This window comes from Dermochelys coriacea, chromosome 6 (assembly GCF_009764565.3).
Source record: "Dermochelys coriacea isolate rDerCor1 chromosome 6, rDerCor1.pri.v4, whole genome shotgun sequence".
NCBI lineage: Eukaryota > Metazoa > Chordata > Testudines > Dermochelyidae > Dermochelys > Dermochelys coriacea.
In genome coordinates, this window is record NC_050073.1 from 8,641,879 (window position 1) to 8,713,967 (window position 72,089).

At 42.2% G+C, this 72,089-nt stretch overlaps 2 protein-coding genes and 2 pseudogenes across 2 annotated transcripts; 1 reads left to right on the top strand and 3 right to left on the bottom strand.

Moving 5' to 3' along the window:
- Positions 1-18,337: 18,337 nt before the first annotated feature.
- Positions 18,338-19,236, bottom strand: LOC119856907 (annotated as a pseudogene).
- A 6,924-nt stretch (positions 19,237-26,160) lies between these two features.
- On the top strand, positions 26,161-38,502 carry LOC119856908 (annotated as a pseudogene).
- Positions 38,503-44,058: 5,556 nt separating this feature from the next.
- LOC119857623 (olfactory receptor 4S2-like) lies at positions 44,059-46,626 on the bottom strand. Its single transcript, XM_043516267.1, is given in 3 exon segments — positions 44,059-44,475; positions 44,477-44,952; positions 46,617-46,626. Coding segments are annotated over 3 exon segments (903 nt in total).
- A 2,948-nt stretch (positions 46,627-49,574) lies between these two features.
- Positions 49,575-50,500, bottom strand: LOC119857622 (olfactory receptor 4S2-like). Its single transcript, XM_038406809.2, is given in 3 exon segments — positions 49,575-49,749; positions 49,751-50,338; positions 50,340-50,500. Coding segments are annotated over 3 exon segments (924 nt in total).
- Positions 50,501-72,089: the final 21,589 nt, after the last annotated feature.

The following is a 72,089-nucleotide window of genomic DNA, read 5'->3' on the forward strand; positions in this document are numbered from 1 at the left end:
GGCAGACCACGTTCAGCTCATATTTGAATAACAGCTATAACACGCTGCAAGACATTTTGCCAGTATTCACGCTCCCCTTTAATGTGTTCTTCCCATTTTTGTTTCAATCCAAAGCCCTGTCTTTGATTTAAATATGTCAACATTGAATCTCTGTGTGTAGTCCTATTTTCATGTTGTTCAATTAAAACAGTATTCCGACAGTCACTAAATCCATCTGCAGCAAACCAGGATGTTGAAGGCTTATATGCAAAAAGTTTGCAGACAAAACAGTACACAGACCCTGTTGATGGTGAATACAGTAGCCATTCTCGAGCCATTCTCACCATTTGCTTTCATGCCAAAAAATATTTTTGATTTCTCAAATGGCCCAGTGTGGTGTTGACAGTCATTTGATCCACGATCTATCCAGTAAGCTACATCATCGGTACTGAAATCAACCCACATACCAGGATCTTTTCTCCTATTATTTACAGCATGAGGAGGTTCAGTCTCTGACACATCCACCTGTTCTGGAATGGTGTTTGTTTCACCAATACAAGAAGGGTCAATCTCTGAAACACCTACAGGTTTTGGAATGATGTCTGTGGTACTGAGAGAAGATGTTGCTTCTGATGGATTTGCTTTGAAAAATGTCAGCTTTGGAAGATTTTGGAAAATTTCACTGGATTTTTGTTTCTTCCGCCAGTTTACGTTTCTGTGCTCCACTCAGTTGGTTACATTTCATCCTGCCCCTTATCTCAGTTATCTGAACTTAAAAAAAAAAATTACACAACATACACTATATTTTTATGGAGATGTATATGAAAGAAAAAAAATGAATCAAGTACGTATAACTCAGAAGAATATATCAATAATAAAACATAAATTATTGCAATACATGACAGGATCTGATTTCCTCGCATTATTTCAATCTACGTTAGTCGGACACCCCCTGGTTTGGGTGGGGATAAGTAATAAGAGAACAGAAAAATGGGGGAGCAATGTGAAGTGGAGTGTAAGGAAGTCTAACAAAGTTCTGATTTTTCCCATGATGACTACTTCAATGCTTTTATTTAATATATTTTTTTCAAAAAAAAAATCTTTTTTTTTTTTGGTGCCCCCTGCTTTGCTGGTGCCCAAGCACATGCTTAGTCTGCCTATTGGGTAATCCAGCCCTGAATGTACACACATCACTACCTTTGAAAAACCATTCAAAATGAGATCATACAATTATTGTCGTCAAAAGTCAAACCGAAGATTGTGGCAGATCTGAAGTCAGCAAGATATTACTCCTGTTATTCTGGACTGCACACCTGACATCAGCCATACGGAACAAATTAATCGTGCGTTTTGTAACAACAACAGATCCTAGTAGAAAATGTCCCTGCAATGGTGACTGTCAGAACATTCTCTAGAACTTATTTAGATTGATACTACAAGAGCTGGTATGACAAATGTGCTTCTTAAAAAGTTGGAACATACGGCAATTGCAATAGCTGACATGAGAGGTCCAAGCTACGATAATAGTGCCAACATGAGAGGAAAGAACAGAGGAGTCCAGACACAGATCCGAGAGTTAAACCCTCGAGCTTTTTTTGTCCCATGCAGTTCTCATTCATTGAACTTGGTGGCTAGTGATGCAGCATCAGCTTCTAGTGAGGCCACTGAATTTTTTAACGTAATTCAAAGCATCTATGTATTTTTCTCTGCATCAACTCATCGATGGCAAATTTTGAAGCAACATCTGGGAACATCCTCTCTGATACTGAAACCACTGAGTGCCACACGATGGGAAAGTTGAGTGGAGGTGATAGCCTATCAAACACTGAATTGGGATGATAGATGACGCCATAGTTGCCATTATGGATGCTAATGCTATGACAAAAAGAAAAAGGAGTACCGGTGGCACCTTAGACTAACAAATTTATTAGAGCATAAGCTTTCGTGAGCTACAGCTCACTTCATCGGATGCATTTCCGATGAAGTGAGCTGTAGCTCACGAAAGCTTATGCTCTAATAAATTTGTTAGTCTCTAAGGTGCCACCGGTACTCCTTTTTTTCTTTTTGCGAATACAGACTAACACGGCTGCTACTCTGAATGCTATGACAGGAACTGTTTGTGTGAGAATGGTGGCAGAGGGAAATGGAATCAACAAACATACATAACTTCAAATTTCTGTGTGGCTTAGTGTTGTGGCATGACATACTGTTTGAAATAAATGTTGTAAGTAAGACACTCCAAGGTGTTGACCTTGATATATCTGGAGTAATGGAGCAACTGGACAAAGCAAAGTCATACCTATGTAGGAACAGAATTTTATATTTGTACTATAAGAATTCATGTATGATTTGATTATCCTTCCAGCTACCCTTTTTGAATAGCAAAAAAGAATGACCCTCTGGGACATTGGCAGAAACGCATCTGACAGACCAGAACAATCCTTTTGACTGATTATAAGTTATAATGTCTACTATGGTTTCCTATATATATTATAAATTAAGCAGTCTTGTTAAATATACATTTTTTTGTTTTAAGGTTTAGTAAATAAGACAATTTTGTCTTGTCTACGTTAATGAAATTAAAGGAATGTTAAAGGCCCGGGCCCCACTATGAACTTAGTAAATTTAGTAAGGTTTAATTTACAGTGCCTTTCTTGCTCAACATAAAATCTGCTGTATACCTTTTGAAGGTCTCTGTGAAAGATTGTTTGTGCAAATAAGAAATGTATGCATCCAAAAAAAACACAAACCAAGGTGTAAAGGCCATTGTTAAAATCAAATGCTCAAAAAAGAAGGGGTGTAAAAATTTAACAACTTATCGACACCAAAGAACCGTCAACGCGCATCTATAAGTAAGGAAGAGCAGATTGACGGCCCTGAGGTAAAGGCTGGCACCCCTAAAAACAAAACAATTAATTAAATCAAAACCAGAACAGAATGACCCTCTCAAAGGTACTTTGGAATGTTAACATCAAAAAATAACACCAACTAAAAAGTAACCAGTCATAAACTAACACAGCAAAATCCATAAACTTTAATAAAAAAAACTATAAAAACAAAGTGCTTTGCCATGGGGCTATGGCTTCATCTTGCCACAACTCCAGGATCATCATCATCATCATGACCAACAGAGCCCGGCTCGCCTCTGTGACCAATCTGGCTGGCCACTAGATTGATCCAGACTCTGGACTGGTAACTATAAACATCAACCAGCAAAACTGTGTGTGTTTGTGACTAACAAGCATATGCTAACTGCTGTATTCTAAATAATTTCAGCGTATTGGGGAGGGATAGTTCAGTGGTTTGAACATTGGCCTGCTTAACCCAGGGTTGTGAGTTCAATCCTTGAGGGGGCCATTTAGGGCTCTGTGGCAAAAATTGGGGATTGGTCCTGCTTTGAGCAGGGGGTTGGACTAGATGACCTCTTGCGGTCCCTTCCAACCCTGATATTCTATGATTCCCTAACAAATCTTGTGTGCTTCTTATAAGCATAAAACCCAGTCTTACCAGTCAGATTAAGGATTTCAAAACATTCTGAAGAGTGCACAGAAGTTGGCAGAGAAAGTTCACCCCGAAGCTATTTTCCCACCCACTGAAGAAGATGACATTTTGATTACGAGGTATGGGATAATAAGAGACCCCAAACAACAATTCAAAATTGAATTCTTTAACCAGGTGCTAGATTGTGCAAAAGTTGAACGTTTCATGCAGTTCAAGGAACACAGCAGTATATTTGGGATGTTGTATTATATTCCAGAACTCCTCACTATACCTGAAGACCTACACCAGCAATGCAGGGCATTAGAGACAGTGTTGACACATGATGACGTGTGCTATTGATGTGAGTGATTTAGGTGATGAATTGAAAGCCCTTTTAAGATACATTTCAGCAGGATCAACTCCAAAGGCTATTATGGAACATATGTGCATCGTTAAGATGACCACCCTCTTTCCAAATGCTTTTGTTGCTCTGCGTATACTTAAGAACATAATGGCCATACTGGGTCAGACCAAAGGTCCATCCAGCCCAGTATCCTGTCTACCAACAGTGACCAATGCCAGGTGCCCCAGAGCAAGTGAACCGAACAGGTAATGATCTCATGATCTCTCTCTTGCTATCCATCTCCACTCTTTGACAAACAGAGGCTAGGGACACCATTCCTTACCCATCCTGGCTAATAGCCACTAATGGAGTTAACCTCCATGAATTTATCCAGTTCTCTTTTAAACCCTGTTATAGTCCTAGCCTTCACAACCTCTTCAAGCAAGGAGTTCCACAGGTTGACTGTGCGCTGAGTGAAGAAGAACTTCCTTTTGTTTTAAACCTGCTACCCATTAATTTCATTTGGTGGCCCCCTAGTTCTTATATTATGGCAACAAGTAAATAACTTTTCCTTATTCATTTTCTCCACACCACTCATGATTTTATATACCTCTATCATATCCCCCCTTAGTCTCCTCTTTTCCAACCTGAAAAGTCCTAGCCTCTTTAATCTCCCCTCATATGGGACCCGTTCCAAACCCCTAATCATTTTAGTTGCCCTTTTCAGAACCTTTTCTAATGCCAGTATATCTTTTTTGAGATGAGGTGACCACATCTGTACTCAATATTCAAGATGTGGGCGTACCATGGATTTATATAAGGGCAATAAGATATTCTCCTTCTTATTCTCTATCCCTTCTAACACTTCCTGTAACAGTTTCCAGTGGAGAACGCACCTTCTCCAACCTGAAGTTAATAAAAACACATCTACGCTCCACAATGACACAGGAGAGGCTGGTCGGCCTTGCAACCATCTCAGTAGAGCATGAGCTGGCCCAGACTGTGGACCTTCAGGAAGCAGTTCAATCTTTGCAACCAAGAAGGCATGGAAAGCACCACTTTGATTATTCAAACAGATAAAAATGCCAGTGTTTACTATGAAGACAAGAAAAGTTAACTTTCAAATGCCTGAACTGCAAATGTAAGTGTTTAAAATATTTGAACAAGGCATTTTAAGTTGTTAGTTCTCCTTTATTGGGGTAGGTAGCAGAGCAGTACCATGAGAGGAGTAGAACAGGAAGAAGGCAGAACTGAGACCTTTCAAAGTTTCCGCCCAAGCGAGAGGCCATTTGAGCTCCCAGCCTCATGTGCCAAAATGTTGTGGGCCGGCCTTGCTCCTACCTATATATCTTCTCCACCATACTAAGGATCTGCTCTGCCAAGGGCAGGCACAAAGCCTTCTCCACCTGTACCTCCCACTTGACGATCGTCACCATCTTCTATGGGACTTTGTATTTGCAGACCAGTTCCATCCACTATACAGACAAAGTGGCCTCTGTATTCAACACAGTGGTGATCCCCATGCTGAACCCCTGAACTACAGCCTCAGGAACAAGGAGGTGAAAGACATCTTGAGGAAGGTCATGTATAAAAAGTGTTGGAGTTTTAAATTAATGCAATTAATCAACTAATTTTTAGTAACCAACAGAGGCTGAAGGACAAAAGGTAATGCTTTCTCTTTATTTTAATCCTTTGATTAACTGATTATACACTGAAGATGGTCTTTTCTCACTACTTGTCATTGTGTAAACTTTAAACGGGAGCTCTGTGTTGTAAGACATGGTAAGAGCACCAATGTCAGCTGCATTAGCGTACAGTGCAACATGTTAATTCAGCAGACCCTCAATGTTCTTTATCAGGAAGGCCAAGGCGCTCGGCCAGGTTTACTGTCGACAAAGCATGGTACTAGCAGTCCATAGGATCTACAGATCCACTATCACATGTATGCCCGGGAGAAGGGTACCAGCTCAGGCAGTGCACCAGGATGCTGTCCCCCCTCAGCTGGACAAAGATGTCCCTCCTATGACTGTTCCTTTTTATACATTGATACAAACAAGTTACGTATTACACTCCAGACATCGTTAGTACCTGCTTGTTCCTTGTATTCTTGTACCTGCTAGTTCAAACAAAACATCCTTATCCATTAGCCTGTCATCCCAACGTGATCTTATCAGGGGTTGGTGTGTTCCTGTACAATCTTTTTGTAGTTTGTTCGCATAGTTAGTTGAGCGATGTGTGGTTTTGTACCACCCTCTCCAGTCAGGAATGTGCTTACCTGGCATTAGCTGGTACCTTGGGTGTTGTTACTTTGCTAAGGCTGGGTTTATTCTGGTTCCCAGCCTTTGGTTCACACTGTTAGTTATGCCTAGGAATCCAGCAAGGTCTACAGAGTGTGTAATGATTTGGGGAACCTAAGTGCAACTTATGAAATTTGGTTGATATTATGAAGTTATTACTATGAAAATTGCTGCATCATGAATATATCCACCACTCCTGACAAAGCATTAAACATGTCCCTCACAGATCAGGGACACTCATTGGTCATTGGAACTCAAAACCCATCTCTTTAAATCAGTTACTTTGTTGGGGTCAAAGCAGATAGTAAGTATGGATTACTAACAGCTCAAGAAAGAGCAGCTGTTGAGCATATGTGGCGTGAGCTCTGTGTGCTGCTGATCAGAAAAATCTGAATGGGTGGCCATATTTGGCTCATATGGTTTCAACATCCAGATGACCAAGAAGATTGTGTTAGAAGGGTTTCACAGGTGGCCCAGCAGATACAAGGGTGGGTGAACCAAAGCAGTGGAGGCTGCAGTGAAAGAAGCTGCAGCTGAAGGGGAAGGGATCACTCATGAAGGAGAGACAGATGGAATTGGAGGCCAGGTGTCACAGCCAGCAGACAGAATTGGAGCAACAGATACTTACTGACCAGGACAAACACTTCTGTCTTCAATAGAAGAAGAAAGTTCACCCATGCCCATGAAACCTAGGAGGAAGGTCATGAGGGTGTACTGAAGCAGATTCTGGCAGGCAGACAAATGTGGGTATAAAGTCCCTCTGAGGAAGCCCATCTCTGTCTGCAGCCTGAATCAATGCATCCGATGAAGTGAGCTGTAGCTCACGAAAGCTTATGCTCAAATAAATGTGTTAGTCTCTAAGGTGCCACAAGTACTCCTTTTCTTTTTGCGAATACAGACTAACACGGCTGCTACTCTGAAACCTGAATCAATAAAGACGTTGAATAAGGCTCTGGGGTCCAGGAGAGTACCCCCTTTTCATTAGATAATGGGGAATGATGTAACAGGATTAAACCCAGAGGGTTCTCTTGCAACCCCCTCACCAGAATGAGTAGCCCAGGAGGTGAGCTCTCTGCCACCCCATTTGGGGAGACTAAGTCAGTACTGGCTGTGACTGTGATCAAAAATCCTGCTGATAGTCCGGAGGCATGGCTGACTAGTACTCTGTGTGAGACGCATCTGGGAGCAAGGAAATGGTGTAGACACTACTTCTTGCCTCAAAGGAGGGGGGAAGGGTAGAGTGAAATTTCCCCAGGCAGGACAAAGAGACAGCTGACCAAGCAGGAAGTTGAAAAGGACTCACAGGAATTTGGGCAGATGGGAAGGAGACAGATTAGCCAAGATCAGAGTAGCCAAGCTGGCGGAGATGGCTCCATATTTGGGAATCATAGACTCATAGATTAGGGTTGGAAGAAACCTCAGGAGGTCATATAGTCCAATCCCCTGCTCAAAGCAGGACCAACTCCAACTAATCATCCCAGCCAGGGCTTTGTCAAGCCAAGCCTTGAAAACCTCTAAGGATGGAGATTCCACCACTTCCCGAGATGAAGCACTGGAATGGGTTACCACTCTCCTAGTGAAGTAGTGTTTCCTAATATCCAACCTCGACCTCCCCACTGCAACTTGAGACCATTACTCCTTGTTCTGACATCCGCCACCACTGAGAACAGCCTATCTCTAGTCTCTTTGAAACCCCCCTTCAGGTAGCTGAAGGCTGCTAAAAATACCTCCTTCTCTTCTGCAGACTAAATAAGCCCAGTTCCCTCAGCTTCTCCTCATAAATCATGTGCCCCAGCCCCCTAATCATTTTGTTGCCCTCCACTGGACTCTCTCCAATTTGTCCACATCCTTTCTGTAGTGGGGGGCCCAAAAATGGATGCAAAACTCCAGCTGTGGTCTCACCAGTGCTGAATAGAGGGGAACAATCACTTCCCTCGATCTGCTGGCAATGCTCCTACTAATGCAGCCCAATATGCCTTTAGCCTTTTTGGCAATGAGGGAACACTGCTGACTCGTATCCAGCTTTTCATCCACTGTAATCCCCAGGTGCTTTTCTGCAGAAATGTTGCTTAGCCAGTTAGTCCAAGCCATGCAGTACAACAGGAGGATTCTGGATGACTGTAGACGAGCCAGATGCCAGCCCAAAGAAAGTCTGGGATGGTGAGGAAAATGAGAGAGGGGAATGTGTATAGGGTTTATTATTTGTTATAGATCTGTGTATTTCTCACGCTAGTAAAGAAATAGCAATTGTGTTAGAACCTGTGCAAAGCACCTGATGTGTGTTATATGCTACACCTATCATATGCTGCAACAGGAAATAAAGCAGACAGCTCAGCCTGTCAGCTGGAGTTTCTGGGAAAGGTTAAATGTTAACTACAGGAGGAGACTAAATCAATTGGACCTAAACCAGCTGAGAGGTCTAATAAAATCAGCACTACCATTTGGTCACTTCTCCCTGTTGGGGCTGGTTCAGACAATTTGTTTATTGGACCTAAATAATAACAGAAAAGGCACCTACACAAGGCTCTAGGCTCCCTAAAACAAAACAAATAATTAAAAGTATAATAAAAAAGGAACTCTGCTGGCCTGTCGCCTACAATAAAAACTCCTTTCCATCTCCATTTTTCTGGGAAGCACACCCTCAACCCTTTCCAAAAATCCTGTCATACACGGCTGGCCATATTAGCAAAATATTTTCTGATCATTTTCCAGTGCCATGAGATATGCAGTACAACCTCCTTCATGCCACTTGTAAACATAGGGCATTTGGGAGGATCAGAATGTCAACTACTTTATTATTGTCTTGACCAGATCACACTATAGGTTCCCACTGCTCCTTGTAACAAGAGACTTCTAACTGCTAGTCCCATAACTAATTGTACAAATACCTTCATGCATTACCTAATGCCAATCTACACATTCCACCATCCATCCACCATAGCACACAGAAATTCTTCAGCACTACATAGAAAAAAGGATGGGGACCTCCTGGGTCATCGAGTCCAGTCCGTCACTCTGTCATAATATCTGATTTACAAATTTATCAGTCTCCATATTAAAACTAGTTGTTTGCCCCATTACTCCTATGGAGAGGCTGTTTCAGAACCCCACTTCTCTAATGGTTAGAAACCATCTAACTTCCAGCCTAAATTTAATCAGGGCCAAATTATCTCCCTTTGTTTTTGTGCCAATGTTATCCACTAGCTCTTTTCCTTCCTTCCTTCCTTCCTATTTACTGCCCTGATGTATTTATAGGGCATGGCTACACTTGCAGATGTAGAGCTATGGGAGTTACACCAGCCTTCAGAGACCGCAGCAGGGAGAACGCTGGCCTGTATTTATACTGTCAGCTGCAAATGCACTGGTGTTGCCACATTTGCAGCTCTTGCAACGCCACAAAGAGCAGTGCATTTTGGTAGCTATCCCAGCATACAAGTGGCTGCAATGTGGTTTTCAAATGCTGGGGGGGTGGAATGTGACATGGAGTGTGCTGTGCATAGGTGTTTTGGGGTGCTTAAAGTGTGTCAGCATGCTGTCTTAAGTTCAGACAGCAGCAGACCCCTCCCCCCGCACGCCTCTCTCTCTCACGCTCACAGCAAGCAGCATTCCACAGTAAAATAAGCAGATAAGCATGCTGGCTGTCAGAAATGGAGCTTTGAAAGGGGATATCCTCATTCCTGCAGCCGGTTCCAGAATAATGAGAAGAGTGGCCACTTGACTTCAAAAACAAAAGGAGTACTTGTGGCACTTTAGAGACTAACGAATTTATTTGAGCATAAGCTTTCGTGAGCTACAGCTCACTTCATCGGATGGATTCGGTGGAAAATACAGTGGGGAGATTTTAAATACACAGAACATAAAACAATGGGTGTTACCATACACACTGTAAGGAGAGTGATCAGGTAAGGTGAGCTATTACCAGCAGGAGAGCAAGGCGAGAGGGGGAACCTTTTGTAGTGATAATCAAGGTGGGCCATTTCCAGCAGTTGACAAGAACATCTGAGGAACAATAAGGGGAGTAATAAACATGGGGAAATAGTTTTACTTTGTGTAATGACACATCCACTCCCAGTCTTTATTCAAGCCTAATGTAATGGTGTCCAATTTGTAAATTAATTCCAATTCAGCAGTCTCTCATTGGAATCTGTTTTTGAAGATTTTTTTTATTGAATTGCGACTTCTAGGTCTGTAATCAAGTGACCAGAGAGACTGAAGTGTTGTCCGACTGGTTTTTGAATGTTGTAATTCTTGACGTCTGACTTGTGTCCATTTATTGTTTTACGCAGAGACTGTCCAGTTTGGCCAATGTACATGGCAGAGGGGCATTGCTGGCACATGATGGCATATATCACTTTGGTAGATGCGCAGGTGAACGAGCCTCTGATAGCGTTGCTGATGTGATTAGGTCCTATGATGGTGTCCCCTGAATAGATATGTGGACAGAGTTGGCAACGGGCTTTGTTGCAAGGATAAGTTCCTTGGTTAGTGGTTTTGGTGTGTGGTTGCTGGTGAGTATTTGCTTCAGGTTGGGGGGGGGGCTGTCTGTAAGCAAGGACTGGCCTGTCTCCCAAGATCTGTGAGAGTGATGGGTCATCCTTCAGGATAGGTTGTAGATTCCTGATGATGCGTTGGAGAGGCTTTAGTTGGGGGGTGATGGCTAGTGGCGTTCTGTTATTTTCTTTATTGGGCCTGTCCTGTAGTAGGTGACTTCTGGGTACTCTTCTGGCTCTGTCAATCTGTTTCATACCTCATCCCACAGAGTTTTAAAACAAGATGGGGTGTGTTTAGTAGTTAAATTCCAGTTGAACTGCAAGTTATTGATCTTGAAACCAGAACCACTAGGTTACATTCTATGTCCTGACTCCTGCAGAAGAGCAGATTAGATGACCATACTTGCCCTTAAAATTTCAAACTAATGGACGTAATTGCCCGGGTTAACAGGACACCTTGACTACAACTGAATGAGAAGAACCAGTTGTAGTCGAGAGATCCTGTTACTCTGTGGGATTATTTCTACTAGTTTGAGGTTTTTAGTTGGTCCCATGCACTGTTTAAAAGTAAAATAGATAATGGCATGAAGGTCTGCAGTGGAACAGTGTCAGGGTTCCCTTCCACTCTGAACTCTGGGGTACAGATGTGGGGACCCACATGAAAGACCCCCCTAAACTTAAGTTTTTAACCAGCTTAGGTTAAAAATTTCCCCAAGGCACAAATTAGTCCTTGGATAGTATTGCTGCCACCACAAAGTGATTTACACAAAAAAAAGTCAGGGAATGGTCACTTGGAATCCCTAACCCCCCAAAATAATCCCCCAATATTCACCCCCTTTCCTGGGGAAGCTTGAGAATAATATACCAACTAATTGCCTTAGCACTGTGAGTACAGACTAGAACCTTTATCTTTACGACACTAAAATCAAACAGGCTCTTAAAAGAAGAACTTTATTGTAAAGAAAAATATAAAAGAATCACACCTGCAAAATCAGGATGGAAGGTAACTTTACAGGGTAATGAAAAGATTTAAAACACAGAGGACTCCCTCTGGACTCAGCTTCACAGTTACAAAAGCAGGAGTAAAACTACCATTGTAGCATGGAACATTCACAAGTCAAAACAAACGATAACACATTTCCTTGCCTTACTTACAATTTCTGTAATTTTAGATGCATCATTCCGGGTATGTTTTCAAGAGATGTTGTATTTGCTTGGTATCTCCCTCTGTCCAGAGAGGGAACAAACAAAACCTTCCCCTACCCCAGATTTGAAAGTATCTTCTTTCCTCATTGGTCCTTCTGGTCAGGTGCCATCTAGGTTATTGAACTATTTAACTTTTTACAGGTAAAGCAATTCAGTACAGCTACCAAGGAGGGATTTTATGCTACTATTTTCTCTATTTATGACAAGGAAAGGTTTCGTCTCCCACCCTAACAATACCATATTGGTCATATATGGATTAAGCCTCAGCCTTAAACTCATGCGCCACCCAATTTCATAAGGACACTGGGTAATTAATTTTACAGCATTATCTGGATTTGATGAAATAGAGAGCAAGACCCAGGTATTCTCAGTGTGTCGAATGCACAGCAGCCCTTTCTCTCTCATTAAGGACCCAATAAATTGGAGCATTAACTATGCATGTTTTGTTATTATTACTGTTTATTTGCAATACGGTACTGCTAAGAGGCCCCTTTGTGCTGGCTGATGTACAAAAACAGGACAAAAGAATGGCTCAGGTGGAAGAGCGATCTAAACAGACAAGATGGACAAAAGAAAAGAGAACACTATCTTTATTTACTGTTGGGGAATTAAAGCACAAATTAATGGTAAACTTTTCAAAAGTGGCTTGGGAAGCTAAGTCCTATTTCCAAAAGTGATTTAGGAACTTTGGTACCTAAGTCTATTAATGTTCACTTTCAAAAATGTATCTTAGGGTCCTAAGCTAATGAGGTGCTTTTAAAAATGTTACCTTCAGTGACTTGTCCAAGATCACACAGGTACCTTGAGCAGAGCCAGGTATTGGACCCAAATTTTCTGAGTCCAGTTTGCAGAGTCTTATTTTTATACTACATATATAGTCTGTCCATATAAAGGATAATTATTACATGATGTCACTCCTGTTCATTTACTTAGGGTTGATGCTAATGTAAACTCCAGCCACTTAAGTAGAGTTTCTTAGAATTCTTGGGCTTTTAGGAGCCGCTGCAAGAGGAAATCATGAAAGCTGGGGAGGACGGGTATGAAGGAGATCACTCACGGCATGTTCCACCTAATGGGCAAATAGGGCATTGCACACTTGCTTCTTCCTGTTGACTGTTGCTCCAACCATGTGGTGGTCTCCACCTTCTGGGACTCTGCCCTCCATCCAAGTTTTAACAGAACTTTAAAATCTAAGATGTAGAGATATTTTGTCCCTACTTGCCTGTGTTGGTTTTTTTATATTCATCCTATGTAATTTGACTTAGTTTCCACTCTTTGTATGAGTCTTTTTTGAGTTTCAGCTCACTGAAAATCTCCTGCTTAACCGACGAGGTGTCTTACCATACTTCCTATCTTTCCAATGAATTGTGATAATTTGCTATTGTGCCCTTGATATTGTGTCTTTTTAAAACTGTCAATGCTCCCAAACTCCTTTTTCCCTTAGACTAGTTTCCTATGGAATTTTGCCTACCAATTGTCTGGGTTTGCTAAAGTTTGCCGTCTTGATATCCACTGTCTTTATCCAGCTGTTTTACTTCCTATCATACCTATGCCTTCATCCAGGCTTGGATAAACTCAAAAAGTGTGTGTGTGGTGGGGAGGTGGGTTCCCACCCATTTTCCCCCCGTGGCAAAAGTGGAGAACATACTTGAATGACAAACGTTTTAGGGTAATCCCATAGCCTAATTTCTTTGTTATGAAGTTATGAGGAAGTAATAAATGGATTAAATCATTGTCTACCAGACACTCAGCAGTGTGGGGAATTTTTGCCCTTTCAGCAGTTGATGCATGGCCATTTTTTTTTTTTGGTAAATAAATATTTTGCTGTCATGCTAACTTGACTTGGAACCCCCACTTTCTGGGCGTGGGGAGGCAAGCTAGCAGACTACAGAGTCATTCTCACTCTGTCTCTGTGATGCAATGACTGGGTCAGATGGGGTTTGTTTTGTTTTTGCCTTCCTCTGCGGTAGGTGAATGGATCGCTTGCTGGTTTGAAGTAGAATAAATGGTAGATTCTTTGTAATTTCAAGTCTTTAGATCAGTGGTCACCAACTGGTAGATTGCAATCGACTGGTTGATCATGGAGCCTCTGCCAGTCGATCGGAATCTCCAGCCAATAAAAGTCCAGTGGCACAGTAGGGCTAAGGCAGGCTCCCTGCCTGCCCTGGCCCTGCGCTACTTCCAGAAGCGACCGGCACATCCCTGCGTGGTGGGGCAGAGGGTCTCCGTGCACCACTCCTGCCTGAAAGCACTATCCCCACAGCTCCCATTGGCCGGGAGTGGGAAACTGCGGCCAATGGGAGCTGCGGGGGCAGTGCCTGCAGGGAGGAGCAGGGCACAGAGCCACATGCTCCACCCAGGGGCCACACGGTGCAGGGAACCTGCCTTAGCCCCGCTGTGCTGCCACCCGGGGAGCTGGCTGAGGTAAATGCCGCCTGGCGGGAGCCTGCACTCCTCCCACACCCCAACCCCAAGCCCTGAGCTCCCTCCTGGGGCCAGCACCCCATACCGCCTCCTTCACCTTGAACCCTCTCCCACACTCCAACTCCCTATCCCAGCCTAGAGCCCCCAGTCTGCACCCAAACTCCCTCCCAGAGCTCACCCTCACCCCAAACCCCAGGCCCAGGCTCAGTCCGAAGCCCCCTTCCACAATCTGAACCTCTCGGCCCCAGCCCAGAGCCCACACACCCTCCCACACCCCAACCACTGCCCCAGCCTGGTGAAAGTGAGTGAGGGCAGGGGAAAGTGAGCGAGAGAGGGAGGGGGTATGAAGTGAGTGGGGTGGATCCTCGGGGAAAGGGTAGGGTAGATCCTGTGTTGCACTTAAATTCAAAAAGTGATCTTGTGCTTAAAAAGTTTGGAGACCACTGCTTTAGATCATGATTTGAGGAGGTCAGTAACTCAGCCAGAGGTTATGGGTCTATTACAGGAGTGGGTGGGGAGTGTTTTTCTGGCCTGCGATGTGCAGGAGGTCATGCTGGTCCATTCTAGCCGAAAAGTCTGAGCTTGTTCCACTGTGCTTTAAATACTTAACTATTCATTGGGGGGGGGGGTGTGAGAGAGAGAGAGAGAGAGAGAGAGAGAGACTCTGTAGCCTGCTGGTTAGAGTATCCACATGGGAAACCCAGGATCCAGTTCTCCTGGTCCAATCATTTATTTAGCCAAAGTGGAACAACTTCAACAGTGGAAACTGAGGTAGCCCTACATCAGAGCATCTCATTGCACAGTGGTTAGATCACTCCTGAGAAGTAGGAGACTCCTGTTCAAGTCCTTTCTTCCTATCAAGCAGATAAGGGAATTGAACCTCGGTTTCCCACATCCCAGATGAGTACTCTAATTCCTGGGTTAAAAAACTATAAGGGAATACCACCTGCCTAACTCATTCTCAAAAGAAGCATCTTAGGTGGCTAAGCTTCCTGTCTCCAGGAGAGCAGTTCTTGACCACGGATCACAAGCAGAGCTAGTCTGAGGCACCTGTCTCCCTGAGGATCATCTCCAATTGTGCTGGCTTTTGTGAATCCCAGTCTTCGGCACCTGCGTCTCCCCATTCATTGTCTAGGAGCCTAAGCACCAAATTCAGACTTTGTGAACTAACATCTCTTCCTCTGGTTTTCTCAGTGACTAAAACGTAAGCATAGTAACACTCAGCCTTACCTAAGTATCTTCGTGAATCTAGGCCATGGAGCATGGGACATCACAGTATAAGTAAAATAAATAGGATCCATTTTTAGAGCAAAACCATGCTTTAAAGCTAGACAGTTTATAGCTAGTTGGCATTCCCTAAAGCTGAGCGCAAAGAGTTACCCTCTCTTGATTAACCAGAACTCTGCTTTCCATCGAAGGTTTCAAATTTCCTCCAAGACCTTTATATAATCAGGAATGCCCTGCAATTGCACCTCACTTGCTTCAACCAAAGGTCACTGAATCTAACAGGAGTCTTTCCATTGACTTCAGTAAGCATCAGATCAGCCCCTATGTGTCTTAATGTCTGCTTCATATCACCATTCAAATGATTTTTTCATAGCAACCTAGCTCTGCAGATACAGACTCCTAGACTTTAAGGCCAGAAGGGACCATCATGATCATGTAGTGTGACCTGATGCAGGCCACAGAACCTGATCCACATTAAAGTCTCCAGAGCATGAGTTCTAAGTATTAGAATAGACTTTTTTTTTTTTAAATGCCATCATCTATCTGATTTTGGAAATGGCAGCTGAAGGTTCCCAAGGTGCATTGCATTTTGGGAGCTGTCATTAAGGAATGATTAGCAGCAGTGAATGTTCATCTGTCCTCTGGGTCTCCTTGTTTATTGATTAAACGACAGTTTGTGGTACAGTGAATACTACAATAGCATTCAGACTAGGGTTCTTAATGCCACTGCAGCAACATGAAAAGGGAATGGGATTGATACTGCTGTAGTGGAAAAGGAGACAGCATTTAACCAAGATAGAACTCGGCACATACACATTCAGAAACCAATACTGTAAAAAATGCACCTTAGCTCCTGCATATACCCAAATGCACTCAGTGACACACCCATATTCACAAGAACACATGCTGTCACAACACTCCTCACACAAAACATACATGCACAGGCACAAATGCACCCCAAACACACACGCATATCCAGAGACACTCCTCCAGAGACACTCAAACAAGCAATCATGTACACAAACGCACATTTGCTAACATCCCATTCACTGTTTAAGATAGACCCATAGCAACAAAGACACACTTATTCACCTATGCACACAATTATATTCCTAGTTAGGCTCACTACATGCATCATACAGCAATAGGCACAACGCACCATAAACACACACGGTAATCTTAATATGTACTTGTGAATAAATTGAACAACTGTCTTAAGGTTGAATGAAATAAAAGTATTGCAAATGTTAGTCCTCAAACCTCCGTATACTTCAAAATGCAAGCCTTACAAAAATAAAGCTTAAGCTTGTGGTCAGGACGCACTGCAAACAGATAACATTTTATGCTGACTCCTATGTATTTATCAAAACCACATTACCCACATTGAAGACCCATTTGGCTACAGAAAATAAATAGGCCTATATTATACGAACAGCTAACAATTGGATATAAAAATTAAATATGCATCAATTATACAACTAGGGCAACCTCATAATGCATCCGATGAAGTGAGCTGTAGCTCACGAAAGCTTATGCTCAAATTTGTTAGTCTCCAAGGTGCCACAAGTACTCCTTTTCTTTTTGCGAATACAGACTAACACGGCTGCTACTCTGAAACCTCACATAAACAATGTGGCCCACTCTGATTGGTTGGTCTGTTCTGAAATACGCCCGTCAGATCAAATAAAAAGGGCAAAGCCACAAGACTGTGTGTGCGTTTCGGTCTTAAAGAAAACCTGACCCACACCCCCTGAACCGAGTGGACGTGCACTTCTCAACTGTCTGTACCTGGCCAGTGCGGAAAGCGGCCAACTGAAGGGTAACGTATTTTCAGACAAATGCAGGGTAAGTCTACGGAGTAAAGAAGTTTGGTTGCTCGAGCCAAATTGATAATAGTTGTATCGATACTGTAGCATAAAACCAATAGTAGGTTGCTGATGCCTAATAGCTTTGCATGTATTTATGCTTATCTTTCAAGTAGTCCAAGCAAATACATGTAATGCTGTCGTTCATTAATTCCTTATACATATAATTGTGTTTTTCTTTAAAATATTTTGTCACCAGAAATATAAAACTGGTCAATAAGAGCTTTACTTATTCTTGTTTTCCGGGCTTTTATTATAACCTGCCAGAACCAGCATATGTAGAGGCATTGTTCAGGAACTCGCAAATGGTCCATAATATTACATGTACTTGCGCTTGTCTTCAATATAATCTGCCTTTTGTATTAATTCTTATTCAGTGCTGGTCTTTGCTTTTCCTTTTTTTTTGTTTTGTTTATGCTGTTATTATAGTAGAGAATAATTAAAAACCTTCCTTGAGGAATAATTAGTAGTTCTTACTTATTTTATACGGAAACTACTTTACCTCATTACATCTGTGTTGGGTGGTGGGAAGTAGCAAACACCCTGGAGTAAATTAGGGTCCCAAGGAATGCCTCCTTCTTTCTTTATCTTACATGTACACCCACAGACACAAACATGCAAACACCACCAAAGCACTCCACGCACAGAGCAGACTGCCATAGACACAAACATGCCAGAGACACACACTGATTAGCTCACGGTTTATGTATGCACACACCCATAATAATGTAGATAACCAGATAAACACAGCATCCACAAACACAACAACATATTTATAATCCAGATACATGTGCACGCACAAACACTACACATTGAGAAATGAATAATCTGCCAGCAGCACCGTATATTTTACAGCACACATCACCTCATCTGCAGTGCATATCCATTTAATGTATACAGACACTAAATAGATAAACTATCCTCAGCCATAGAACCCACCAATCCAGTCTACCAGTACAGCATATCACTAACTTGCGTCAGTCCCAATGCCTTAGTCCTTGGTGAAGCACACTTCAAAGTCTTTCCCTAACTAAAGATTTTCCTCCCAAACCCTCTCTTCAGGGCGTCCTTCACTGCTTGTTCCTTAGGCTGTAGATCAGGGGGTTCAGCATGGGGATCACCACCATGTAGAACACAGAGACCACTTTGTCTCTGTCCACGGAAGAACTGGAGCTGGGTCGCAGATACATGAAGAGAGTTGTCCCAAAGAAGACAGTGACAGCCGTCAGGTGCAAGGCACAGATGGAGAAGACTTCATGCCTGCCCTTGATGGAGCAGATTCTCAGAGAGGATGTACAGGTAGGAGATAAGGACAGTGAGGAGGCAGCTGATTTCAATTAAGCCAGTAAAGCCAAAGATCACCATCTCATTAATGACGGTATTGGCACAGGAGTGCTTCAGCAGAGGACGTCACAGAAAAAGTGGTTGATGTTGGAGGCATAGAAGGGTAACTGAAACATACAGATTGAGTTGACAAGCCCAGCTAGAAAGGAACTGGCCACCAGCAGGACACAAACTCTGTGGGACATGATGACTGTATAGACAAGTGGGTTACAGATAGCCACGTACTTCTTGTATGCCATCACAGCCAGGAGGAGGCACTCAATACCCACAAATGAGCTAAAGACAAAGAATTGGGTTGCACAGCCATTGAAAGAAATGGCTTTGTTCCCAGCTAAAACAACTACCAGCAACTTGGGGGTGATGACAGAGGTGTACCAGAAATCAATCAGGGACAAATTAATGAGGAAGAAGTACATGGGAGTGTGAAGTTGGGGATCACTCATGATTAACACTATCATCCCAAGATTCCCAATCAGGGTGATACGATAGATCACTAGGAAAACCGTGAAGAGTGGGACCTGCAGCTCTGGATGATCTGGTAGCCCCAGGAAAATAAACTCTGTAAGTGGTGAGATTTCCATCAGCTATTTCTTCAGTGTTTGTATTGTTGACTGAGATGCAATAGTATCACAGATGTCACAAGTGCCTAAGACGTGTTAGGGCTTACAATCCATCTCTCTGAGGCTAATGCAGAATTGATTCCCAGTGTAATTTTAAAATATCCCATGCAACATGGTGTCAACCACTTCCCTTGAGAGTCAATTCCACAGCCTGATAGTCCTTTCTGACATGAAGAGCTAGGCTGAATCTTCCCTTTTTCATTTTCATCCCCTTACACCTAGCTATACCTTGCCTATGCATTGCACTAAAAAAAATTCCTTTCTACTGAGAAAAATATTTGCCTAAATCCTTAAAATATTTGCTCTCTGCCATCGTGTCTCTTCACACCTTCATTATTTCGAACCTCAACCAGATGTATTAGTTCTTTTAACTTTTCCCATTGATTTTCTTTGTTGCTTTTCTTGGAAATCTCTCCAATTTTTCTAGCAGATCAAAAGAAGGAAATCAGAATGAGATTGAGAAGGGGTATTTTCATGGCTCAGGATACATCTAAATCCTTCCAGGTTTCTCTCACTGCATTTCTGTCTTGCCCATGAAGATTCTATTAGAGAAAAAAAACCTGCATTTAGAACATAGTGAATTCTCCCTGGGTTAAACACACCCAATAGATTATCATAATTTTATTCCCTGTGCCCCATCTACATTCCACAAAGTTTTGATGTAAAGAGGAAGAATTATTCTAGTTCAAAACTGAAAATCTTTAGTTTTCAGCCAAAATCACTGGGTTTTTAAGTTTTCTATTTTCTTATTTTATTAAAGGAAAGCAGACACTCTCTCTGCAAAATATTTTGCCAAAATATTTAATCAAAAATTAAATTTCCCACTGAAAAAAGTCTAAATAGAAAATTGTCAACCAGCCCTAATCTACCCCAGACCTATGCAACACTTAAACACAACAAAATGGGACGTAAAGGGTACATGGTGGAGATTTCCTCCTCTATTAGGAAAAGAAGTAGATTTTAACTAAATGGAGTATATATTCTGAGGCAAGAATTGGTGAACCTACTTCTGGTAGAAAGACATCGTTTCATCATTGGCTACATGGCAATGAAGTGTCAAAGGCAGATGTGTGTATTTAGATCAGGTTTATGACTTTGGGGCTCTCTTTGTGAGGTGTCCCCCAGCGCAAATTAAAATAAAATGCTGTGGGTTTATTTTTCTCCCCTCCATGGATGAATGTTTTGGAGTACACTATACAATTTATTTTCCTCATAGGTATGGATGGTTAGAAGTTACTTTAGCTCTTTGCATAATGTCAAGCGATTTAAGGTCTGTAGATACTCACACAAAATTAATTTAATCATGCTATTGTATGAGTGGTTTCCATCATATACTGTCTCCAGCAGCCTGCTTATTACACCCCAGCCAGACTGTTATCCACCTGCCTTGGTTCCTAGTGGCCACATGACTCCAAACTCAGTCCCAGTCCCGCAGTTCCCCAAACCAACATGCTCTGCAATGTCCAGCCCTTTCCTGGACCATTCAGAGGGATAATATCATTAGTGTGCTCCTTTCAAGAATCAATACCCAGCAACATTAACTGGCATTAACAATCACTTTGAGTCCAACACAGCACTGGGTTGGTTTAGATTAAAAGTAAAATAGGTTTATTAATGAAAGGAGATGGTATCACTTCACAGCCTACGTAGAAGGACTCAAATAAGAAAGGTTTAGAAACAAAAGAAAAAAATGTATACTTCCTAATTCTAAAATGTTGACAAGCTGTTTACAATGTTCTAAATGTTTAGATATCAGGCAAGGTTCCTATCATAAAACTGCTTCAATTAAGATGTCTTAACAGCCCTCTGCTCAGGCACTCTCCCCAAAGACAAAGGGCTCGATTTCTTTGTCTGGTTAGGTGAAAGATAACAAGGCATTCTTTGCCCCTCTCTCTTTCAGTCCAGGGGACCATTGACATAGATTCTTCTGAAGCTCACCCCCACCCCCAAACTTCAGAGCCATGCTCATGTACCCGCACTTTCCTGTAGATTGTGTCTACAAGTGTCTTTCCTATCTTTGTTCCTCAGGCTGGGGATCAGCATGGGGATCACCACCGTGTGGGACACTGAGGCCCATTTTTCCTGGTCCAGGGAGGAGACTGGTATCGGTCTCAGGTACATGAAGATGATTGTCCCAAAAAACAAAGACTCCTGTGAAGTGAGAAGCGCAAGTGAGGAATCTGTCAGCAGTTTCCAAGGTCTATGTCAAGTTTCCGAAGGTATTCCTGTGTCTCTGCTGGATATCAAACAAGTAAGATGTTTTGCCAACTGGGCCTCTCTGCAGTTGGATAGAACAGGTGGATGAAATGTGGGACTTTCAAGACCCAGCTGTCAAGAAGTGTCCCAGCTTAGCTAAAGGCACATCTAGTATCTGGTAGATAGCTATAGAGGCTTTTCAGGCTGTTATCCTGTGTCAGCCAAGGAACTGGACATCTTTACCCTAGGAGGAGCTGAGCCTATAAACATAGCTCTCTCAGGCTCTCCTTAAGACACCTTCTGCTCAAATTCATGGCTCGTGGTGTTAGCCTTGTTGGCACCTTCCATCGCTGCTCAATTGCCTATCTGGGTCCAGGGAACTCCAATTGTATGCTGCCATATGTGGCCATATTCAGTCTATAACGCAGAAGCGATCTTGCTATTTACATAAGATTTCATTCTTCGTGCAGTTGACTCTTTAAAGGTAGTTCCAGTCTGCAGTCACAGATGCAGTCTTTTTTAATAGTACCTTCACTCCCGATCACCGTATTATGTGCTGGTTACTAAATAGCGCGCCTGCATAGTTATTCCTCCCCAAAGATGCTACCAGTAGCTCTGCATAGACAGACATTGCACTGTGGACTCATCTGAGAGCCTATCAGCTTTGTCCAGGAGGGTTAAGGGGAAAACAGCTTCCTCTTCCATGCTCACTTGTTTGAGTTGTCTGTAACTATGTCAGACATAGTTATTGTCACACCTAACAGAATCATTAGAGGCATTGCAGCTAATGAGTTGGTCACCAAGACGTGAGTTAAACCATCCCAGTAGCTGTTTACATTTTTTTCTTGCCTTTGCTTTCTGCATTGTCAATAGAGCTGATGTGATTGCACAATTTACATGGAAAATTGCAAGACTCGGAATCAAAGGTTGAAACACCACAAAGAATATCCTGCCTCCAAAAAATAATATTCTGAAAACTCAAAACTAGGTTAGATAATGTAAAAAAAAAAATTTCATTCTGAGAATGCTGACATAATGCAATATAAATTCAAGACAAACTATTAAATATGTATAAATATCATATGAAAGTTGAAACAAAATGAATTAAAATGATCTAGTCAGAATGTTTTTAACTTTACCTTACCTAGAGGAAATGTTTGACATCAAAATAAAATGAAAAGGACTAAATTCTTCATTATCATTTTTCCAGGGCAAATTGATGTGTTCCACTGAAATGTTTCAGTTAAGAAAGCTACATGTTTCTATGGAAAACTTTGATCTAAAAAAGTGACCAGTCTAGTTATTAGCGAATGTAATCATTTCTAAGTCCCACATATAGTCTCAGAAATCCAAAAACAGCTGTCATGCCCCTACCTCTGCACTCTGCCTCTGAACGAAGCTGTGGTCCAGAGACAACCGCTAGTGCTGAGCCATCCTGGACTTTGGATTGGACCCGGGCTCGAATGAAGCCCAAACAAAAGGTCAGATTCTCAGTTTCGCCCTCCCAGCCTAATAGTAGAGATTCTGGTTATCTTCTAAGCTCTGCCTCGTTGGGCCATCTCTTCTTGACGCTATTCCCCACCTGGATGTCATGTATGAATGATTGCTCTTTGCTCTGGATCTGCCACGTCTAGCTAGCAGCAGAGTTGCCTGTCTCATGTATGGTTGTTCCTACAAACACTGTGCTGTCTGAGCTTACTGGGTGCAGCTAGATGGACTTGTGTTGGAGCTATGGTGATTTACACCTGCTGAAGCTTTCGTTCAAGATGTGCAAATGCAGACACCTCGGAGACTTACAGTCACCTCCCTGCTCTACGATACAAGGCCTTTGCACTTCCAGCAGAAAACTCCATTGACAATTTTGCGGCCATCTCTCATTTTAAATGCATATTCTTCAGCTGCTTTTCATCCTTGTCTCCATCCAGTCCCTTGGCACTGCTTCTATCTTTAGCCAATGTTTGAACTGAAATCTAAAGTGACATTTCATGGGGCACTTGTACAAAGATTTTACTAAATCAAAATTCATTATGGCTGCCACTTTTCCTTCTTCCAGGAAGGACCCAATCTCGCAGTCAGGTCCTTTCAGCTGATCGTTCTTCCCTCAAAGTACGGCAAGTATCTACCTGTGTGGATACTATTGCAGGATTGCAACCTAGTTTTGTAAGATGAAAATTAAAAAATCAGTTTTGCTGGCTAGATCTTCACTCACTAGACCTTGGAGTCTGTGGCAAGACATAAGGTGGAAATTTTGCTTATCATGGGAATAGTGGAATAAAAGGCAAAAAAGGGGATGTTTTTAATAGATTTGCACAAAGCTCATTTCTGGAGAGGAGACAAGACAAGGGCCACCTTCAAAAGGAATTGGAGGGTTGAGGAGACTTTGCATGCCATGCCTGCTCTAGAGTCCACTCTAGGAATAGAACAGTGTAGCACTGTGGTCGTGAAACACCACCCATGTGCCTCAGCGGGTGTTGGAGGGGGGGGGGGAACTTGATGGAACTGGCAGGGTTATAGGACAGTTTCAGCAATGAGGGAGGGAGACACTCAGTGAGGGACACCATATAGCTCCTCCCATCCAGAAGTCTCTGACACCTGTTGGACAGTTGGTGGGGGGGGGGGGGGTGTGGAAGGTCCTGAATGGCCAGCATTCCCAGTCTCCCAGGATTTAACCTGTAGCAGGGACCATGTGGCGTCACTTTTGGTTCCATTCCAACAGCCCAATCCTCCCCACCCTGAACTAGGAATGGAAACACAGCCTGACAGATGCTGTGGGTCTAGCCCATCACTTATATAGGGGCCAGGAAGGAATTTTTTCTCTCATGGGCCAATTGGCAGAGGACTTAGAAGATATGGCCTTCCTTGCATCACTCTCAAGCTGCACTGTATGCATCCGATGAAGTGAGCTGTAGTTCACGAAAGCTTATGCGCTAATACCTTTTTTACTCTTAAAGGTGCCACAAGTCTTCCTGTTCTTTTTTTAAGCTGCAGTGGGTTAAGTGGGAATGATCTTAATACCTAACACAGCTATTTGGATTGAGCTGTTAATTTTTTGGAATTTGCAGCTGGTCTGCAATGTGATTAAAGCTATAAAATCAACAATTCCCAAGGGGAAAGACCTGGGATTTTGGTGATGAGTTTTAGGCTCATGGGATAGGGTGTGACCTTGTGAGCCAAGGCCAGACCTTGTGGCCGTTGTAGGAAGAGGTCCCCACCCTTGAGTCCTTGGGGGTAGGGGGAGGTGATCAGAGGAGAGTGTACTCCAGATTATAGAGTAAGAAGCCCTGTAACCCCCACACGGGAACCGATAAAATGCCTGGTGTAGAAGATGGGTGATGGGCAGCTAGAATTTAAGTTTAATAAAACTTAATTCCATGCGTGTCTGTTCTCATTAGCCCTCAGTGTCTGCATCAATTTCCAGTGCAGGTGTTATTCTGTGCAGTTGTGATGGGTTCCCCGGGTGCAACCTGAGACTGTGGGACTGCTGTGCTCACTTAACTCTCTCCAGCCTGGGCTGTCTCTCTCACAATGCCTTTGCTAATGACAAGGGGCAACCCGCCCCTTCCCCCACAAGCAATGTAATCACTCAGCACAACAGCATGTGCAGTCCTACACCCAGCTAGATTGCATGAATGCTCCCATAGCCACACATGAATCACACAGGGAAAGGCACTAGCCAAATCTCCCCACCTCCAAACACTGTACCTCAGGAATACACCATGGTGCACTGCTCAAGATTAGCAGTGCACATTTATTAATTGGTTCACTGCTTCATCAATGGAAAGTGGATATACACTAGCCTTTGCAAACCTGAGCAGATTACTGAACACTTCCGGCAAACTCACTGGTAAATACAAATAGCAAAACAAATGTATTGACTACAAAAGATAGATTTTAAGTGATTATAAGTGATAGACAAAAAGTCAGAGTTAGTTAGCAAAAACAAAATAAACTATAAGTACGCAGTCTAACTCTCAACCCTATTAGACTGGGCAACATCTAGATTAAGAAGTTTTTCTCACGCTGTTGGATATTGCAGTTCATAGTACACAGATTTCACCCTTGAAACCTTGATCGGTCTCTTCTGTTGGAGTCTTAAGTCTTCTTAGTGTCCTTGTTGCTTGTAGCATGTGTGGGGGCAGGAGAAAGACCAAGCATGGGGTTCTGTGCTCTGTTTTCTACCCTCAATACCATGTGCTTGGAGAACATAAGTCCAGGCATGTCTGATGGGCATTGCTGAGTCCCCAAGGTTGAGCAATTTCCTTGGTGTGGCTTCATGCAAGTGAGTGATTGAATTGTAGCTCCCTTGCTGGACAATGGCTATTGATGGGCTGTTTGACACCCTGCCTGGGCATTGGTTACTTTCCTTTCTATTGTCTCTGAGGAGCGAATATCTGCCTGATTCCCCAATTTACACATGTTTTAGTGACAACTCTACAACACAATTTTCATAACTTCATATACACTAATGATATACATATATGGATAAAAAGGGCTTTTAGCAGGTCATAACCTTTTCCCTGGTACCTAACACAGCCTGCTTTATATGCAATGTCACAATTGTATATAAATGATGAATATGGGGGTTACAGGGTGCTCCCTTAAGGTACAGAATGTCACAACAGTATTTTATTTCCTTTTGCAAAGCCATTTTCTGATGATTCTCTGTCTAAACTTCTGTTTTAGGACTAGGCTATCCTGCATCTCTCTATCTGGACAGAAGCAGTGACTTCTGCATCCCCAGAGAGAAGATAGTCATCTGAGTTATCTCTTTGAAGAACCTGAAGGTCTACAAACCCACTGCACTATTGAGTTTACCAGGGAGAAGATTGTACTAAATACTCTACAGCTATTTAATGATTTCTATCTATACTGCATATGCCAAGAGTGTACACCATAGAAAAGGTCACAGAAAACTCCATCCAGGTGAGCGAATTCATTTTTACAGGACTCACAGATCATCCGGTGATTCTGGTCACCCCCTTTGTGGTGTTTCTAGGGATCCAGCTCACCACCTTGATGGGGAATCTTGGGATGACCATGGTTATCAGGATTGACCCTGGACTTAACATCGCCATGTATTTCCTTAGTAATTTGGCTTTTGTAGATCTATGCTATTCCACATTCGTCACTCCAGAGACTGATACTTCAGCAGAGCGAAAAGCCATTCTTTACACTGGATGTTTGGCTCAGATTTTGGGGTAGGGTAACTTTGTGGTTACAGAGTATTACTGCCTAGGTAAGGTGGTGTACGATCATTACGTGGCCCTCTGTAACCTGCTGAGGATATTCAGTCATCATGCGCCGACAACTCTGTGTCCAACTCGTGCTCTGGTCATTCCTAAGTGGGAGTGTAATAAGAATGGCACAAACAATGGGCATTTGACAATTATCCTTCTGTGATATCTACCTAATGTTGTCACTCTCCAACTCCGACACCATCATCCATAACATTATTTTACTTGTTTTTGGCTTTTTTGATAGGGGTGTTCAGCAGCCTGACTATCCTCATCTTTCACCTTCTCATCCTCTCCACCATACTGAGCATCTGTTCCACCTAGAGTAAATACAAAGCCATCGCCACCTGCGCTTCCTCACTGAGGAAAGCGCTTCCTCACTGTTGTGAGCATCTTCTGTGGGACTGGGCTTCTTTGTTAATTTAAAGCTCAGGTTAAACTACTGCCAGGCTGAAGATAGGGTAGTCTGTGTTCTACACTGTGGTAACCCCCATGTTAAACCCCCTTATCTATAGCTTGACGAACAAGGAGGTGAAATGCGCCCTGAGGCAGGTTATAGACAAGCAGGGCCTTTCACGGGAATGGGAAAGCAAGCAGGGACACAACCCCTTCAATAACCATCGGTCACTACCCCCAGCTTGGGATGGTAAATGCTGAGCTAAAAAATAAAGGGTTTATATCTCATAACTGCCCCCTTGTGCCACTGTGACAGAATGCACCCGTGTATTCACAGCCTACACACTACTGTAATAATCTTTGTACAAAGTATGCCATGTAATGTATCATTTGAAAACATAATTTGCTGATCAGTATTGTCCTGATAAAATACACGTGGCCACATTGTGTGTGACGTTATAAGATTCCACTTGTGATACAGCATGGCCAGAGGGCAGCAGGAGAGTGTTAGAAGGGAGCTGTGTTAGTCTGTATTCGCAAAAAAGAAAAGGAGTACTTGCATTCGGTGGAAAATACAGTGGGGAGATTTATATACACACCTCCCTGCTGTATTTTCCACTGAATGCATCCGATGAAGTGAGCTGTAGCTCACGAAAGCTTATGCTCTAATAAATGTGTTAGTCTCTAAGGTGCCACAAGTACTCCTTTTCTTTTTGCGAATACAGACTAACATGGCTGCTACTCTGAAACCTGTTGTTATGCAAGGCACTGAATTTAGCCATATGGAGTAGAAATCTATCAACTTCATGAAAAAACTTGTATAGATACAGACAGACATCATCTTCCTCTCGAAATGCAAACAGATGGACATCATACCAAAAGGACTGAAGGTAAAAAATCCATTACAATCTACAGCCCACACAGAGGTGTGTATATAAATTTCCCCACTGTATTTTCCACCGAATGCATCCGCTGAAGTGAGCTGTAGCTCACGAAAGCTTATGCTCAAATAAATTTGTTAGCCTCTAAGGTGCCACAAGTACTCCTTTTTCTTTTTGCGAATACAGACTAACACCGCTGCTACTCTGAAACCTGATTTCTGCTATGACACCCTAGGTTTTTTGACAGTTTGTAGCAAAAGAAGACCCACCCCCAAAACCAGAGGGGATTGAGAGAAGATCAACTTTTACCAACTCCTCAAGTTGAGAGCTAGTGTCCGGCAGCCAAATGTGGTTGGTTAATGTTAAATTACAAAAAGTGTTAACATTTTCTTTTGTAAGGGAACATCAGCTCTAGTAAGATTAGTGTAAGGCAATCAGCAAAGTCCTGGGAAACTCAGAGCTCTTTTTAAAAAAAGGAGTAAGACTCTAGCTCTTTCCTTTTCAGCTATGCAGCTTTTTGAACTTATTAGTCAGGAGACTTGTCAGTGGTTAATTGGCATATTCCATACCAAATAAGGCTGAGATGAAGGATACTAATTCAGCTCTTATTCAGCTGCTAGTATTAATTCTTTCTTCTTTAGGTGTCTGCATTTGCAGACAAATGTGACTACGGAATGTGTCTGGGGCTCACTTCCAGTTTATGTCTTATGTCCCTCAAAGCTCTTTTCAGGGTTTCAGCTGGCCGCTGGCAAGGGTCAGTAAGGGTTCCACCCATCCCTGAATGTATTCTGTTCCCCCTCCCCCCGCCCACAGACTTTTTCAGGATCATCTGTATTAGTATTCCCCCCCCACACACACACACGGTCCTTCTTCATGACAGGTTTCAGAGTAGCAGCCGTGTTAGTCTGTATTCGCAAAAAGAAAAGGAGTACTTGTGGCACCCTAGAGACTAACAAGTTTATTAGAGCATAAGCTTTCGTGAGCTACAGCTCACTTCATCGGATGCATTTGGTGGGAAAAAAAAAAAGTCCTTCTTAAGCATCTGAATCAGTAGGAGCATTGCCAGCAGATCAAGGGAATTGATTATTCCCCTCTATTTGGCACTGGTGAAGCCACATTTGGAGTACTATCCCCCCCCACTACAGAAGGCATGTGGACAAATTGGAGAGAGTTCAGCAGAAGGCAATAAAAATGTTTAGGGGACTGGGGCACATGACTTACGAGGAGAGGCTGAGGGAACTGGGATTGTTTAGTCTGCAGAAGAGAAGAGTAAGGGGGATTTGATAGCAGCCTGAAGGGGGGTTCCAAAGAGGATGGAGCTCAGCCATTCTCAATGGTGGCAGATGACAGAACAAGGAGCAATGGCCTCAAGTTGCAGTGGGAGAGGTCTAGGTTGGATAGTAGGAAACACTATTTCACTAGGAAGGTGGTGAAGCACTGGAAGGGGTTGCCTAGGGAGGTGGTGGAATCTCCATCCTTAGAGATTTGTAAGGCCCAGCTTGACAAAGCCCTGACTGGGATGATTTAATTGGTGTTGGTCCTGCTTTGAGCAGGGGGTTGGATTAGATGACCTCCTGAGGTCCCTTCCAACCCTAATCTTCTATGATAATGGGTCATTCACTGGATTTCATTTGTCACTGAGTCACCGGGCCAATGCTCTGGAACTACTCAATATGAAGCCAGTCAGGACTCTGAACATGCTACATGCCTCCTCTCTCTGAGCATGCTGTCATCAGAGCAAGAAGCTTACACAGTTTCGACCTTCCAGGGTCTGACCTCAGAGCATTCAGCAGTGAGTCTGGCTGGGCTCCTGGGGAAGCCAGAGGGCCCTGAACCCCAACTCCAAGTCAGACATGACTCTCAGCCAGCCAGTAAAACAGAAGGTTTATTAGTTGACAGGAACACAGCATAGGACACAATTTGTTAGCATAGAAATAAGTGACTTTCAGCCAAGTCCATCTTGGGGGAATCCTGGGCCAGACATCCTGGACTCCCCCTCTTCCAGTCCCACACAGCAGACTGCCCAACTTCCAGCAACCCAAACTCAGACACCGCCTTTGCTTCTCTTCCTGGTCTTTGTCTCGCTTCCTGGGCAAAGAGTCACCTGGTTGTCATCTGGTTGCATCCCCCTCCTGGGTCTCAAGTTACGAAGGCCACCGGCCATAGCATACATGCAGGCAACTGGAGCAGCCTCACCTGCCCCAGAGGGTCTCAGCCAAAGTCACACATCCCTAATCCCACCACTGAGGCATTGGTGCAGCACACAGGGAAACAGAGGCGCACACACAGTAGTCATGCAAAACAGTACAATTCCATAGGCTCAACAGTAAGACTCGCATACAACATAACAAGGGAAAATCCCCACTTCATCACACGATTCACAACCATTGTCTTTCCTAATGCATTGAAAGAATCACCTGCTATCATTCTATCCCCAGAAGCTCTGCTTTATGAGAGACCCATACTACAGAACCATCTGTGGGCAGTTTAACTAAAATGTGCTTCACTGATATTACATAAATCACATTGTATATAAATGGAAAGCTAGATAGTTTGGAGCTCTGCAAGCTACGTGTTAGTGGCAATAAGCTTTGCCTCTCCATCACTTGTAATAATAATTGTTTCCAAAGGGGCAGAGCAAAATGTTACATATGAAGAACTCTCAAAGATTCAAAGTTTCATATTCATATATATACACATTTAACAGATCCTCACAATGTGCACATGCCTAAATGTTCATAAGAAAATAATGCGAAATTATTACCATTAGTAGTATTGCAACTTTGCCTAGTGGTCCCAACTGTGATCAGTACCCCATGTGCTTGGTGCTGTACAAATACATAGTAAGAGACAGTTCCCTGACCTAAAGAGGTTACAGCCTAAACTGGCAAAAGTTGGGAGGGGAAATAGAGGTTTAAAGTGTCTTAAACTTGTCCCCTCACTAGTCTTCTCTTTTCAAGGAGTTGAAAGAGCCACCTGCTATAATTCTCTCCATAGAATCTCTGCTTCGAGAGAGGCCCGTATTACACACACATTAGACTAAAATGTTCTGCACTAACATGACATAAATTGCATGGTACATAAATGGAAAGCTGGATGGTTCGGAATTCTGTTTTCTACATATAAGATGCCATAAGCTGAGTTTCATACTCATATATATGCATTTAACAGACCTTCAGAGCTTCCACATTCCTAAATATGCAGGGAAAGCTAAGGCAGAATTATTAGCATAGTTTTGCAGCTTTGCCTACTTGTATCAACTGAAATCGGGACCCCATGTGCTAGAGGAGATGGTATACAAGCATATAGAAACAAACAGTCTCTGTCCTAAAGATATAATCGGCTAAATTGGAAAAAGATAGGAAGTGAAAGAGAGGTTCAGAGAAAGGAGGTGACTGACCCAAAGTCATATTGTGACAGAATCAAGATTAGCATCCATGTTATCTGAGCAAGTCTAAAGCCTTAGCCCTGGGGCCATACTGCTGCAGTGCAACAAGGACTACAGGAATAGTAATAAATAAATAAATTAAATAAAGATAATAAATAGTCAAATTGAAATTAGATGTAAAATTTGGAAAGGGTTTCATCTCTTTCCCTCAGCCTTAAAAATAGCAAGCCTTCATATTAAAATAGAACAGCAATAGCAAGATTCATTGGAAATCACTGGGAATTTTCAAGGAAGAACTGAACCCCCATGATATTAATTTTTTTTTTTTAAATTCCAAGTGCCTTTGCAAGATCTGTTCATGGGGGAGCAGGGAGGGAAGTACCCTCTCTTCTGCTTACACAGCCAAAAAAATGATCCATCATGAGAGCTAAGTAGTGTTAGTCATTTCTATGGCAACAAGATGTTATGTCACAAAACCATGATTGTGACATTACTGCCAGATCAAGGAGACAGAGAAGCAAATATATAACTTCAAACTATGACACTAACATAACATTCATTATGAAGTAATCCTCTTTTTTGATGAGTGAACTGTTCACGAAAACAATCCTGAGTTTCTTTGGACATATTTGTAATTCTGAAGTATTTGTGAAAATGTTCAGAGGGCCCATTTTCATTTTTTGCTTGTCACAAACAGGTCACGTTGACTCTTCCATCTTTGTGATTGGATTCAGCATACTGTTGGTCTGATAATCCCTTCCCAACTCTATATGGGATGTCTGGCGGGCTTCAGTAAACTCACCATGTGCCAATTGTGACTGCCATCAAGGAAGGTGCTGTGGAAGCCTCTTCCAGATGGAGGCCAGGGAAACTAAGGGAGGAACCTATACTGACTCAGAGAACTTGATCAGCAACCATTTTCCTTCATAGGCTGAGGATGATCTTACCCCATACACAATGTGTCAAGTCAACTGGGATCTGATTGAATCGTCCTGCTAAACTGCAATATTTGGTTCCCAAAGTGTATTCCCTAGGATTGCTAATTCCAGACCATTCTTTGCAGCAAGTTCCACTAATCGGCCTTCTGCAGTCAGTAGCAACATTCAGCCTGCACTCACCCTAATCTGGTGGCACTGCTGCTGTGTTTCTCTTACTGACCATCCTGGTAAGCCGTGCTTTGCTTTCCTCCTCTGTGAAAAGCAGTAGAGTAGCAATTTTTCTCTTCAACTCCTCCATAGCTAACTCCAGCTGCCCCCTTGTTGTCCCTGCTCCAGCCATCTAGTTTGCCCTACCTCATAACATAGAATTATGTTGAGGTTGAGAGGTGTTGCCAACTCACAGCCTGCTTCTAGGAAGACAACAGAGGCTAAAGAAACAGAAGTGACTGAGGCAGCGTCTGTGGCAAGAGCAGTTATCTAAGAAGCTTCAACACTTTCACTTGGCCGCCCTGCGTTAACTCTTATACTGTATCTCCATAGGACTTGCCCAGTACTGTGAGGCCATGAGGCGGGGGGGCCATCCAGAGGAGTTGGACTGAAGTACTATACCCCATGCTGCTTCTGGGGCTGACATCACAAGCATTGGTGGAAGAGAAAAGCACAGAACCCACATGTCAAGATGGTGGAGAGGGTGAAAGAATCTGCTGCCCCTTGCACTGAATGGATGTAAGGCCCAGAATGGCTCTTTGTGGCATCCCTAAGCAAATAACCCAGCCAAACCACTATTCATGTTTGGCTGGTTGGTTTCCCTGACTCAGTTGTCAAGGAAACATGTTTGCATTGTGAGTGGGGACGGAATGATGAGTCTCAGGTATTATGGAAATCCTTTTGGCACTAGGGTATTATGAGATAGAAGCGAGCCTTAGTTGCCCTGGAAACACCCTGGTTGTTAGGAGATATGGAGAGGGCACAGCCCTGACCTTCCATCTTCTCCTTGGAGAATGGGGATGGAGCTGCTGTAACTCAGTCCCTCCATACTGGCTGATTTTTCTGGATTCAAATGATGTAGAAATGACATGAGTGATCTCTACTTGATCATGGCTGCCAGTGCCCTTTTTTCTCAATACCACCTAACCTCAAACACATGATCATTGCCCAAATATGTTTTAAGAACTGCCCAATGGTGTGTTGAGACATAGAAAAATATATAAAGTAACTGGACTGTTGAGAAAAAACTTACTACCACCTGACAACAATCAACAGCACTGCGGCCAACAAGATTGAGAGAGTGTGCAGCACATGGTATGAATATGGCATATTTGTTCTGTTCTAAAAGCTTCTTCTGCATTCCTTGATAACACCCTGACATGTTGGCAGCGTTCTCATAAGATTGACCTCTGCACTTTGAGAAATCTATTTTGCAAACTTGGCACAGATAATGCAGTACTTGATTTGCCATTTCTTCACCAGTGTGGCTTTTCAAATTGAGGAATGTTATAAATCGTTCAACTGGTTTTCCATCTGTGGGAGACACATATCTAAGAACAATACTGAATTGATCAATATGTGAAAGATCAGGCGTAGAGTCGACAGATAAACTGAAGTACCCAGCAGTAGTTATTTCATCCACAATAGCTGAACAAACTTTGTCACTCATTTGACCAATGAGTTCATCACATATTGTCTTGGATAAGTATGAGGGGTTACCTTTGCCAGCCATATTTTGAAATATGGCCTGCTAAAAATGGGTTAAACGGAGCCACAAGCTCCAACAATCCCAAGACATTTCCATTCTGCAATGATCCAAATGTGGTGTTTGATCCCAAAAAGGCAGACCACGTTCAGCTCATATTTGAATAACAGCTATAACACGCTGCAAGACATTTTGCCAGTATTCACGCTCCCCTTTAATGTGTTCTTCCCATTTTTGTTTCAATCCAAAGCCCTGTCTTTGATTTAAATATGTCAACATTGAATCTCTGTGTGTAGTCCTATTTTCATGTTGTTCAATTAAAACAGTATTCCGACAGTCACTAAATCCATCTGCAGCAAACCAGGATGTTGAAGGCTTATATGCAAAAAGTTTGCAGACAAAACAGTACACAGACCCTGTTGATGGTGAATACAGTAGCCATTCTCGAGCCATTCTCACCATTTGCTTTCATGCCAAAAAATATTTTTGATTTCTCAAATGGCCCAGTGTGGTGTTGACAGTCATTTGATCCACGATCTATCCAGTAAGCTACATCATCGGTACTGAAATCAACCCACATACCAGGATCTTTTCTCCTATTATTTACAGGGTGATCAGGTTCAGTCTCTGACACATCCACAGCTTCTAGAACAATGTCTGTTTTACCACCAGGAGTAGGATAATCAGTTACAGTCTCTGACACATCCACATGATCTGGAACAGTGTTTGTTTCACCAAAAGAAGGGTCAATCTCTGAAACACCTACAGGTTTTGGAATGATGTCTGTGCTACTGAGAGAAGATGTTGGTTCTGATGAATTCGCTTTGAAAAATGTCAGCTTTGGAAGATTTTGGAAAATTTCACTGGATTTTTGTTTCTTTTCTTCCGCCAGTTTACGTTTCTATGCTCCACTCAGTTGGTTACATTTGATCTTGCCTCTTATCTCAATTATCTGAACTTAAAAAAAAAAATTACACAATATATATTATATATAAGAAAGAAAAAATGAATCAAGTACGTATAACTCAGAAGAATACATCAATAATAAAACATAAATTTATTGCAATACATGACAGGATCTAATTTCCTCACATTATTTTGTTCTACATTAGTAGGACACCCCCTGATTTAGGTGGGATAAATAATAAAAAGAGAACAGAAAAACAGGGAAGAGTGTGTAGTGGATTATAAGGAAGTTTAACAAAGTTCTGATTTTTCCCATGATGACTACTTCGATGCTTTCTTTGAAATATCAATTATCAATTTTTTTTTAAAAAAGCTCTTTTTGGTGCCCCCTGCTTTGCTGGTGCCCTAAACACATGCTTAGTCTGCCTATTGGGTAATCCAGCCCTGGGAATATACTACGGAGTTAATGCAGGGCTGACCAAAGGAAGTTTTGTAGCTAGGCAGATTATTTCTTCTTCCATGAGCCTGATGTTCCCTGAATCCGTGTTATTTCTTCTGCCACCCTAGAAACAAGCTATGAGAGTGCAGCACCCCTCAATCCTGGGGGACGCTCTAAGTAGCAGTGGATATGTCAACAGACATTTTCTCAGAACTCTCATCAACCAGTGCAAGCAGGATGTCTCTGAGCACTGGTGCTTCAGACAATCCCAATTGCCCCAGTCCTGTCACAGGCCCTAACTCTGTGTAACAATTAAGCTACATTGTCATCTAGAGCAGAAATCCAAGTGCTGTTAAATCCCATCTACCAATGATTAAGGGGTTGATGCAAAAGTCACTGAAGTCAACAAGGTGATTTTCTATTGATGTTGGACATTGAATCAGGCCTTAACTGAATAGAACTAATTGCTGTTCACTCACAGTAATTCCTACAGGGCCTATTGGCCATTAACTGTCTTGTTGAGGTCCCCTTTCTAAGCACAGGTGCGAATTGAGGAACTTGACAGGACATCCTGTATTCTCTAGTTATGTAGGAAGGTGCCAGTGGAAGAAACCAGATAATAACACAATATTTTTAAGTTGTGAGTAAATATTAACCCTTTTAGTTTTTTCTTTCTGTATATTGGATTCATTTAGATATTAACTATTCTTTAGAATCTTTATCTTCAACAAAAAGTATGTTCAAATTCTAAGGCCCAGAATGCTTGTCCTTGATTGATAAGTGACCTTATTCAGGATTTTTATACATTAGGCTCTATTTAATAATTTGTGGCACCTTCATGTCTATAAATCTCCAGATAGTCTTGGAAACCATCTCAAACACACACACACACAGATTTTGGAAACTAATTTGGGAATATAGCAGATGTTTTCTGTTGGGGAATCAAGAGGGAAGAATGATTATGGGGTAAGAAGGACCCACTGAGAGATAACATCTTTAAGAATTGTTGGTCTTCTCAGGTGTAAATAATTATGCTTCCATACATAAATCAGGTAAATTGAGAATGTATAGAAATGATATCAGAATATATGTTTCTTTGGCAGAGAGGTTTTCTTTGACTAACACCCTATAAAATGACACTCAGATGGGAATTTAGTTGGGGAATGAAACTGTACATCCTACCAGATAGAGTGAAGGACAGACACAGGGCCAGTTTTGATATGACAACAGTGGTAATATATCTGTATCTTTCTGTATTCTATATAGTGCTGTAGTAATCTCTGATTAAATAATTCCAATTGAGCCTGTTATTTGACAATCTTGAGTCATCATTAACTCAGATATGTGACAAAGGTTCAAAGAAATCTACTGGCCATCACCTGGTAAAATGAGAAAGGTGAAGGGATTAAAATCTAATTGAAAGATAGATGTTGAAAATATTGAAAGGGAGTAACTCTCAAATCAAGTTTGAAAGTTTGCCTCAACGATGTTGTGATTTGGGTGTGTTATAAAAATAAAGGGAAGGGTAACCACCTTTCTGTATACAGTGCTATAAAATCCATCCTGGCCAGAGGCAAAATCCTTTCACCTCTAAAGGGTTAAGGAGCTAAGGTAACATCGTTGGCACCTGTCCCAAAATGACCAATGAAGGGACAAGATTCTTTCAAATCTGGAGGAGTGGGGGAAAGGCTTTTGTTTGTCTGATACCTTTGCCGGGAACAGATCAAGGATGCAAGCTCTCCAACTCCTGTAAAGTTAGTAAGTAATCTAGCTAGAAATTCGTTAGATTGCCTTCTGTTTTTTGGCTTGTAAAATTCGCTGTGCTGGAGGGAATCTGTATTCCTGTTTTTGTGTCTTTTTGTAACTTAAGGTTTTGCCCAGAGGGATTCTCTGTGTTTTGAATCTGATTACTCTGTAAGGTTGTCAAGGTTCCTTCCCCACTCTGAACTCTAGGGTACAGATGTGGGGACCTGCATGAAAACCTCCTAAGCTTACTTTTACCAGCTTAGGTTAAAACTTCCCCAAGGTATAAACTATTTTACCTTTTGCCCTTGGACTTTCGCTGCCACCACCAAATGTCTAACCAATTTTATTTTATTAGGAAAGAGCCCGTTTGGAAACGTCTTTCCCCCCAAAATCCTCACCAAAACCTTGCATCCGGCTTCCTGGGGAATGTCTGATAAAAATCCTCACCAATTTGCATAGGTGACCACAGACCCAAACCCTTGGATCTTAAGAACAATGAAAAAGCGTTCAGTTTCTTACAAGAAGAATTTTAATAGAAGAAAAAGTAAAAAGAATCACCTCTGTAAAATCAGGATGGTAAATACCTTACAGAGTAATTGGATTCAAAACATAGAGAATCCCTCTAGGGAAAACCTTAAGTTACAAGAAAGACACAAAGACAAGAATACTCATTCTATTCAGCACAGTCTAATTTCTCAGCCATTTAAACAAACAGAATCTAATGCATATCTAGCTAGATTACTTACTAAGTTCTAAGACTCCGTTCCCGTTCTGTCCCCGGCAAAAGCATCACACAGACCGAGAGAGGGGCTTTGTTTCTCCCTCCCTCCAGCTTTTGAAAGTATCTTGTCTCCTCATTGGTCATTGTGGTCAGGTGTCAGTGAGGTTATCCTAGCTTCTTAACCCTTTACAGGTGAAAGGGTTTTTCCTCTGACCAGGAGGGATTTTAAAGGTGTTTACCCTTCCCTTTATATTTATGACAGGCCCAATGAGATAGATCACTATTTCTGTGATGTGCACCTTTTGTTGAAACTGGCCTGCACTGACACTTTTATTGTTGGCATCATGGTGGTTGCCAATAGCGGGATGATTTCCCTGACATCTTCTGTTGTGCTGGTTGTACCCTATGTAGTCATCTTAGCCTCCCGGAGAAGCCACTCTTCCAAAGGGCGACTGAAAGCTCTCTCCACTTGTGCCTTCTACATCACTGTAGTATTTTTAAATTATGGGCCATGTATCTTCATCTACTTACGACTTTCCACCAGCTTCTCAGAGGATAAGATGGTCGCTGTGTTCTACACCATTATCACCCCCATGCTGAATCCCTTGAGCTACACCCTGAGAAATGAGGATGTGAAAAATGCCATGAGAAAATTATGGAGCAGAAAAGTGTCTTTGGGAGTAAAATGATGTTAGTTCTTCAGACTGGTGATAGAGGGGGAAATGCTAATATTTAGGAGAAATTTTAGGGAAATTTGTATCTCTACCTCTCAGTTCTTCAGTAAAAATTTCAGGTGTTTCCCTCTGACTGCAGAGCTGCAGATTGCCATCTTTCAGCTCCTTCTACAGTGGTTCTATTTTAATATGACTGTTTGTAAGATTATTGAAAAAAGTATCAAAGTTTTAAGAAGGTTTCTTTTTATTTTTTTACAAGAGTTATAAATTGTTGTGACTTAGGACACAAGAGCCACTAACCAACCAAGTCTAAGATGAATCTTTTCCTATGGGCAGCTTATTTTATACTTCTCCTCTAAGGCAGCTGATAGTGGCTACTGTCAGATATAAGATACAGGAGTAGATTGTCCACTGGACTGATCTGGTTCTGCAATCTGGGCAGAGGATGACAGAGAGATAGAGAGACCAAACCACATGTGACTGATCTTAGTAAGATTGCTTAGTGTACTAATGAGTGTTCAGATACCATTGGGATAGGGTTGTATGAGAACCTATATAGAATGGAAGAGATTCATAGATTATAAATCCAGAAACAACCATTGTGATTTTTAGATTATTAAGGGACAATTAGATAATCTTGCCTGATCTCCTGTATAAAACAGGCATCTGGTTGTACCTCTATAATACCGGCCACAGGACTTTCCTGGATAAATCTCTGTTTGAACTGGAGCAGAGTTTTTAGAAAAATATCAGATCTTAGTAAAAAAAAAAAAAATCCAGTGATACAGATTTCACCACAACCCTTGAAAGTTGTTCCAATAGTTTTGTAGAATAGAACATAATTCCCATGTTTTACAAATAATACACATTCCTTGAGTATAATTAAAAGTTGCTTTCAGTGAAATCCTGCAATGATGTAACATGTAAATAAACTACACCACCCAATCACTTATTATTCTCAACAATGTTTTAGGAGGTTCACGAGAAGCCCTAGGAAGATATGTTTCTAGCCCAAGCCCATAGGCTAAGTCTGTGGGAACTGTGGGTTCTGAGCACTTTGATAATTGGCCAATTATTCTGGTGAATAAATATGGATTTGGGGATCTACATCAATTTTTCAAAATCTTGCCTTTCTCTCTGAATGAAATAATTGCCTGAAAGCCACAGCTCTCACAGCTATTTGAAGTCAAATCTCAATGTTCAGAGCCCAGAGTGAGAACCACTGTAGCATGATTAAAGGAGGTCTGCTCTTGACTTACAAAACAATATAGATATTAAGCAAACATTCTATGAACTGCCCCACTCTGCTCCAGATTTGAGAAGACAGAATATTGTTACCAAAAGAGATTTGCTTGACTATTAGTTCTGTCAGCTCCTTGGACAAAACTGCAGATATTTTTGTCAAAACCATCTGAGGAACTTCTGTTTTTCAGGGAAATGACAGGAAGAGGTGTAGGAATGGCTACCTATGCTTTTGATGATATAGGCTTCAATCTCATTCACCAACCATCAGTTTATTAGTTTAGGACTTCTGCTCTACTGCAATGATGTCATCATAATTGGTGGCTTTTTCCAGGCCAGCTGTTGTGGTTTCACTGTAGAACAAGTATACAGATGAATGAGGGGAGAAAGGATTAGAAAAGCTGGTTTAAAATTACTATTTATTAGATTTAAGCACACAGACATGAGCAATAGGTTTAGGACATTCCAGATATAGTTAACCATCATGGACAGATGTAACCAACTCTTGCGAGTAGTTATACCATCCAAACTTCGACAATGGCTTTCCATTCAGGCCACTTGGCCCAAATCCGATCTTAGAAATGGACGTCCCCTGATTGAGGCTAGGGGATGTCTCTTGGCCGCCATTTTGGAGGTTTGTCCTAGGAAAACGGATTGGACAAAGATTAACAACTGTAAACAGAACAAAGGCAAATCTCCCGTTGATTATCTAGATAGACAAACTAAGATGTTTGAACAACGTTTGGGAATTGCCCAGCCAGCTGACAATGCCAAAGAGGCAGTAGGGGCTGCCTTTGTTCAGGGACTCCTACCAAAGCTTCAGCAGCAGTTAAGGATTATCTGCATTGGTTGGCAAACTAAACCCCTTTCTGAATTGGTGACAGTTGCCAGCCATTGCACAGCTTGCATAGAGCAAAAGACAGAAAATACTGAAATGAAACTCTTGGTCTTGCCGTTGCAAACTTATCAATAAGAGGTCATGGGGCGGGCGAGGACAAGGTTGAGGTTGGGGAAGAGGGAGAGGTCCCTCATATCCTGCCCTGACAGGGAACACTGCATGCCACTTCTGTGGCCAGGAGGGACACTGGAGAAATGAATTTCTGAACTGACTGCCTCAAAATCGTCCACTCCCTTTCCCAAACCCTGAAGTACCTGCTTTTTCCCCACAAAACAACTATTAGGATAGCCTGAGGGAATGTAACTGCATCATGAATCCTTTAATTCCTATTAATCAAGAAGGCCTATATGTAACTTGTGAAATTGCAGGACAATCTGTTGCTTGTCTTGTGGACGCTGGAGCTAGCAGATCGGCCTTAACATCTTTAGGGTTTCCCTCTGTTGCTTTGTCATTCTCGTCTATTAATGCCATTGGTACTTCAAACTAACCTGTTACGCATCCTGTCACAAAAATCCTTTCTGTTTCCCTGGGACCCAAATCATTACAGGGTGATGTGCTAGTAACCTCTCCTGTGTATAATGCTAAACCATGACTGTTCCAAGAGAGAAAAAGGAACACTCACTCTGCTGAAACCACCGAGATTCAGGAATTCCTTATGATAAAGGACATTAAAAATTGGCCCTGGTGAAGGAAACGGCGTATTGTACATTGGCAGGGAGGGAACTGCGGAGACCGTTCTTGGGAATGTGGAGATGAGTGGTGGTTTGGATTTCTTCCAGGGTCAGGGCTTTGTGCTTACGGACAAGTACCATCATAACGTACTGCCCTCCCGATGACGAATACCAAAGACGCCTTGCTGCCATGAACATTACCCCCACCATCTCCTCCATCTTTGCCACCACCCCTGTAATTTACCCAAATACAGACAATACTGTATATTCTAATGAAACCCAATGGCCAAGGCCTTCACATCTTAGTGATTTACTGAAATTTTGTTCAGAAAAATTATTTTTTAAGGTTCAGAATGGGTCATATGAGTGAACAATTGAGTGGAAAACAAATGGGTCAGTGGAAATAGAAATATATAATATCACTACAAATGAGCCCCAAGAATGGGATATTGAGATTGTGTTCTATAGAGAGATAGATATGATGGCCATTCCTGGACGCTGCAGTATGTTAGATGAAAGAGACCCTTATTGTTATTTGGTCACCCAATTAGTGAATAAATCAAATGTATACCCAAAGAGTCTGTTCTGCCACCGAAAATTTTACCTGTACTGAAATAATCCCAGTAACTGGGCTGCCATTAGGTTAGCACAGCAAAGGGCCTGGGTTTCCTCTAGAAAGAAGAGGGACTTGGCTGATCGCCTATGGGATGGTGCCAATAGCACAATTGCAATTTGGATTATTTATAAAGGCCAAAAACATGAAGAGAAATTAGGACAGCTGGAAAAAGCCACAGGTTTTTTTATTACTGGAGCACAGTTAACCCAGGTACAAGCTGGAGTTGGTGAATTACATGTTGTCTCCGCTATTAGTTCAATGAACCAGAAACTACTGACGACGATGGTGATAAATATCACTGAGGCTGGGAAGGCATTGCAGTGGGATCGGGCTTGTTCAGAAATTCAGGATTTCCTGAATGACGAGCTCATGGCCATTCAGAGTGATCTTGAGCATCAGGCTTAGCCCACTGCCTTTACAGGTACTTTAGGAGTATCAGCTGATCTGTGGCCATGGAGACGTACTTGGAGATTTTCTGGGTGGAAGTGCAGACGTTCGCAGTGCTCCTTCCAAGCATATGGACCGATTGGAGGGATGTTGGCTCCCACATACCGAATCCTGCTGGGTCCATGTGGAGGATGCATGTGGGATTGGATAATTCACAGAGACATTTGTCAAATTAAACTACCTGGTATGCCTAACCGATTTATAGTCAGTGCTCCTGGAATAACACCCGACATTTGGATAGGGATAGGGAGTCAATGGACACTCTGGCTGTTAGAACCCCCACAGCTTCAGTGTGTACATAAACTGAAGCCAGGGGAAGTTGTCACTGTTCATGACAATGTTTGTTGGGAGGGTATGGGACAAGGAACTACCCTGACAGGACACCAGCTTTTCCAAGCTAATAACAGCTGTGTGTGTTAACGCCACCACTTTGCAAGACATACATTTTAATCTCACCACTGTTGCAAGCAATTATATTATTTATTGGCCTGCGGATAGAATTCTACAATCAGCCCTTAGGTTTCAGATACCCTTTCATTGGACTGCCTTAGTACCTGAGCGGTTCCAAAATTTGCTTTCACTCCTACCAGAGGTCCAGAAAAATCTCTGAATTACAAGAGCAAATTACTTTGCTCCAAAATATATATCAAATTGAAAAGTATGCCTTTCATACAGCCTATAGAGAGTCTACTTTATGAACTAATTATGATGTATTGTGTTTTGTGACTAAGGCTATACAACAACTTCATCATATTATTACAATGGGAATGTTAATGCTTTTATTGCTGTTGTTCATTTTTGGATTTTGTTATTCTTGTTATAAAGGACATAATAATAATAATAATAACAACAACAACACCTTCTATGTTCATACTAACCATGCATGGTCGTTGCATCCAACCAAAACCCATGAGGCTGAACCATTTAATCTAGAATCAGAAATACAAGGTTTGATGAAAACGGAAGTTTAAGACTGATAATTGTGCTGGAAGCACAAAATGGGGGAGCATGGAAGTGGAAAAAGGGATAAAGGGAATTTGAATGGAGACATCTTAGTTTTTTAGGAATAGAGCAAAAATTAGGCTCACTCTATCTCTAATAATGCAAGACTTTAAGGCAGGGCCTAGGCAAGTGGGAAGTGAGTGGGAAAACTGTAATAGATGCTGTTTTGACCTTGTGTTACATACAAATGGAATGCACACTGGAGCAGGAACTGCTGAGAAAAGTAAGCTATCAGGAAGGAATATGTATAAACAAGACATGGCTGTTGATCATTATTGTATGCAATAAAGGTACAAATACTTGCCCTAATTGTTTATCTGGCTGAGACCTGCCTAAGGAGGAGGAATCCCTGTCCATGTGCACTCTCCCCCTTGCAACTGCTTGGGAATCAACTGTCTCTGACTAATTGGAAACAACCTAAGAGTGAAGACTGCATTTTTCTTCCACATTCTACACATCACATTTTTCATTCCATTCCTAATGTCACTTTTCTGCTCCCTAATTTTCTCATGGCATTTCTCAGGGTGAAGGAGAACTTGTGGCACATTAGACACTAACAAATTTATTTGAGCATAAGCTTTCGTGAGCTACAGCTCAGCTGTAGCTCACGAAAGCTTATGCTCAAATAAATTTGTTAGTCGCTAAGGTGCCACAAGTACTCCTTTTCTTTTTGCGAATACAGACTAACATGGCTGCTACTCTGAAACATTTCTCAGGGTGTAGATCAAGGGATTCAGCAGAGCGGTGATAATGGTCACCATCTTATCTTCGGTGGTGGAAGGTCTTAAACACATGACGATACATGGCCCAAAAAATATAATTACTACAGCAATATGGGAGACACAGGTGGAAAGACCTTTGTGACGACCTTCAGAGGAGAACGTTCTCAAGGACACTAAGATGATGACATAGGACACAATCAGCAGAACAAAACAGCTCAGGGAAATCATCCCAGTATTGGTAATGACCATGATGCCAAGAAGATAAGTGTCAGTGCAGGCTAGTTTCAGCAAAGGGTGCACATCATAGAGATAGCGGTCAATCTCGTTGGGCCCACAGAAGGGTAACTGCATGGTCAGGAGAGTCTGAACCATGGAATGCATAAAGCCGCCCACTCATGAAGCCCGCAAACGAGCTACACACACACCCAGTCATGATGGTCATGTAATGGAGGGGTTTGCAGATTGCAGTGCAACGATCATATGCCATCACTAGGAGGAGGAAGAGTTCAGTGTACCCAAAGAATTGGACCACAAACAGCTGTGCTATGCAGCCATCAAAGGAGATGGTTTTCCTCTCAACGAGGAAGTCTGCAATCAGTTTTGGGGCTGTGACAGAGGAAAGGCACATGTCTACAAAGGACAGGTAGCTCAGGAAGAAATACATGGGAGACTTCAAATGCTGGCTACTCCTTATGGTGACAATGATGAGAAGATTTCCAAGCATAGTAGCGATATAAACTACTAAAAAGAACACTGGCTGTAACTTCTCATTCTGGCAAAGTCCCAAAAGGATGAATTCAGTCACGTTCTTTGCAGGCTCTATGTACTCGGTGTAAATGATAGGTAAATGCAATATAGCTAATCCACCTGCTATGACAGAAAACAAGGATATGAATAACAAACAGATATTGACCAGTGACAAGGTGAATATCAAGATGCATAGACTGAAGTGTAGACTTTGTCCAAAAATAAAAAAGGACAATATGTAACTCAAGGAACAAAAGGAAATCAGCTTGAGTGACATATTGGCATGAACAATATATTCTCAAATAATCAGTGTGGAAAATGTGAAGATGATTCATTCTATTCTTCACACATAACAAAGTGACTCAAAGATTTTAAGTGTAAGTGAAAAACTTAATCTTAACTATGCTTTGCAACCATGATATGCATTCTATTTTATTCTTATTGCATTGTTAAATACCTTCAGGAATCCCATTTTTCAACCAATGATTACCACATCTCTTACCTTTGCATCTAGGCACATAAATGCTAAAAAAATATATTTATTTGTACATGCAAACATGAAACTGAGTTCTCAAGTAACCAATACTTGAAAACTGGTCTCTGATTATTATCACAAAATTATTTCACAAAATTTACATTTAGTTGAAAAGCCATCTTAACTGAAAAAAAACCCCAACAGTTTCAGTGGAGAATTTTGACCAACTTTACACAAAACCCCAAATGAAACAAGAATTGAAACACTAATTTAACAGCAGGACTCATGGATATACTTTAGTTTGTGCTGCTCCAGATATGCAGAGCAGCCATAAATCCTGTTTGATTGACCGGTTAACTCTGTCACCAGAGCGGTAGAAAGCAGCTGAAGCCTACTAGTGAATTAGATCCTATATGTGTTATTGATTTGAGGAGACTGAATTAAATTTTCTTTGTTCAAAAAAAATATTTATGAGTGGTCATAAGCAGGAATGGATTAAATATGGTGTGGGATGGTCATTGCTTATGGACTAGCATCTAATAAATCTATTTTATACATTTCAAAACTAAAATGACAAAATAATATGAAAATTTTTCAAGAGAGAAGTTTATAATGAAGATTTTAGAGTCATTCATCTTACTTTAGGTGAATTAGTGAGAGACTGATTGATGGAGGGAGGAATTAGGTTGGAGTGAATCCTAATAAAGCATTTCCTTTTTCTTTTACATTCATAAAGCTAAGCAGGGAAAGAACAGCATAAAATACTTAACCTTACTGGAAAACTCAAATGGATTGTTATTTGCAGATCTCAAAAAACTTACCTGGATGGTGTTGGGTATTATTTCCCCAGCTTCTAACCTGCTCCCATGGCAAAGGCATTCAGGTCTGAACAATAAGCATTTCATGAATGTGATTTACAAGGGCATCAGATACTCCCTACTATATAGATTTTCTGGTTTGTAAATTTCATCCTAAAACCTGTCTTTACAAACCCTGTTTTAGGATGTCCTTTGTTGTCTTTCAAGATCTGTAAGGACTAAATTAGTGAACTAGAGAAGTGGTTTGGATCAAGGCAGCATTCAGGAATCTTTTCACATCCACCACTCCCCCAACTCACAAAGATCATCTCCATCCCTCACTCTGCAAAATCTAAGACCTTTGGGGAAAATTGTCTCTCGACTGTGAAGTTATAGCAGAAATATTTAAAATAAATATGTAGTGGTAGTGTGTCATCGCCTGATTAATGAGCATTTCAAGGCTTCTCCATTGGAAATAGTTGTTGAAGAATCACTCATACATATAGCTTTACCTTTTGACATGTTGTGATGTTATTGACATGAACTGTGACTGTATAGATCATTGTTGCAACCAGGGTCTTATTGTTGCCCCAGGTCTTGTACAGAGGAGGTCAAGTGGGATGTCTATGGAAAGACTGTAGTTTGCTGGTTATGCTTATGCTATCTGTATGAGTGTATCATTTTTATATTTGAAGTTACGAATATTGGCTATGTACTTGCATCTCACTGTGTTTGATTCTATGTAGCCTGGGTGAAGCATTTGGTCAGCTTCTTGAGAATGGGCACTTACTGAGAATAGTCCTATCAAGAAACACTTAACTGACAATGGACTTTTGGAGACACCAATCCACATCTGAGGTTTCCTGGGAACATTCGGCCTGCAAAAAGCTGAATCATTCATGGACATGTAACTTGTCCAGGTGGCTACAAACTCCATCTTGTTGCTGTGACTTTGCACAAGAACAACAGGAAGGAATTTTCATCCAGGGCAGATTGGAAGAGGCCCTGGAGGTTTTTCACCTTCCTCTGTAGCATGGGGCACGGGTCACTTGAGGGAGGATTCTCTGCTCCTTGAAGTCTTTAAACCATGATTTGAGGACTTCAATAGCTCAGATATAGGTGAGGTTTTTCATAGGAGTGGGTGGGTGAGATTCTGTGGCCTGCGTTATGCAGGAGGTCGGACTAGATGATCAGTATGGTCCCTTCTGACCTTAGTATCTATGAATCTATGAAACAAAGGGGTTTCCGCCCACAAGAGAGGATATAAAAGGCCCTGTAAGCCTCTCAATTTTGTCTTTAGCTGGCTTAAGAGATGGCCTCTCCACCCCCAAGAGATGCCTGAAAGAAACTGAAACAAAGGACAGTAACTACGGGGGTGTAAGTGATTGCTGGACCCAGACTAGGAAAGAGTCCAGTCTGTGAAAGAAACTTATTGGAACATCTCTGGGGGTGAGATTTCATCTGTAATCAGTTGCTTAATGTATTAGGTTTAGACTTGCATGCTTTGTTTTATTTTTCTTGGTAACTTACTTTGTTCTGTCTGTTATAACTTGGAACCACTTAAATCCTACTTTTTATACTTAATAAAATTCACTTTTTGCTTATTAATTAACCCAGAGTAAGTAATTAATACCTGGGGGAGCAAACAGCTGTGCATATCTCTCTATCAGTCTTATAAAGGGTGGACAATTTAATGAGTTTACCCTGTATAAGCTTTACACAGAGTAAAACAGATTTATTTGAGGTTTGCAGTCTATTGGGAGTTGGATGTCTGGGCGCTGGAGACAGGATCACTTTGTGGTTTTCAGTTAAGTCTGCAACTTTGGAGCGCATGGTTCAGACCCTGGGTCCGTGTTGGAGCTGACTGGCATGTCTGGCTCAACAAAGCAGGGTTCTGGAGGCCCAAACTGGCAGAGAAAATGGACTCAGAGGTAGTCTCAGCATATCAGGTGACAGTCCCAAGAGGATCTCTGTGACTAAACCCGTCACACATGTATTTGAGGCAAACTTTCAAAACTCTTAGTTCCCTTCATTGTTTTCAACCCCCATCTTTCAATATGAACTCCCCCGCACCCTCACATTTTCACCAAGTGATGGCCTATAGATGCCTTTGAACATTAACGTCTTATTATCTGACTCCTCCTACTGGTGTCCTCCTATATAAATTCAGTGGTTTTTGCACCAGCTCCTTAATCATTGATATATGGGATTTAACAATGTTTGGATTTCTCCTCTACATGATAATGTGACTCAACTGGGATTCATTGCAGCATTAGTTCTCAGAGACACCCTGACTGCACTAGGTGATGAGAATTCTGAGGAAATGCCTGGTGATATGACCACTGCTACTTACATTCCAGAATGTATCTTTTATTCTACCCTATGTTTAGTCTAGGAGGCCATTAGTATGGAAGCAAAAACCAAAAAGTTTGGGAAGTCTAGCAGCATCACTGGTGCTGGGACCTCCCACCTCATGTTCCAGGCGCTTTATACCATTCATAGTGAAAGTGAAGCCCACTCATGAACGCTATTCAACCTTCCTATGTGCCAAATTTCTGAAACTGTGGCTCTTTCATTCAAGTTCTCCCAACTCCTGCCTTTACTTCTGGAGATACCAGAAGTTTTGGCTGGGATCTTGGTGTGTTGGCTGTCACAGATTGAGGCTGTTACAAGAACAGAATTGGCACCATGTAGTCAAGGATATAAAATATTTTTGTACTTGGTCTGCCTTTGCAAGATGGACTACAAGGTGGATAGAAAGCTGGCTAGATCGTCGGGCTTAACAGGTAGTGATCCATGGCTTAATGTCTAGTTGGCAGCCGGTACCAAGTGGAGTGCCCCGGAGTCAGTACTGGGGCCAGTTTTGTTCAACATCTTCATTAATTTTCTGGATGATGGGATGGATTGCACCCTCAGCAAGTTTGTGGATGGCACTAAGCTGGGGGGAAGAGGTAGATGCACTGGAGGGTAGGAATAGGTTCTATCTCTGCCTCTCATCCTCTTCTCAGAATTGCTATACAGATAAAAGACCAGTGATCCGTGCACTCCAGTAACCTATATCTGACTGTGGCCACTACCAGCCGCTTTAGAGGCAGGTGGAAGGAACAATCTATTCCAGAATTATGAAATAAGATGCTCATAGAAAAATATTCTTTTTATGTTCAGTCAGTGAGTGGCTGGCTATCTTACCTCCTAAATTTTCACAATTTATAACCTTTGTACAAAAAGAAAAGAAAAAAAACTACTTAAAGCTTCAGTAATTTTTTTCAATGATCTTACAAACAGTAATATTAAAATAGAACCACTGCAGAAGTAAGAAGGCCATCTGCAGCTGTGAATTCAGAGGGAAACACATGGGATTTTCACAAAAGGACTGACAGCAGAGAGATACAGATTTCCCTAAAATTTCTTCTGAATATTATCATCTGCCTTTCTATCTCCAGTTTGCAGAACTAACATCATTCTAAAAATCACATTTTAAATTTCCCTCCAACAGTCACTTCTCTGCTCAATAATTTTTTCATGGCATTTTTCACTTCCACATTTCTCAGGGTGCAGATCAAGGGATTCAGCATAGGGGTGATAATGGTGTAGAACACAGCAACCATCTTATCCTCAGAGAAGGTGGTGGAAGGTCTCATATATAAAGATACATGGCCCAAAAAATAAAATGACTATAGTGATGTGGGATGCACAAGTCGAGAGAGCTTTGAGATGCCCTTTGGAAGAGCGAGTTTTCAAGGAGACTAAGATGACAACATAGGATACAACCAGCACTACAAAACAGCAAAGAGAAATCATCCCACTATTGGTAACAACTATAATGCCAACTATACAAGTGTCAGTGCAGGACAATTTCAGCAAAGGGTGCACCTCACAGAAATAAAGGTCTATCTCATTGGGCCCACAGAAGGGTAACTGGAAGAGTCTGAACCATGGAATGCACAAAGCCCCTGCCCATGAAGCCACCACCATCCAGCTACACACATGGTTGTTCATAATGGTCGTATAATGGAGGGGTTTGCAGATCGCAATGTAATGATTGTACACCATCACTGTGAGGAGGAAGATCTCAGTGTACCCAAAGAAATAGACACCAAAGAGCTGTGCTATACAGTCAGCAAAGGAGATGTTTTTTCTCTCAATAAGGAAGTCTGCAATCAGCTTTGGGGCTGTGACAGAAGTGTAGCAGATGTCTATAAAGGACAGAAAGGAAGGAAGAAATACATTGGGAGTTCAGACACTCACTGTGCTTTATAGTGACAATGATGAGCAGATTTCCCAGAATGATAACTACACAGAAGAGTAAAAACAGCACAAAACACACTTGCTGTAACTCCTGATCCTGGGAGAATCCTAACAGAATGAATTCGGACACATTGTTTGTATTCTCCATGTATTCAGAGTAGGAGAGGAGTTTAAGATGCCAGATTAAATCACCTGTAATGACACGGATTAAGGAATATCATCAATAAAAAAAAATCAATGTTTACTGCTGTCACACTGAATATCAAGATGTATTAGCCAAAGAAGTAGATTTTGACCAAGAAGAAGCCAATGCCAAAATCTCAATCAAAGGAACACTAGAAGTTGATATTCAACTCAACATGAATTGATGAGATATATACACATGTAAGTCAACTTATTGTCTTTGTATTGTTATATACACTCACTGAGTCTCTTTTTCAACTCTTTCTTTTTAAACAGGAAGAATAGCTTTCTCACAATATCCCTTGGGCTTCTAAATGCCCACTTTATGCACATAGTTGTTGATTTCAACATCTAAACAGACAACTGCAGCGGCACGGAGCCAGCAAACAGAGCTGTAAACAGGGGAGTTTTTGTTGTGGTGCTTGTTTGGGGTTTGTTTTTGCTGGGGGGGGGGTCTTTTTGGTGTGGCTTGAGTTTCCCAGATTAACAGGACTTAGGTGGTAAGGCTATGACAGATACGGAGGCAGCTGTGGGAGTGACTTGTGTAGTGGAAGATACAGTGAGGATGACTGGATGTGGAAGCTGCAGAATGTACATGATCCTGGAGGGGGGACCTGGTAAGAGTTTTTTCTGCATGAAATGCCGTCTGATAGAGCTGATGGAGGAAAAGATCCGAGGTCTGGAGATGCAGGTGGAAAGTCTGGTTGAGTTTAGGAAGGGGTTTGAGCAGATGATGGAGCAAAGACATGAGGTATCTGATGGGAAAAGCTCAGACTTACAGATGGAAGCAGGGCTGGGGAATTCTGAGGGGAGACTGGGTGAGGAAAGTGGTCAGTGGAAGCATGTGACTAAAAGAACCAGGCAGAAGAAAAGACGGGCTAGTGAAGGAGAAATAGAGCTTAGGAACAGGTTGGCAGAGTTGGAAAATGAAGAAAGGGCTCAGCAGGTAGTCGCTGAAGGTGGAAGGGCAAGGAAGAAGAGAAGAGAGGCTAGTCCTATAAGAAAAGGGGAAGAGTCAAGGGAGACTACACCAAATATGAGCCCCAGGAGGATACAGGATGGGTTGAAGAGGATTATAAGGGAAAATAGGAATGGAAAGAACTTGCAGCCAGAGGAAACAGAAGAGAGACTGGAGAATAGCACTGTCACCAGGAAAAGGCAGGTCTATGTGATCGGGGACTCTTTATTGAGAAGAATAGACAGGCCTGTAACTAGAGCTGATCCAGAGAATAGAAGGGTGTGCTGTCTTCCAGGTGCTAAGATAAGGGATGTAGACCTGAGGTTGAAAAGGATCCTAAAGGGAGCGGGAAAGAATCCCCTAATTATCCTTCATGTGGGAACAAATGATACGGCTAGATTCTCGCTGGAAAGTATTAAGGGAGACTATGCTAGGCTTGGGAAGATGCTTAAGGAAATTGAGGCTCAAGTGATCTTTAGTGGGATCCTGCCTGTTCCTAGAGAAGGGCAACAAAGGTGTGACAAGATTATGACTGTCAACAGATGTCTTAGGCAGTGGTGCTATAAGGAGGGCTTTGGGATGTATGGCCACTGGGAGGCATTCATGGACAGAGGACAATTCTCTCAGGATGGACTTCATCTGAGTAGGGAAGGAAATAGACTTCGAGGATGGAGGCTGGCACAACTGATTAAGAGAGCTTTAAACTAGGAATTAGGGGGAGATGATTGGGAGATGTCCAGGTAATCTCCATGCCAGATTTTAGCATTGAGAGGGAAGATGACGAAGTAAGAAAGGATACAGCCGTGGGTAGGAGAATGTATAAAAGGAGCGAGGGCAGTGTGGATACCAGTCTAATAGGTTATACTGTGCCTAATAGGGTACAAAATGTGAGCGAGGCCAAACAGCACAAATTAAGATGTTTGTACACCAATGCGAGGGGCCTAGGTAACAAAATGGAGGAACTAGAGCTACTGGTGCAGGAAGTGAAACCAGATATTATAGGGATAACAGAAACATGGTGGAATAGTAGTCATGACTGGACTATAGGTATTGAAGGGTATGTGCTGTTTAGGAAAGACAGAAATAAAGGTAAAGGTGGTGGAGTAGCATTGTATATCAATGATGAGGTAGAATGTAAAGAAATAAGAAGCGATGTAATGGATAAGACAGAGTCCGTCTGGGCAAAAATTACACTGGGGAAGATAACTAGTAGAGCCTCTCCTACGATAGTGCTTGGGGTGTGCTATAGACCGCCGGGATCTAATTTGGATATGGATAGAACCCTTTTTAATGTTTTTAATCAAGTAAATACTAATGGAAACTGCGTGATCATGGGAGACTTTAACTTCCCAGATATAGACTGGAGGACCAGTGCTAGTAATAATAATAGGGCTCAGATTTTCCTAGATGTGATAGCTGATGGATTCCTTCATCAAGTAGTTGCTGAACCGACTAGAGGTGATGCCATTTTAGATTTAATTTTGGTGAGTAGCGAGGACCTCATAGAAGAAATGGTTGTAGGGGATAATCTTGGTTCAAGTGATCATGAGCTAATTCAGTTCAAACTGAACGGAAGGATTAACAAAAATAAATCTGCAACTAGAGTTTTTGATTTCAAAAGGGCTGACTTTCAAAAATTAAGGAAATTTAGTTAGGGAAGTGGATTGGACTGAAGAATTTGTGGATCTAAAGATAGAGGAGGCCTGGGATTACTTTAAATCAAAGCTGCAGAAGCTATCGGAAGCCTGTATCCCAAGAAAGGGGAAAAAATTCATAGGCAGGAGTTGTAGACCAAGCTAGATGAGCAAGCATCTTAGAGAGGTGATTAAGAAGAAGCAGAAAGCATACAGGGAGTGGAAGATGGGAGGGATCAGCAAGAAAAGCTACCTTATTGAGGTCAGAACATGTAGGGATAAAGTGAGACAGGCTAAAAGTCAAGTAGAGTTGGACCTTGCAAAGAGAATTAAAACCAATAGTAAAAGGTTCTATAGCCATATAAATAAGAAGAAAACTAAGAAAGAAGAAGTTGGGCTGCTAAACACTGAGGATGGAGTGGAAGTTAAAGATAATCTAGGCATGGCCCAAAATCTAAACAAATACTTTGCCTCAGTCTTTAATAAGGCTAAAGAGGATCTTGGGGACAATGGTAGCATGACAAATGGGAAGGAGGATATAGAGGTAGATATTACCATATTAGAGGTAGAAGCGAAACTGAAACAGCTTAATGGGACTAAATCGGGGGGCCCAGATAATCTTCATCCAAGAATATTAAAGGAATTGGCAACTGAAATTGCAAGCCCATTAGCAAGAATTTTTAATTACTCTGTAAACTCAGGAGTTGTACCGAATGATTGGAGAATTGCTAATATAGTTCCTATTTTTAAGAAAGGGAAAAAAGGTGATCCAGGTAACTACAGGCCAGTTAGTTTGACATCTGTAGAATGCAAGGTCCTGGAAAAAATTTTGAAGGAGAAATTAGTTAAGGACATTGAAGTCAATGGTAAATGGGACAAAATACAACATGGTTTTACAAAAGGTAGATCGTGACAAACCAACCTAATCTCCTTCTTTGAGAAAGTAACAGATTTTTTAGATAAAGGAAATGCAGTGGATCTAATTTACCTAGATTTCAGTAAGGCGTTTGATACCATGCCACATGGGGAATTATTAGTTAAATGGGAAAAGATGGGGATCAATATGAACATCAAAAGGTGGATAAGGAATTGGTTAAAGGGGAGACTACAACGGGTCCTACCGAAATGCAAACGGTCAGGCTGGAGGGAGGTTACCAGTGGAGTTCCTCAGGGATCGGTTTTGGGACCAATCTTATTTAATCTTTTTATTACTGACCTCGGCACAAAAAGTGGGTGTGCGCTAATAAAGTTTGCAGATGATACAAAGCTGGGAGGTATTGCCAATTCAGAGAAGGATCGGGATATTATACAGGAAGATCTAGATGACCTTGTAAACTATAGTAATAGTAATAGAATGAAATTTAATAGTGAGAAGTGTAAGGTTATGCATTTAGAGATTAATAACAAGAATTTTAGTTATAAGCTGGGGACGCATCAATTAGAAGTAACGGAAGAGGAGAAGGACCTTGGAGTATTGGTTGATCTATGACTATGAGCTGCCAATGTGATATGGCTGTGAAAAAAGCTAATGCAGTTTTGGGATGCATCAGGAGAGGTATTTCCAGTAGGGATACGGAGGTTTTAGTACCATTATACAAGGCACTGGTGAGACCTCACCTGGAATACTGTGTGCAGTTCTGGTCTCCCATGTTTAAAAAGAATGAATTCAAACTGGAGCAGGTACAGAGAAGGGCCACTAGGATGATCCGAGGAATGGAAAACTTGTCTTATGAAAGGAGACTTAAGGAGCTTGGCTTGTTTAGCCTAACTAAAAAAAAAGGTTGAAGGGAGATATGATTGCTCTCTATAAATATATCAGAGTTACAAATACAGGAGAGGGAGAGGAATTATTTCAGCTCAGCAACAATGTGGACACAAGAACAAATGGGTATAAACTGGCCACCAGGAAATTTAGACTTGAAATTAGATGAAGGTTTCAAACCATCAGAGGAGTGAAGTTTTGGAATAGCCTTCCAAGGGAAGCAGTGGGGGCAAAAGACCTAACTGGCTTTAAGATTCTACTCGATAAGTTTATGGAGGAGATGGTATGATGGGATAATGTGATTTTGGTAAGTAATTGATCTTTAAATATTCAGGATAAATAGGCCTAATCCCCTGAGATGGGATATTAGATGGATGGGATCTGAGTTATCCAGGAAAGAATTTTCTGTAGTATCTGGCTGGTGAATCTTGCCCATATGCTCAGGGTTTAGCTGATTGCTATATTTGGGGTCGGGAAGGAATTTTCCTCCAGGGCAGATTGGAGAGGCCCTGGAGGTTTTTCGCCTTCCTCTGTAGCATGGGGCATGGGTGACTTGAGGGAGGATTCTCTGCTCCTTGAAGTCTTTAAACCACGATTTGAGGACTTCAATAGCTCAGACATAGGTGAGGTTTTTTTAGGAGTGGGTGGGTGAGATTCAGTGGCCTGTGTTGTGCAGGAGATCGGACTAGATGATCAGAATGGTCCCTTCTGACCTTAGTATCTATGAATCTATGAATCTAAATATGGGACTGAGCTGTCTCATTAAGGAAGCAATGTATGAAAACTGGTGCCTGAGTATTTTCATCAGAAATATCTGGAAATTTCTGTGCTATGGTCATGAATAGCATTATTGTAGTAATGTGTCAGGGGGAATAAGACAGAGGTATCTTAAGAAACTGCTCTTTAGTATTTTTGCCTCTGATAACTCAAGCAGAACTTCAGTTTGTTACAATCAAAATTCAGGTTTCAGAGTAGCAGCCGTGTTAGTTTGTATTTGCAAAAAGAAAAGAAGTACTTGTGGCACCTTAGAGACTAACAAATTTATTAGAGCATAAGCTTTCGTGAGCTACAGCTCACTTCATCAGATGCATTTGGTGGAAAAAACAGAGGAGAGATTTATATACACACACACAGAGAACATGAAACAATGGGTTTATCATACACACTGTAAGGAGAGTGATCACTTAAGATAAGCCATCACCAGCAGCGGCGGGGGGGAAAGGAGGAAAACCTTTCATGGTGACAAGCAAGGTAGGCTAATTCCAGCAGTTAACAAGAATATCAGAGGAACAGTGGGGGGTGGGGTGGGAGGGAGAAATACCATGGGGAAATAGTTTTACTTTGTGTCATGACTCATCCATTCCCAGTCTCTATTCAAGCCTAAGTTAATTGTATCCAGTTTGCAAATTAATTCCAATTCAGCAGTCTCTCATTGGAGTCTGTTTTTGAAGCTTTTTTGTTGAAGGATAGCCACTCTTAGATCTGTAATCGAGTGACCAGAGAGATTGAAGTGTTCTCCAACTGGTTTTTGAATGTTATAATTCTTGACGTCTGATTTGTGTCCATTCATTCTTTTACGTAGAGACTGTCCAGTTTGGCCAATGTACATGGCAGAGGGGCATTGCTGGCACATGATGGCATATATCACATTGGTAGATGCGCAGGTGAATGAGCCTCTGATAGTGTGGCTGATGTGATTAGGCCCTATGATGGTATCCCCTGAATAGATATGTGGACAGAGTTGGCAACGGGCTTTGTTGCAAGGATAGGTTCCTGGGTTAGTGGTTCTGTTGTGTGGTGTGTGGTTGCTGGTGAGTATTTGCTTCAGATTGGGGGGCTGTCTGTAAGCAAGGACTGGCCTGTCTCCCAAGATCTGTGAGAGTGATGGGTCGTCCTTCAGGATAGGTTGTAGATCCTTGATGATGCGTTGGAGAAGTTTTAGTTGGGGGCTGAAGGTGATGGCTAGTGGCGTTCTGTTGTTTTCTTTGTTGGGCCTGTCCTGTAGTAGGTGACTTCTGGCTACTCTTCTGGCTCTGTCAATCTGTTTCTTCACTTCAGCAGGTGGGTATTGTAGTTGTAGGAATGCATGATAGAGATCTTGTAGGTGTTTGTCTCTGTCTGAGGGGTTGGAGCAAATGCGGTTATATCGTAGCGCTTGGCTGTAGACAATGGATCGAGTGGTATGATCTGGATGAAAGCTAGAGGCATGTAGGTAGGAATAGCGGTCAGTAGGTTTCCGATACAGGGTGGTGTTTATGTGACCATCGCTTATTAGCACTGTAGTGTCCAGGAAGTGGATCTCTTGTGTGGACTGGTCCAGGCTGAGGTTGATGGTGGGATGGAAATTGTTGAAATCATGGTGGAATTCCTCAAGAGCTTCTTTTCCATGGGTCCAGATGATGAAGATGTCATCAATGTAGCGCAAGTAGAGTAGGGGCATTAGGGGACGAGAGCTGCGGAAGCGTTGTTCTAAGTCGGCCATAAAAATGTTGGCATACTGTGGGGCCATGCGGGTACCCATCGCAGTGCCGCTGATTTGAAGGTATACATTGTCCCCAAATGTGAAATAGTTATGGGTGAGGACAAAGTCACAAAGTTCAGCCACCAGGTTAGCCGTGACAGTATCGCGGATACTGTTCCTGACGGCTTGTAGTCCATCTTTGTGTGGAATGTTGGTGTAGAGGGCTTCTACATCCATAGTGGCTAGGATGGTGTTTTTAGGAAGATCACCAATGGACTGTAGTTTCCTCAGGAAGTCAGTGGTGTCTCGAAGATAGCTGGGAGTGCTGGTAACGAAGGACCTGAGGAGGGAGTCTACATAGCCAGACAATCCTGCTGTCAGGGTGCCAATGCCTGAGATGATGGGGCGTCCAGGATTTCCATGTTTATGGATCTTGGGTAGCAGATAGAATACCCCAGGTCGGGTAGCGAAGAAACAGATTGACAGAGCCAGAAGTCACCTACTACAGGACAGGCCCAACAAAGAAAACAACAGAACGCCACTAGCCATCACCTTCAGCCCCCAACTAAAACCTCTCCAACGCATCATCAAGGATCTACAACCTATCCTGAAGGACGACCCATCACTCTCACAGATCTTGGGAGACAGGCCAGTCCTTGCTTACAGACAGCCCCCCAATCTGAAGCAAATACTCACCAGCAACCACACACCACACAACAGAACCACTAACCCATGAACCTATCCTTGCAACAAAGCCCGTTGCCAACTCTGTCCACATATCTATTCAGGGGATACCATCATAGGGCCTAATCACATCAGCCACACTATCAGAGGCTCGTTCACCTGCGCATCTACCAATGTGATATATGCCATCATGTGCCAGCAATGCCCCTCTGCCATGTACATTGGCCAAACTGGACAGTCTCTACGTAAAAGAATGAATGGACACAAATCAGACGTCAAGAATTATAACATTCAAAAACCAGTTGGAGAACACTTCAATCTCTCTGGTCACTCGATCACAGACCTAAGAGTGGCTATACTTCAACAAAAAACCTTCAAAAACAGACTCCAACGAGAGACTGCTGAATTGGAATTAATTTGCAAACTGGATACAATTAACTTAGGCTTGAATAGAGATTGGGAATGGATGAGTCATTACACAAAGTAAAACTATTTCCCCATGGTATTTCTCCCCCCCACCCCACCCCCCACTGTTCCTCTGATATTCTTGTTAACTGCTAGAATTAGCCTACTTTGCTTGTCACCATGAAAGGTTTTCCTCCTTTCCCCCCCTCGCTGCTGGTGATGGCTTATCTTAAGTGATCACGCTCCTTACAGTGTGTATGATAAACCCATTGTTTCATGTTCTCTGTGTGTGTATATAAATCTCTCCTCTGTTTTTTCCACCAAATGCATCCGATGAAGTGAGCTGTAGCTCACGAAAGCTTATGTCTAATAAATTTGTTAGTCTCTAAGGTGCCACAAGTACTCCTTTTCTTTTTAATCAAAATTCAGACATTGACACTGGTGAGCCAATTATTTAACATTGCTCCAGACATCAGTATTGTTCATTTCTAAGGAGTCAAATGATGAACAATCAATCATCATGAGCCAGGATTATCTTTTTGAAAGTAACAACAAAATATTGATTTATCTTGACATGGACATCAGGATTTATTTTCTGAGAGAAACATACAATGTTGACTGAGGACACTGCACCTCTGTCATTATTCACTTCAGTGTACTATAAACCATAGTATTGACTGTATACTTCAGTAAACATCTATTACAATACACATCCTGGTAAGTCACTGACTAATACCCACAATCTTCATGTTCCTGTTGAGCTAGCCTCTTGGAATTTGGCAAAATCACTCCTTGTATGATATTATATTGTATAATTTGACTGTCTCTCCCCTATGGGAGGTAGTACACATTACTACTAACTACTATATATTTGGATCTACACTTTTAGAAAATAATTGTTTCCTGCTTGAGAAATATATGACTATGTAAATCTGTGATCACTGATTATGAAATTTTTGGCAAATAAAGTTGAAAAAGAAAATTGTTTGACTGAAACATTTAATTGGACCTCAAATGAGGTTTCATTTCAATTTTGAGCTTTTTTTTAAAGCATTTTTAAATTTATTTTTTTTAACTGAAGGATGTTTCAAAACAAAAAAAGTTATTTCAAACTGAATAATGGAATCATTTCATTCTAATAATGTCAAAATGAAACATTTTAACTTCTATAGGTTTTAAAAAAAAAATTGGGGAAAACCAATACAAATTCGTAAAACTTTTTGGTGTTGGCAAGTATGCATTTTTTGCTGAAAAAAATTGACTGAAAAATGTCATCCAGGTTTTCTTAGAGTGTACGGACATGCACCTACAAGCTGTGATAGTCATTGTTTCTGAATTAGAAAAACTAAACTTTTTTAAAAAAACCCATCAACAATACAAATTGTGAAATTAGTAGACAGGATTTCAGACATGCTCCAATTTAATTATTTTCAGACTGATGGATTGGATTGGACTAGATTGAAACCCTATTAAAAAGATTCCTTTCCTTTACGTTATGTGTATAAAAGTAAAAAATGAAAAGAATTAATGTAAAATGTTCAGCCGTACTGGAAAACTTACACTCTTGTAGGTGTGGATCCTAATAGTTTCTTGGAAGGTGTTATCTCCCCAGCTTTCACCATCACCAGTGAGGAAGTCCTCCTTTTCTATTCTCTTCCATTCTATTTGAACTAATTTCATCAGTGACTTGCTCCCTCTAAAGATAAGCAAGAACTAATTTAGTGAACTAGGGTTGGTTGGTCGCTGTAAACACAGAGCAATGCTTTCCTATCCACCTCTCTCACAGTTTGAAAGCCACAGAGGCCATTTCTGCCTTTAGGGGCAGAAACTGATCTGAAACCGTCTCCATCCCTCACTCTGCAAAATCTAAGATCTAGCAAGATCTTTTGGAAAAAGTTCTCTTTCTCTCCTGGCTGTGAAGTTACAGCATAAATATTTAGAAGTCAATCATATAGTGGTAGCATGTTATTGCCTTGGGTAATGAGTTCCCAGAGGCATTTGAAGGTTTCTCCATTGGAAACAATCACTGATGAGGCAACTAAACCATATTGCTTTGATCCTTCAGGCAAACTTTTGGTGCATGTTGACAGTTAGGCCCAGATTTTTAGGTATTTTTCCACTCAGCATTACAAGGCACTTAGCTACACTGCCTTTTCAAGTCACATTGAGACTTAGGCTTCTAAGTGCCTAAATCACTTTTGAAAATGGGATTTAGCAATCTAACACACTCAGGATTTGTGATACTGAGCTGAGCAACACCCAAATACCTTTAAAAGTCTGGACCTTAGTCCTTTTAAGTTGTTCTGTGCCTCACACTTAGAATTAGATGTTTCCCATGTTTTACCAACTGATTGTGCTGTAGATTTGAGACCTTTCATCCGCATATCTGGTTCATTCTACTGACACCTTCCTAGATAAAAAGACATTGCAGGAACTCCTCTGTCAAAATCTTCAGTTATCTCCTAATGCTCAGGAAGGGGGAGCTTGAGAAGTCTGGCAACGGACAGTTAGCCCTCTAGGAAATTCTGTGTGTGAACAGCCATCTGTCTTAACTAGAGCTGTGTAAATAGATTTTTTTTTTAGTTCACTGGAAATTCCAAAGATAAACTGGGGCGGGGGATTTGGTTTTGGTTGAACCAAAACCAAAATTTTGGTAAATAGAAAAGTTTAAAAAATGTTTCATTTTGGGTCAAATGAAACATTTTGTTTGGCCAATAAACAAACATTTTGGTTTAATTTTGAGTGATTTTTAATTTTTTTAAAATAAAATTAAAGGAAATTTTGAAACAAAAAGTCATTTTGAACCAAATAATTGAAAGATTTTTTTAGAAAATATATATATAAAAATATGTATTGTATTTTTTTCTTAAATTTGTAAAGGTTCCCTCCCACACTTACCAAAACAATTCAGTGAAACTAACACAGATTATTTCAGTTTACCTGAATCTGCATTTTTTTGCGGGGAAAAAGGTTTCAGTTGAAAAATTTCACCTCACTGTAGTCCTAAACAATTACTTAAATAAGGGATTTAACAACATTCGGATTTCTGTTCTGCATGCTCATGCAGTAAAGTTACAGGCAACCACTGTGACAATGCAATGTCCGATGGAAGGAATGATTCAGTGAGCTTTGCAGCAGAGACATTATAGCAAAATCAGCCAATGAGGGCTCTGGGGAAGTGTATGCCCAAATAGGTCCTGCTACATTTTGTCACAGGATGTTGCTTACATTCCACTCCATGACTGCTCTGGGCCTACAGCTGGAGTAGAAGGGGCACCAAGCACCTGTGGGAAGTCTAGCACTACCAGTGGTGCTCTGTTCCTAGGGTGAAGCCAGGGAATGGTTCCCATTGATTTTACTGGGACCTAGATCACTCCACACAGATTTAGGAAGTGGTTGCCCTTTGATCACCTGTGCAAGATATGTATTCGGAGTGGGGATAAACACCCTCACTCACACCCTCACTTAACCACCGACAGAACCAGTCCTGCATTGATCCATAGCGAGAGACAAGTCATATTAGCCAAGCTATAACGAAACAAAACTAAGACTGTGACATCACTCGCAGAAGACACACACAGCAAAGCCAAACTATTCCTTTAAAATACGATTCACTGGGAATTAGACTCAGTTTTTACTTAGTAAACTATTTGTCAAATGAACTTGATTTCTTCTGAATGAATTTGGTATTTATAAGTGTTTGGCCAAATGATATTCATTTGTGGGTTGTTCATCAACTGCTCACTCTATTCAGTCTTTGTTATTTGTTCTTTTCTGAGACAGGACACCTATGGGGAATTTCCAGACTCTGAAGTAAACTTGGAAAAAAAGAATTACGAAATTACAGACATGTGTTTGTTTCACCCACATTAGCCTGGTCTAATAGTTAAAGCAAAACAAAACAAAAGATTGATGAATATGTTGACAACCAAAGCAACAACGTTGGCTCACTATGATCCACTGAATTCCTTTATTGTTTTGTGTGATTTCAGCATTTGGATGACCAATGGTATGCTCATGAAAATGTTTGCAAGCCCCAAACCTTTCACAGATTTTATGGCAAATTCTTCTTCTGGAAATTGGTCCCAGAAATAGCACTTTTCCACCTTTTATTATTATCTGGTTGAAAAAGTTTTATTCATCCCTTCAAGCACAGAATGGACAGTATATCATATGGCCACCTAAACCATATAATCTAGGCACTACTGTAATCTAAATAATAGTAAGTGACAAAATTATGGTGGTAGGTCTGTCCTTGATGGAGATTGAAGCAGTGTCTTCTTGGGTTTATTTTTTACTCATGATGGTGCTAGTGGTTCTGGAGGAGTTTTGACCTGCAGCCTGTGAATCTGGCCTATGTCTCCTGCTGTTAATAAAAATCTAATTATGAAGTTTGGGGTTAGTTCTGAAGGTAAATTTCATTGAGGTTATTCAGGTATGTAAAGCTAAACAAGCATGAGAGATTGCTGCAGGATCTATTTAGAAAATGTTATATGACAAAACTTTTGAACTATTTTGAAATGTCATGAATGCTAAAATGCCAAAAGACAAATGTTTTTAAGGTCTATTAACCAAACAAGGTATGTATATAGCATCTTTAGGATCTATTGGCTAAACAGACTAAAAGTTTGAAAAGTACCTGCATAACTTAAGAGCCTATGTCCAATGCCTTTCAAAAGATCTTAGACTCAAATGTAGGGCTGGACAAAGTTTTAACAGAATTTATTTTTTTCCCTAGCAGAAAATTGGGTTTTCAACTAAATGAAAATTTTCACAAAAAGTGACTACTTTCCTCAACTTTTTTCTGTTTTTTCATAAGTAAACAGAGAGCCAAAAAGAAAGAAAGAAAGGTAAGTAGGTTTTGGCCACAATTGAATGTGGTGGGGGGGGGAGGAAATGGAGTGTTTTGACTAGAACACTTTTTTTTGTTTCAGCAGTTTTCAGTCGAACATTTAAAAAAAAAAACCAAAACAAAACCAGTTTTCTGATGAAAAAATAAAATATTTTCATGGGGAAAAAATCATTTTGTGACCAACACTATTCCCAAATCATTTTGGGCTTGATCCTGCCCCCACTGAAACCACGGACTTCAGTAAGAGCAATGTCACACCATTAAGTGCTTTGGAAATTTTTTACTGTAGTATATATGGTATATAGGCCCCAAATCAGGAAAACACTTAAGCACTCTTCCTAAAAGGGCTTCTTTCAATGTTATTTCAATAATGTAACTGCAGCTGAAAGAATAGCTCAGGACAGATAAATTAGGTGATGAACCATGTCCACAAATCACCCATGAACAGATAGTAATATTATTGAATTAATCCATAAATAAGCTATGAATAATTCTTGGTCTGCAAATCATTTGTGAAGAGTGTTGCTTTGTGATAAAAACCACGTAAAATCCATATAATTCTGCCAATATCTTAAATGACATTTGCCTGAACATTTTGTACCTATTCTAGTTGCAAGTAATATCTCATGATTATTACTGAAAAATTCCTTTGTGTATTAGACCGCTCTGTGTGTGGAGTCAGTTTCACTGTTTCCCCTGTATAGTCAGTCTCAGCAGGTTCAAAAATCTTTGTCTACATCAATAGAAGATTTAAAATGTAAAGATTTGTTTAAAAGGCCATTTTAAAAATTTACAAAAAGATGTTTTTAAATTAGTTTAAAAAAAAAAAAAAAGGAAATTTGTGGTTAAGACACTGGACTGGAAGTCAGGCGATCTAGGTTAATTCTTTGATTTGTCACCCACCCCCACGTGACCTTGGGTTATTTAATGGAAATTGGAAACCTAAATACCTTTAAAAATATGTCCCTTAATCTCTGAGCTTCAATTCCTTTGCTGTAAAATGGTGACAATACTGTCATCTCTGTTTAGATGGTAAAAGAGTTGAAAGAAGAAAAGCTCTTTGGGGCAAGGACTGCCTTACTTTATGTTTCTGCAGCACTTAGCAGAAAAGGGCCCAGATGTCAGCTGAGGCCTCTCAGGTGTGGCACCCAGAATAGGATACTCCAGCTGAGGCCTCACCAGTGCTGAATAGAGTGGGACAATTACTTTCCATGTCTAACATATGACATTTCTGCTAATTTTCTCCAGTCAATATGGGGGTAGTTGAAATATATATAATTCTGGGAACATGGCACCTCAGGGTGGGTGCAGAGATAACATTTCTAGACACCATGAATGACAATCTCTTGGAACAGCTAGTCCTGGAACCTACAAGGAGAGAGGCAATATCTGTTTAGTCCTAAATGGAGCACAGAATCTGGTCCAAGAGGTGAGTATAGCTGAACTGATTGGTAATAGCGACCATAACATAAGTAAATTTAACATCCTTGTAGAGGATAAAATACCAAAGAAATGCACCACAGTAGCATTTAACTTCAAAAAGGGGAATTACACAATAATGAGAAAGCTAGTTAACCAGAAAACAAAATAGTCACAAGAGTGAAATGCCTGCAAACTGCATGGAACCTAATTTAAAACACCATAGAGGCTCATACTAAATGTATACCCCAAAATTTAAAAAACAAAAACCAGTAAGAGGACCAAAAAAAAAAATGCCACCATGGCTAAAGAGAGTAAGAGAGGTGGATAGAAGCAAAAAGGCATCTATTTTAGGCTCTCTTCCTACTAATGTTGTTAGATGTTTGTCTGCACGTGTGTGTTCTCCTTGTATGCTGTGTCAACTCTGCACAGACAGTCGGCACAGCAGCCCTTGAGCGAACTGCATAATGATCACAAGATCTGTTAAGGTACAAAGGCATTCAGCCCGATTTATTGTTGATGAAGCAAAGTAATAGCACCTGGCAGACTCTGTGAGGATACTAAGACATGCCCATAACAATGGATGCAACTCAGTCAGTGGCAAGACTTTCCACTGCCAACAAGGCTGCTCAAAGATACTTCCCCTGAGATACATGTTTATACCCTGATATAAACAAGTTATGTAGTGTTATCCTGACCTTATATTTTAGGAGGGGGTCAGTGAGTGTTATTTTTGGGGAATGTTTTGTACCATTTTTGATATCGGGATGTTTTGGTACCACTTGATATCAGGATGTGTTTGCATGAGTACCCTGTACTTAGCGCTTTTTAGGATTTGTGATAGGGCCTTCCGTGGCCGGGCAGGCTAGTGGCTAGATCATTGGTTGTGGGGGGGCTGAACGGGGAACTGACCTCTCCTTCTCCCTCAGGTCCTGGCCCAGGGTCCTATGTCACTCACCCCTACACAGGGGAGATGGACCTTTCTCCCAGCCATAAGGAGGGCTTCAGGACCTGTTTTCCTGGGCTTCTCCCTATGCAAGTCCTTTTAGTTTGGGGCATAGCCCCGCTTGTCCAGTTGCTTCGCATTTGGGCCTTGTCTGCAGGTTCCCCTTGGCAGAAGAAGATTTATTTGCCTCCAGTGGCTGCATTGGCAGGCAGGGTGTTAGTCTGTGCCTTCAGGCAGACGTACAGAGAGCACCTGCCTCTTCGCCAATCAGCCCCTGACTGAGCCACGCTCCCTTCTTTTCTCCCCCCTCCAGACCTGGCATTGGATGCAGGTATAATGAACCCACAGGTGTTCTTTAACCCTGACTGTGCCTGGCTGCAGTCTCTCTGATCCTTCACAGTATGTTTGCAATATTAACCCTGTTCTTGCCAGATTCCGTGAGCAAGTTCTGTCTTAAACCAGGCCTTTGATACAATGGCTTATATTGTAGGCTCTCTTCCTACTGCATTATCCTTTACAAATCGGAAGTCAAATTCTACCAAGGAAAATAGAAAGGAGCATAAACGCTGGCAAGCCAGGTGTAAAAGTATAATTAGGGAGGCCAAAAAGGAATTTGAAGATCAACTAGCAAAAGACACAAAAACTAAACAGACAAAAAAATTTCAAGTACATCAGAAGCAGGAAGCATGCCAAACAATCAGTGGGGACACTGGACGATTGAAATTTCAGAACTACTATCTGTTGCATGCAACCTGTCACTTAAATCATCCTCTGTTCCAGTTGGACTGGAGGATAGCTAATGTAATACCAATTTTTTTTAAAAGGCTCTGGAGATGATCTTGGCAATTACAGGCCAGTAAGCCCAGTTTCATTACCACACAAATCAGTAGAAACTATAGTAAAGAACAGAATTGTCAGACACACAGATTAACTCAATATATTGGGGAAGAGTCAATGTAGCTTTTGTTAAGGGAAATCATGCCTCACCAATCTGTTAGAACCAGCTGAGCAGTGATCAGCAGAGAGGCTAACAGACGGAGTTTGCCTGGGATCTGCCTGAGAGGAGGTACGCTAAGGGCTGCATTAAGGAGGCTGTGTTGGTGAGTATCTGAGTGTCTGTTGTGGGGACAGTGTGACTGTGTGCTTGATTGGTTGTTTGAAAAGTGTGAATTGGGAGTGCTTTGTTCCAGGTGAGCCTTGAGTGGGCCTGACTGTTATAAAAAGCCAGTCAGCTGCAAACCAGCTGAGCAACGAATAGCAGAGAGGCTAACAGAGGGAATTTGCCTGGGAGTTCACTTGCGGAGAGCCCACTGAGGTTTACTTCTTGCCGGCTTCTCTGAGTTGTCACTACAACTCCTGAGGAAGCTCATAGAAGGAAGGTAATATGAATGGAGAGAGTTCAGCTGTTGTGATCTGCACTGGATGTGCCATCTTTGTCTTTCTTCCACAGGAGAGAAGCAACTTTGTCTGTACAAAGTGCAAGCTGGTCTCCATATTGGAAGAGAAGGTTCAAGGTCTGGAGCAACAGGTATCGACCCTGCGTTGCATAAGAGAAATTGAAGATTTCCTGGACAGACGTCAGGATATGCTTTTACGGACACAATGTTCTGAAGATTCAGAGCAGGCTGCGCAGCGGGGACAGGAGGATGGTGAAGAAATTTGGCAACATGTGACCTCCAGAAGAAGAAAGGGGAGCGTCTATGTACCAGCAATGCAGATACAAGTCACCAACCGTTTTCATGTTATTTCCAGATGTACTAATGCAGAGAGTGGACTAGATTACACTTCTGAGGGAAAGGAACAGAAGGAGACTCCGCTGATTGGAAGGCATGAGATGCTCTGTCCTAGGGATGGGGGTTCCACAACCACCACTCCCAAGAGGAGGAGGTGGGTGGTGGTGGTCGGGGACTCTCTCCTCAGGGGGACTTAGTCATCCATCTGCTGCCCCGACAGGGAAAACTGAGAATCATAGAATCATAGAATATCAGGGTTGGAAGGGACCCCAGAAGGTCATCTAGTCCAACCCCCTGCTCAAAGCAGGACCAAGTCCCAGTTAAATCATCCCAGCCAGGGCTTTGTCAAGCCTGACCTTAAAAACCTCTAAGGAAGGAGATTCTACCACCTCCCTAGGTAACGCATTCCAGTGTTTCACCACCCTCTTAGTGAAAAAGTTTTTCCTAATATCCAATCTAAACCTCCCCCATTGCAACTTGAGACCATTACTCCTCGTTCTGTCATCTGCTACCATTGAGAACAGTCTAGAGCCATCCTCTTTGAAACCCCCTTTCAGGTAGTTGAAAGCAGCTATCAAATCCCCCCTCATTCTTCTCTTCTGCAGACTAAACAATCCCAGCTCCCTCAGCCTCTCCTCATAAGTCATGTGCTCTAGACCCCTAATCATTTTCGTTGCCCTTCGTTGTACTCTTTCCAATTTATCCACATCCTTCCTGTAGTGTGGGGCCCAAAACTGGACACAGTACTCCAGATGAGGCCTCACCAGTGTCGAATAGAGGGGAACGATCACGTCCCTCGATCTGCTCGCTATGCCCCTACTTATACATCCCAAAATGCCATTGGCCTTCTTGGCAACAAGGGCACACTGCTGACTCATATCCAGCTTCTCGTCCACTGTCACCCCTAGGTCCTTTTCCGCAGAACTGCTGCCGAGCCATTCGGTCCCTAATCTGTAGCGGTGCATTGGATTCTTCCATCCTAAGTGCAGGACCCTGCACTTATCCTTATTGAACCTCATTAGATTTCTTTTGGCCCAATCCTCCAATTTGTCTAGGTCCTTCTGTATCCTATCCCTCCCCTCCAGCGTATCTACCACTCCTCCCAGTTTAGTATCATCCGCAAATTTGCTGAGAGTGCAATCCACACCATCCTCCAGATCATTTATGAAGATATTGAACAAAACAGGCCCCAGGACCGACCCCTGGGGCACTCCACTTGACACCGGCTGCCAACTAGACATGGAGCCATTGATCACTACCCGTTGAGCCCGACAATCTAGCCAGCTTTCTACCCACCTTATAGTGCATTCATCCAGCCCATACTTCCTTAACTTGCTGACAAGAATGCTGTGGGAGACCGTGTCAAAAGCTTTGCTAAAGTCAAGAAACAATACATCCACTGCTTTCCCTTCATCCACAGAACAAGTAATCTCATCATAAAAGGCGATTAGATTAGTCAGGCATGACCTTCCCTTGGTGAATCCATGCTGACTGTTCCTGATCACTTTCCTCTCCTCTAAGTGCTTCAGGATTGATTCTTTGAGGACCTGCTCCATGATTTTTCCAGGGACTGAGGTGAGGCTGACTGGCCTGTAGTTCCCAGGATCCTCCTTCTTCCCTTTTTAAAGATGGGCACTACATTAGCCTTTTTCCAGTCATCCGGGACTTCCCCCGTTCGCCACGAGTTTTCAAAGATAATGGCCAAGGGCTCTGCAATCACAGCCGCCAATTCCTTCAGCACTCTCGGATGCAATTCGTCCGGCCCCATGGACTTGTGCACGTCCAGCTTTTCTAAATAGTCCCTAACCACCTCTATCTCTACAGAGGGCTGGCCATCTCTTCCCCATTTGTGTTGCCCAGCACAGCAGTCTGGGAGCTGACCTTGTTAGTGAAAACAGAAGCAAAAAAAGCATTGAGTACATTAGCTTTTTCCACATCCTCTGTCACTAGCTTGCCTCCCTCATTCAGTAAGGGGCCCACACTTTCCTTGGCTTTCTTCTTGTTGCCAACATACCTGAAGAAACCCTTCTTGTTACTCTTGACATCTCTTGCTAGCTGCAGCTCCAGGTGCGATTTGGCCCTCCTGATATCTTTCCTACATGCCCGAGCAATATTTTTATACTCTTCCCTGGTCATATGTCCAACCTTCCACTTCTTGTAAGCTTCTTTTTTATGTTTAAGATCCGCTAGGATTTCACCATTAAGCCAAGCTGGTCGCCTGCCATATTTACTATTCTTTCGACTCATCGGGATGGTTTGTCCCTGTAACCTCAACAGGGATTCCTTGAAATACAGCCAGCTCTCCTGGACTCCCTTCCCTTTCATGTTAGTCCCCCAGGGGATCCTGGCCATCTGTTCCCTGAGGGAGTCAAAGTCTGCTTTCCTGAAGTCCAGAGTCCGTATCCTGCTGCTTACCTTTCTTCCCTGCGTCAGGATCCTGAACTCAACCAACTCATGGTCACTGCCTCCCAGATTCCCATCCACTTTTGCTTCCCCCACTAATTCTACCCGGTTTGTGAGCAGCAGGTCAAGAAAAGCGCTCCCCCTAGTTGGCTCCCCTAGCACTTGCACCAGGAAATTGTCCCCTACGCTTTCCAAAAACTTCCTGGATTGTCTATGCACCGCTGTATTGCTCTCCCAGCAGATATCAGGAAAATTAAAGTCACCCATGAGAATCAGGGCATGCGATCTAGTAGCTTCCGTGAGTTGCCGGAAGAAAGCCTCATCCACCTCATCCCCCTGGTCCGGTGGTCTATAGCAGACTCCCACCATGACATCACTCTTGTTGCACACACTTCTAAACTTAATCCAGAGACACTCAGGTTTTTCCACAGTTTCGTACCGGAGCTCTGAGCAGTCATACTGCTCCCTTACATACAGTGCTACTCCCCCACCTTTTCTGCCCTGCCTGTCCTTCCTGAACAGTTTATAACCATCCATGACTGTACTCCAGTCATGTGAGTTATCCCACCAAGTCTCTGTTATTCCAATCACGTCATAATTCCTTGACATCACCAGGACCTCCAGTTCTCCCTGCTTGTTTCCAAGGCTTTGTGCATTTGTATATAAGCACTTGAGATAACCTGTTGATCGCCCCTCATTCCCAGTATGAGGCAGGAGCCCTCCCCTCACAGACATTCCTGCCTGTGCTTCCTCCCGGTATCCCGCTTTCCCACTTACCTCAGGGCTTTGGTCTCCTTCCCCCGGTGAACCTAGTTTAAAGCCCTCCTCACTAGGTTAGCCAGCCTGCTGGCAAAGATGTTCTTCCCTCTCTTCGTAAGATGGAGCCCGTCTCTGCCCAGCACTCCTCCTTCATGGAACACCATCCCATGGTCAAAGAATCCAAAGCCTTCTCTCCGACACCACCTGCGTAGCCATTCGTTGACCTCCACGATTCGACGGTCCCTACCCAGGCCTTTTCCTTCCACGGGGAGGATGGACGAGACCACCACTTGCGCCTCCAACTCCTTTATCCTTCTTCCCAGAGCCACGTAGTCCGCAGTGATCCGCTCAAGGTCATTCTTGGCAGTATCATTGGTGCCCACGTGGAGAAGCAGGAAGGGGTAGCGATCCGAGGGCTTGATGAGTCTCGGCAGTCTCTCCGTCACATCACGAATCTTAGCCCCTGGCAAGCAGCAGACTTCTCGGTTTTCCCGGTCAGGGCGGCAGATAGATGACTCAGTCCCCCGGAGGAGAGAGTCCCCGACCACCACCACCCGCCTTCTCCTCTTGGGAGTGGTGGTCGTGGAACCCCCAACCTCAGGACATCGCATCTCATGCCTCCCAACCAGCGGAGTCTCCTTCTGCTTTCTCCCCCCAGACATATCATCTGGTCCACTCTCCGCATTGGTACCTGTGGAGAGAACATGAAAGCGGTTAGTTACCTGTGTCTGTGTTACTGGAACCCGGACATTCCGCTTACCTCTTCTGGAGGTCACATGTTGCCAAGCTTCTTCACTGGCCTCTTGGCTCCTCTGTGCAACCTGCTCTATATCTTTAGAGCTTTGTGCCCCTAGAAGGCTATCCTGAGTTTGGTCCAGAAAATCCTCAGTCTCTCGTATACAACGCAGGGTCGTTACCTGTTGCTCCAGACCTTCAATCTTCTCTTCCAATATGGAGACCAGCTTGCACTTTGTACAGACAAAGTCGCTTCTGTCCTGTGGAAGAAAGACAAACATGGCACATCCAGTGCAGGTCACAATAGCTGAACCCCCCCCTTCCATATCACCTACCTACTATGAGCTTCCTCAGAGACGTTGGCAAGATGTAAGCCTCACTGGGCTCACTCCAGGCGAACTCCCAGGCAAACTCCTGCTGTGAGCTGCTCTGCTGTCCCCGCTGCTCCGCTGCCGCTCAGCTGGTTCGCGAGGCTCTGGCTATTTTTAAACAGCCAGGCTTCCCTGACGCAAACACACAGACACCCTAATGCCCGCCCCCTGCAGGCTAGCAGCCAATCAGACACTCACTCAGGCTCTCTCCCTGCCCTCCCAGCAAACACACGCTCGGATACTTCCTCAGCAAGCAAACACACACACTCGGATACTTACCAGTCCCAGGCAAACTCCTGCTGTGAGCTGCTCTGCTGTCCCCGCTGCTCCGCAGAGAAGTCTGCTGCTTGCCAGGAGCTAGGATTCACGATGTGACAGAGAGACTGACAAGACTCATCAAGCCCTTGGATCGCTACCCCTTCCTGCTTTTCC